The 72,089-nt window shown below is 44.3% G+C and overlaps 1 protein-coding gene across 2 annotated transcripts; it reads right to left on the bottom strand.

Annotated features, from left to right (window-relative positions):
• Positions 1-20,109: 20,109 nt before the first annotated feature.
• LOC122239457 (C2 calcium-dependent domain-containing protein 4A-like) lies at positions 20,110-43,619 on the bottom strand. 2 transcript variants are annotated; one of them, XM_042988725.1, is made up of 6 exons: positions 43,256-43,619; positions 42,202-42,388; positions 37,610-37,754; positions 34,036-34,186; positions 30,189-30,301; positions 20,110-21,294 (listed from the first exon to the last, which is right to left on the bottom strand). In XM_042988725.1, the coding sequence occupies exons 5-6, from the start codon at positions 30,212-30,214 to the stop codon at positions 20,217-20,219; spliced, it is 1,104 nt and encodes a 367-aa protein (XP_042844659.1). In that variant the 5' UTR covers positions 30,215-30,301; positions 34,036-34,186; positions 37,610-37,754; positions 42,202-42,388; positions 43,256-43,619; the 3' UTR covers positions 20,110-20,216. The 2 variants fall into 2 exon arrangements, 1 of the variants encoding a protein (XP_042844659.1); XR_006218590.1 differs by lacking the exon at positions 20,110-21,294 and adding an exon at positions 24,673-26,061 and having other exon boundaries at positions 43,256-43,604.
• Positions 43,620-72,089: the final 28,470 nt, after the last annotated feature.

The raw sequence follows: 72,089 nt of genomic DNA, 5'->3' as shown, positions 1-72,089 counted from the left end.
TATTTATCTGACATGAAAGAGAAAAACAAACAACCTGTGAAATGAATTGAAAACATCAGTGTTTTGCACAGGTCTCCATGCACAACCCTTCAAATCCACATCTTCCCAAAGCTGGGAAAATCAATGATTATAACTATTTTACCATGGTTTCTGCCCTTGAACTTCTTGGGAAATAAATACCTTTAGTTATTTTATTTCATCCCATTTTCACAGCACATTAAGAGAATTGTTATTGTGCGATTTTACAGATAAGTAGACTGAGGCTCAGGAAGAAAAGCGGCTTTCCAGTGAAGAGACCAAGCCCCTGGAACCCTGGCTAGAACTCTTTCCACGATACCCCACTCGGCGTACATAGGTATTATTATGGCAATAATACAGAGGCTACAAACAGTAAGAGAATAAGTGTGGGTGTAAATCTAAATTATTTCTTCAGGTTCTCCACTGGGACTTTCATATTAGCTCTTGCCATCTTCTAAGGGCAGAACTATCTCAAAAGGGAACCATGATCTGGTCAGAGCTTTGGGTTCTCCGTGGACCTTTCGTTTTGGAATCAAGCCTTCCCACCTGAGCAAAGCCATCAATCTATAGTATATGTTTACTGAGCATATGTTTACTTACCAACACCAAGATGAGTGGAGCACTTGATGCAAAGAAGTATACAAATGGTCGCTACCCTCCAGTCTAGCTGGGCTGATAGGACTCAGAGGCAGGTGGCACTCTTCTCAGATTGTACATTGTCAAATTGTTACATTTACAGCAGCACCTGCTGGTACAAACTCCAGGACCCAGCCTGTTTCCTGGCCGAAGCTGCAGGATCCTCACCGGCAATGTCACCCTTGCTTGACCCAATGCAAAAAGATTTAACCAGACCAGCCACATATGCGGAATTTAGCATCAAGCCTTCTTAGCAGCTAGACTAGCCCCGGTTGTGATAACTGGGTCGCTGCCAGTGACAGCCAGCCTCCTTTTGGAACACCCCAATTCTTGCTCAGGTCTCATTTCTTGTATATTTCCTATTCCACTCTGAGGCCTAGCAGTCTCCCCCACCCCCAGCCTCCTCTCCATGCCACCTGCTGGTTCCCCTAAGTATCCTCCTACCCAGATTCCCTACAGCTGGGTAACACAGCCTATGGTGCTCCTGTGGAAAAGCAAGGGCAACAAAATTATAGGATGCAGCAGCCATTGAGACCCAAGGGTCTCATATCACCCATGTGAGCATCATAAACCTGCTTAAGTGACAGCTGTAGCTGCTGCATGTCATTGCCCTCAAAGTCATGATACCCCATTGAAAACAAAGCCTGATACGGGCTCCTGTAACTCAACCGTGGATTTTCACCCAGCCACCTGCTTCTCTAGAAACTGCCAACTCAGACCAAAGTTCAATCCGGTTATAATTCCGACAACCAGCTGCATTTCTGGTAAATAATTAGTTATCAAATTAACGGGGACCTTGGCACCTGCTTGGCAAGCCACTTCACCAGGTTTTTCGAAAGCACATGTTTTCAAATTTTGTTTCGTTACTCATGTTATTTTCAAAATCACATGATTTTAAGCACTTGACTTTAGATATCGGAGAAGCTTTTCGTCCTGCCGGATTCTTGCATAAAGCATGTATACATGTGTGTTAGGTTTAAGGTAATTCCATAATTCCATCTGTGAACATGGTGAATTCAGAGTTGAAACTGAGTTCAAGGTTTTCTACCTTTCTGCACCCCTCAGCCCTCTTTCCAGTGGGGAAGTGTCTGCACCAAGAGCCATTGTCAGGGGTGGCTGGCTCTGCTGAGCAGTGGCTTAGTGGTCCTCACAGTTCCTCACTGTGGATGGTCACACCTCATCGTGACCTCTGGTAACTGGGCCCCCTTACTCTGCTTCCTCCTGACTCTGATGCCAGGCCTTTCTGGGTGGACCATCTGGTTCCCAACCACTGCTAAACTCCTCTTTAGGTGCCAGGGGGATTTCTGTGATGGTTTCTTGTGCCTCCCAGGGCACCTCACACACACTGAGCTTCCCCAAGTTCACAGACTGGCACGCCTTCCTCAGTCACTGATGTCCTTCCATGCAGGCCCCAATATAAGGATTCATCTATTTGCATTTAGTATAATTACCAATGGTGTCAGATCTCAAAAAAAGAAAAACAGAACCAAAAACAGGTATCAATCACATGGGTATTTACTCAAAATTTACTCAAAATAATTAATGGGTATTTACTCAAAAACACGACTTCAAGGGGATACAGGCACCCCTGCGTGTAGTGCAGCATTATTTGCAACAGCCAAATTATGGAAGCAACCTAAGGGCCCATTGATAGATGAATGGGTAAAGATGTGGTATATGTATACAATGGAATATTATTCAGCCATAAAAAATGAAATTTTGCCATTTGCAACAACATAGATACTACAGAGTATTATGTTAAGTGAAATAAGTCAGCCAGAGAAAGACAAATACCATATGATCTCGCTCATATGTGGAATTTAAGAAATAAAACAAATGAGCAAACGAAAAAGAGAGAGAGGCAAACCAAGAAACAGACTCTTAACTGACTGATGGCTGCCAGCTGGGAGGTGGGTGGGTGGTTGGGTGAAACAGGGGAAGGGAATTAAGGAGTCCACTTAGCACGATGGAAAAAAATTTAAAAAGGAGGTACAGGTACATACAGATATAGATACATGTTTGCTTCCTTAACAATTTACTGGGAGTAATCTGACTATACATTTATTCATCGGGAAATATTTTTTGACTGCCTTCTATGCGCCAAGCATAACTGCCCCTGAACAGCATGGGTTTGAACTGTACAGGTCCACTTATACGCAGACTTTTTTTTGGATAAATACGGTACAGTACCATAAACGTGTGTTCTCTTCCTTATGATTTTCTTAATAACATTTTCTTTTCTCTAGAAAATTGTAAGAATACAGTGCCTAATGCATATAACATACAAAATATGTTAATTGACTGTTTATGTCATGGGTAAGGCTTCTGGTCAACTGGCTACTAGTTAAGTTTTTAGACAGCCGAAAACCATATGCAGATTTTCAACCACGCAGAGGTCGATGCATCTAACCCACACATTACTAAGCAGTCGACTGTACTATTCTAGGTACTGGGGGTACGGGAATAAGCAAAACGAGAAATGAATCCTAATCTCATGAACACTGGATTCAAATGTGCGAAGTCAGACAATAAACAGGATCTCGTTTCACAATGAAAACTGAACTTATTTTGATTCTTACATCCAAAAACCCCATGAAATACTAAACTTCCCCCCAAACAGGATGTGCCTGAAAGCTCTGTAAATTCTGAGCGATTCTCATAATGTAAGAGGTACAATTCCCAGTATTGTGCTGTTTACCAGGGTATTAAAAAGTACAGAAATGAGCTCTTTGAAGACAACCCAAATAGTTGTTCATTACTGAATGCTTCTTGTGCACCAGGCACTACGCCAGGGTCTCTGCATGAATCATCGCTAGTTCTCGGCACAGTCCAAAATTAGGTGGATTTGTTGTGTTATTAGTGGCCTCACTTTGTAAGTGAAAAAAACTGAGGCTGATATAAGTTAATTACCTGAGGTCACACAGATACTAAGTGGATAAGCCTTAATGGGACTCAGATGGTCTGACATCACTCTGCCTCTTTATAGATAGTAGGGAAATCCATAGCAAGAAAAGCAAAATTATAAGTAGGAATTCATAGAGTGTTCCCTTAAACAAAAACTTCGTCTTTACATTCAAGGGTGTATACATGTAAGCTGGAGGGATTAAGGAGAAGATTGGCTTGGGGAGGAGAGGCTAAAAGAGAGAAAGCTTGTAAAATTGAAGTTTGTGAAACCACTGACAATTGAGGACCAAACAGAAATGATAAAACATCTCAGGAAGCATAATATAGGAAGGTGTAAAAATAGAATCCATTTTACAAACATTCAGTTCCCATATAAGCTTCTGGGAGCAGATCTTGAGGACGTGGGGAGGAGATAGGGAAGCAGACCCCGTGCAACCATTGCGTGGGCTTAGATCCTACACCAGGACCTTACCCCTGCCCTCCTCCTCATCGTGCTGTCTTCCCTTGTTCCTTACACCTTGAAACTGAACATGTCCTCTCTAGCTGCCGGTAAGCCAGTCTGCCACCAGGATGGCAACCTCTTCCCTTGCATCTTTGGTTTTGGCCCTGGACCCAGCCTCCCAGGCACACACAGATGACCCCACTCCACTCTGTCAGTCCCGGCCTCCCTATTCCCGGAGCAGGCCTAGACCTCTGGTTAACCTCTATGAAAATCAAATTCTCTGCCTGCCTCATTTTCCCTCACAGCACCCTTGAGACATCCAGAAGGAAAGCATCCTTTCAACTGAGTTAAACTCCATTAGGGGAGTCCCGGGTGCTGTGTTCCCACTTGGGGAACCAAGAGACAGAAAACAGATGGTGAGAACAGCTCATCAGCTCTGCCCTTCAGGGGACCCTTGAAAGTCAATTCTAGTCAGCCCTTCATCTTTGCATCTGCCTATCTTGGGTATCTTCTACTTTGTCTTGCCTTATACACACGTCTTCTCTCCCACAAGATGTCAAGTTCCTTGAAGGCACCACAGAGCAAGTGCCCCATAAACCTTCTCTAATGTTCCATAAACATTCTCTCCTCATTAGATGGGGAGGAATCCGGCAGTGACCTGTTATAAAACGAAAATGCAGTCCAGTCCAGGCCCCCCTGTGGTGGAGCTAAGAGCATCAGATAACTTCCGGTCCTCCCTCCCTCCACCCCCTCCTCTTTTTCTCACCTAATCCTTTCCTTTTCTGGATTTCTGTTCATTGGAACAGAAACCACTGTGACCATGACCACATGATGGTGAATGGAAACACAAAGAACAGAACTGATTAAGCTGTTTGGTGTTTCCTGTCACGTGATTTGCCTGGATCCAGAATCACATCAGATGTTCCATTCACAGCTCTTAAAGTGTTTCATCCTTTGCTTCTGCTTGTTGTTTTACCATTTTATCTGTCCCCTTTCAAAGAATGTATGTACTTTTTATTTTTTTAAAGGGCCCTTAAGATACACTCTTCAGGAAAATTTTTGGAAGGTGGACATATAATTTGATTCCTAGTGTAGCTAGGGCACGAATACCTCAGGGTAATCTGAATCAGGAGTTCTCTCGAAGCCTTATTTTGTGCAGGATTTGTGTTTTCAGGCTAGTGCCTCAGGGAAAACAATGTAAGACGGATGGAGTTTACTTTCATATCCTCTCTCCTTTACCATCCCAGGGTCCCTCAACTCCCCAGGCCATCCTCCCCACCTGTGGCCTGCACCCCGGCCCTCACGACTGGAATCTTCTACAGAGAGGACCTAGTGTGAAGAGCTTGACCTCTTGTGCTAGCCTGCCTGGGTTCAGATCTATGGGGGATGAAATATCTTCACACATTTAAAGCGCTTGGGTCAATGCCACGTGCTCACAATGAGTTGATTAATAATTATACTTGTAAAAGCTGCAGCACCCCCGGCCAGATCAAACCTCCAAAAGCAGTACCGATAATTGTCCATCTCAGCGGAGTCCTGAACTTCCTACCGGAATCACATTTCTTCTCCTTCCTCTTCTCATCCTCATTCCAATTACACTGCTGGGCAGTTGCTCGAAGACAGCTGCAGGGTTGACGCAGCCCTGCTCTTTCCACTCCCCTGTCCACTTGCACCACCCGCTGCATTGCCAGTGTCCCTGGCTTGCTCGCTTCATGGCCTTCCTTTGCTCCCAAGCAGCTCTGGCCATGGGCTGCACCTACCAGCTGCACGTTGGCCTCCCCTGCCTGGCTCACCCGGAAGCCCATTTCGAAAGCTACCTGTCACAGACAGCCTTCGCTCTGGGGTTTGGTGGGGGCGGGATTTGACAGGACCTCCATACAGGCTTCCTGCCTGGCAGCGGGGAGTAAGATCGGCTGCAAGCCTGATTCTTTGATGACAAGGTCGGTTCTGCTCAGAGTCTGAGACATACCTTGGCACTGCCCTTCTTCTCCTAGAGGACTTCACTTCCAGAGCCACATAGGACAGAGTCCAAGCCTTCCAAGCTGAGATGACAGGAGAAACTAGCTCGTGCCAGTGCACAAGTTTCCCCATCCTTGATTCTTCTCCCCTTGCGGAGACTTACAGCCCAGCACGCTGCAAACGGGCAGGTGGTCTCTATCTCTAAATCCCACCCCTCCTTCGGTGAAAATCTGCCCCTCTACTGGCTTGGTGGTTTTCTCCAGCAACAGCCTGTCTCCTCCCCGCCTTGCTCCCTAACCCCCCTGCCCAGCGCCTGAGGTACAGATGCAAACAGCCTGGGGCACACACAGAGGTTCTCTCCGCATGTTCTGTTCTCCCCAAAACAGCCACATTCGCTCGTGTGAGTGACACCTGCAGTCCCCGGCACAGGTGATCCCTTCAGGGCTAAGGATGTGACAGGTGTGCAGAATTAGCCCGTGTCTCCGCGGCAGGCCAGGGGCAGGCAGAGAAGACCCAGAGTTACCGAGTTAGGGGGTGGGAGTCAACATCCGGACAGGGTCCCTGCTCCAAAACATGAGTCCACCTCGGACAAAGTCAGCCAGAAGAATTGAGCATCTAGACTTGCAGCAAAAAAATGAGGCCCCACTCTGGTTCTGGGCTCTTTCATTTCAGTCTCGGTGTAATGGGAGCAACTCAACCAGGTGCTTGGTGTCTATAAACGCTCAGAACAGGCTAGCACTTTACACGTTAACCGACTTAATCCTCTTAATCCTGCAAGAGCTCTCCAAAGTAGATGATATTACATCTCTGTTTCAAAAGGAGGAAACCGAGGCACCGAGGAAAAAGTAAATCTCTGAGTCATGGCTCATAAGTGCTAGAAAAGAGACAATCAGATTTCAAAATCCCTGCTTTTGACAACGCCCCCACACAGTCTAGGTTAGAGGCCCATCTCTGCATTTGCCTGGCTGGAAAATGTAGAATCACATTTCTGGACATTAGTTTTCTCTTCATGGTCACCGCACAGGTATAGGAATGTTGTGGGAATGAGGTAAATATATGCATGCAAAGTCCTAGGCGTGGCACCTTAATAGTAAACACACATTACACATTGGTTATCAGCATCACATTCATTTCTATTATTGCTGCCCACAAATCCGTGTCACCAAGCTGGCCTGCCTCTGGCCCTTTCTCTTGCCTGTTTTCCTGCTGTAGGGCAGGTCCCTGACAGCTCCCAGGTACTCCCAGGCTGCCCAGCCTTAGTTCCGAGGCTACAGACAAGCTGTCATCTCCTTTGATCTGTAAAACAATCCCATAATGGGGGCGCCTGGGTGGCTCAGTGGGTTCAGTATCCGACTTCAGCTCAGGTCATGATCTAGCGGTTTGTGAGTGAGCCCCGCGTCGGACTCTGTGCTGACAGCTCAGAGCCTGGAGCCTGCTTCGGATTCTGTGCCTCCTCCCCTCTCTGCCCCTCCCATGCTCATGCTCGGTCTCTCAATAATAAATAAACGTTAAAAAAAAATAAAATGAAATAATCTTGTAGGGAGAGCTGAGGCTTAGCCAGATTAATAAGTACTTTGCCCAAGGAACATTTTTCAGGTTCTGAGACAGAGCTCTATAAAATCAGATGGAGTGTTTTTAGCTCTGTACACTGTGAATTCAACTTTAAAAAAAATATTATAAATAGAGAAAAAAATGACCACAATCCCACCATCCCAACACAGTAGTGACACTCATGTTAGGAATTCCCCACCGGGCTTTGTCCATCTCTGCAGAGACTGAGTTTTCTCCTGATTCACTGCCTCCGTGGAGGAGCAGAGAGTGCTGCTCAGCCCAGTGTTGGGATGGCCTTGAAATAGCCACGGAGGGATTCTGGAATGAGCACCGACTAAACCCAGAATGACTCTAATTGGGCCCCAGGAGAATAAAAATATAATCAAATGAGAATAGATAATGAGTCGAGCAAATGTCCCTTTAGACACAAATCAGAGACTTTTTGAGAGATCCTTTAAAAAGACACCTCACTTCAGTTTTTCCAAGTAAAACTTGCACGTATTTAAGGTGTACAACACGATATTTGGGTGTTTGTATACCATGTTTGTATACCACGTACCCATTGTGAAATGCTTACCAAGCTAATTAACATATATCCATCACCTCGCGTAGTTACTGTGTTTTGTGTATGCGGTGAGAACACTTGAGATCTACGCTCAGCAAATTTCAAGTACATGTTACTATTAAAGACACTATGCTGCACATTGGGTTTCCCGAACTTACTCGTCTTGTAACTGAAAGTTGGTACCTTTTGACCAATATCTCTGAGCCATTAATTTTTTTTTTAATTTTTTTTTAACATTTATTTATTTTTGAGACAGAGAGAGGCAGAGCATGAACGGGGGAGGGTCAGAGAGAGGGAGACACAGAATCTGAAGCAGGCTCCAGGCTCTGAGCTGTCAGCACAGAGCCCGACGCGGGGCTCGAACTCACGGACCGCGAGATCATGACCTGAGCCGAAGTCGGACGCTACAACCGACTGAGCCACCCAGGTGCTCCTGAACCATTAATTTTTTATCTAAACTACACCATATCCAAATTCTCTGTCAACTGTTAAAGTCATGGAGACATATAATCTAGGCATATATTTATTAATTTATTCAGTGAACCAAAACCAAAGTTAAAATATGAGTCTTAATCTTGTTCCTTTCTTTTTCCCTCCTGTATCATTAACTACATCAAGTATGTTTTTTTTTTAAGAGATTTTCAGAAACAAGGACTTCCTGTAATACATATAATTACATAGAGTGGTAGTAATTTATGACTGCCTACTCTCAGGCTAGGAACTGACACCCGGAACGTCCTCTTATGGAACGTGGGTTATGGAAAGTTAGAGGGAATGGGGAAAGGGATGCCAGAGATGATAAAACTCTGATTTGGTTTGAATGTCTTGCCACTTCTCACCAACTACCTGAAGCTACATATGCCCTTTCTCTGTTTTTTTTTCCCCCCCTTCTTATTTGATCATGAAATGCTCAGTGCTGACACATCTCACCTGTATTCCTTGTAGGCTTACCTCCTGCACATGCAGCTTGGTTGGGGGGTATGGACAGGAACATAAAAAGAAGTGTAAAAAATGGACCCTGATTCGGGGAGCTTGCAGTTGAACTGGGACATGGTGCTAATAATCAGAAGACGTGGAATTGATTCCTGGCTCCTTCGCTCACTAACTGGGTTACCATGAAAAATGTATTAAAATGCTTTCTCTATGAAACAGGACAGATAGTAATAATAATAATATTACCTATACGTGACCTAAAGGATTGCTATTAGGATCACAAGGAGGAAATACTGTGAAAACACATTACAAACTAGGAAGTGATGTCCAGGAAAGTGTTATTAATATTTTAAAAGGAGTTTAGGGAATCTGCCTCAGAATGCATGTGATGTCACTGGACACTGACTCTTCTCCATGTTGGCTTTATCCTTGGGTTCCATCTATTGGCATGATGGCTCCCAAGAGCTCCAGGCCTGTGGGATTGTCAGGTTCAAATTCAGCAGAAAATAGTTTGTCTCCTTCTCAATAATTTAAAAGCAACTCTTAGGTCTGAATCTCAGCGGACTAAATTAGATTACATTTATATCCTGAACTAATGACTATGACCAAAGGTATGAAATACTCTTATTGGTCAGGCCTGCATCAGGCCCACCCCTGAAACTTGATATGGATTCAACACTAGCTGAAACATACGGACTGAGTGAATGGGAGGAGTGGTTCCACATAAGAAATCAAGGTATTATTACCACACAGAACAATTACTACCAGGTGATCAAAACCAATAAATATCATTTCTGATTTGGATAAGGATTCAGTTAGAAAGGGAATGGTCAGAAACCAGTTATGTTGCCAGACAAGTTACAAGTACCAGGACTCATACATTTACCACGTTTACTGAACTCAAAAAGAGCCAGGATTTACACAAAATATTCTCCATGAAATCATCTGTTCAGATCTCAAATTCTTTGATTTCTCTAATAAGGACCAAATTACTTTCTTTCAGTTCATAAATAGTCTTATCTTCCTAATAAGATGCTTGGTCCCCTTAACAGCTGAAAATCTAGAATACTGGTCTTCAGAATGTATTACATGCACCCTTGGAATGAGATACCTTGGAATGTGGAAAAAGATATCAATACATTTGTTTATATTTTCATTTTAAATCAAGAAATTAAGTTTTCTCAAATTAATGATAAGCACTGTCATAGTGCCTTTTGTTGGTCCAGATGTCAGAGGTTCTTGGGAAAAAGGGGGGGTCCTCAGCCCTTTGCTTTCAGCACAGTATGTCTATAGCACTTGGTGGTGCTTGGTTTACTGGATTTACCCATACATGATTAAAATTTGACAAAGAAAACCACCCCAAAATGGATAGATGACTTTGAAGTATTTATGCAAAGAAATGTCAGATTGGAAAAATACTGATAGTGTAAACACAACTGAAAATAAAAACGTGGTCAACCTGATATTTTTCATATTCATGGACTGAGTTCTTTGTGCACCACCTTATGGGGTTAAAAGCACCAACAAATTCAATGGACCGACAAGAGGTTGGCCAGTGAGTTCCTATGGAGGAAGAAACTCGTGCTACAGAGAGCATTTTGAAAATAAGTGTTTGGAAATGCTTTTTATTCTTAACCGATTTTTGTTAATGAAAACTATGAAGGTATGTCACACATAAAAACCTCAATAGTTGAACACTTAAACTTAGATATGTAATTTGCTGATTTGTTGAAAAATCGTCCAATAATGGGTTCTTAATAGGCATCTAAGCCCGTTTGTTGAAAATATAAGAATACAAACTCTGCAGGGCACCTGGGTGCCTCAGTTGGTTAAGCATCCAACTTTGGCTCAGGTCATAATCTCACAGCTCATGGGTTCAAGCCATGAACAGACCCACATCAGGCTCTGTGCTGACAGCTCGGAGCCTAGAGCCTTCTTTGGATTCTGTCACAGTCTCTCTCTGCCCCTCCCCCTTCTCTCTCTCTCTTTCTCAAAAATAAATAAATTTTAAAAATTAAAAAAAAGAAAGAATACAAGGTTTGTAAGAAGAACTGATAAATGCCAAGCATGCACAAGATGAAGCAAGGCAAAGACCAAGGCCCGACTATTTCTACCAGTGAGGACACAATGAACCACTTTTAGATTCAGACCATTTATTATCCATAAAAACAGCAAAACAAGTGGTAGCAAAAGCACCACTTTCTGTGGTTCTTGTCCAACATGCTGAAAGAAGACACAAAAACAAGAAGAAGCAGATGACTGGGATATGAATTGTGGGATATCGTTGAGGATCCGATTCTAGACTGCCACTAACAGGTTTTATATTCAGCAGGTCTGTTCTGAGGGGAATGGGACAGAGAGTTCCACACCTCATTGGTACCTGAGAGGCAATGGGAAACTCTTCATGACAGGTTCCCAGAGAAGATAAGCAGGTGAGTAGGAGATGGTCTCATACCAGCGCCTATGGACCTCGTCTCCGCTGGTGTCCCAGGAGGTTCATGAGGTGTTCCACTAGAACTCAGATTAGCTGTCTTTCAAGCTTTTGCCTGCGGTGTCTGTGCACAGTGGCTTGGGCACCAGAGCAGAGCTGCTCCCCTACAATTAGCAATCAGAAAGGATGGAAATTTATTGGTAGAATTTGCAAATTGAGAGATAGGTTTGAAAAATACATGTTGTGATTTTGTGGCTGTAGCCATTTGTCCATGTCTTCATTCAGATCTAAATATCACTGTGAGATAGTTTATTTATGTACAATTACCATTAGAATAAAAAAAACCCCAATAACTTGGAATCAGAATTTTTAAATTGCCGTATCACAAAAGGTTAAATCACATTTTCAAAAACAAGAAAAATTAAATAACATCTATTTCCCTCTTTCCTTCCTTACGTTCCTTCTCTCTTTCTTTCATTAAATTAATTGAACAAGGAGACTATGACTACAATGACTAACGTCATGGTGACCTACATAAGCAACCCCAAATCTAAGCCTGTAAATGCCTCAAGGTTATAAAATTAAAACCTAAGGACAAGTGATGACAAATAGGCAACTAGACTTTACACTATAGCCAATCAAATAATCTTGTTTCTTTGTTTCTGCACCTTCTCTATATAATAATTCATCCCCTTAACTCTTGACCACTTCCAATTTGGTGCTACCTGGTTGGAAATGATTTTTGCTCAAATAAACTCAACATTTTTAACATGCCTCAGCTTATCTTCTAATATTTACTTTCTTCTGTCTGTTCCTGGCCTCTCCTTCCTGGATCCATTCATAGGACGGCAGGAAATAAACACTTAGGGAGCTGCAGGAGAAGAGGAAGATTGTTAAACGGAGTGCTTCCCTCACCACCTGAGGGAACTTGATGTGGACAAATGGGTGACTGGAGGCCCAGAGTAGGATGCTGGGTATCATTGGCATACTTTGCCAAGAACCAAGTGTGCTTTGTAGCCCTTTCAAATGCTCCAGGCATAGCAAAAAGATTGCAGCTCTAGCAAAGGTGTCACAGCTTTACAAACTCCAAGTTTTTCTAGTGTGTTTTCTTTAAGACTAGCTTTTTCCAATCAGGAGAAAACTTCTCATATGATAACCTCTACTCCCCAGCTGTCTGCTCTTGTGTATAAGCTATTTACATCAAATACTTTCCTTATTGATTAATCATTTCTTGGGGCCATTCTACAAGTTCAATGTCTTGTTACTGATATTTTAGACAGTTTCATTTTATGCTCAACGATGAAGAATTCAAACAGTACAAATCTGTTCAGGGTACCATACAGAGACATATTCATGGTACAGCGAGTGGATACTCTCTTTGTGCAGAGAAATACCAGGGAAAGGACATTCTGGGGGTGAGGGCTAGAGGACTTGAGTTTGGGACAAACTACAGTACATCTTATATCTTAATGCAGGGATACCTGGGTGGCTCAGCCGGTGAAGCGTCTGACTTTTGGTTTCAGCTCAGGTCACCATCTCACGGTTCATGGGTTCGAGCTCTGCATTGGGCTCCACATTAACAACACAGGGCAGAGCCTGCTTGGGATTCTCTCCCTCCTCTCTCTCTGCCCCTCTCCCTATGCGTACGTGCTCTTTCTCTCTCTCCCTCTCTCTGAATGTATAAATAAACTTAAAAACAATCTTAAAACACTAAGAATTTTGGGTAAGGTATAGATATGGAAAGATTTTGTATATGGTGAAAGCAGAGTATTAGGAAATTAAATCCAATGATGGTTCAGTTTAAATTCATTTTTTATTTTTTTAAAAGTTTATTTTGAGAGAAACAGAGGCAGTGTGAGTGGAGGTGAAGCAGAGAGAGAGAGGGAGAGAGACAATCCCAAGGAGGCTCCGTGCTGCCAGTGCAGAGCCTGATGTGGGGCCCGAATCCATGAAATCACGAGACCATGACCTTAGCTGAAACCAAGAGTTGGATACTTAACCACCTGAGCCACCCAGGTGCCCCTAAATTCATTTTTTAAAACATAGATGTGCAAATATAGATGTAATAGAGAAAGTGTGTGTATGTATTCTGGAGTTTAGAAGCAATGCCATCCCAGTAGCCACGGGCAAACTTAGCACGCAGATTTTGGTTTCTAAGTACCATCAATCAATATAAGAAATCAAGATGCCTCGAGAAATTGTTGGTTCCAGAACTAGGGTATCAGAAGTACAAGATGAACCTGGAACAAATTTTAGATTCAGAAAATAAGTAAGTGTTCAATGAAGGACATAAGAGCCAGCTTGAAGGGGCTCCCAGAGATCAAACGTGGAACCAAAATAAATAATTGCAATGGGTTATAACCCACTGAATAAAAAAACCCATGGGTCCATACAGATATAAATAAGAAATGAATATGTAAATAAATTAGGGAAAAGGCAAAGTTAAAATGTCAACTAATAAATGTAAAAAAAAAAGATGAAATTCTAAAATTGCCATTTGGCAATCTCTGTAGTAATAAATGTTTCAGGCAAGAATCATCCATGAATGCTAAAATCTATGAAGTACAAGGATGTTGAGAGATAGGATATTTACATAGTCTCAAAGTATCTCTCACAAGAGATTTGTTAAATGCAACGAGGAAAACAATAATCTTTACAGTAAAGAAATCTGGTAAACAGCATCACTCTAACCAAGTAATCAAAGTTAATATCACAAGCAATGAGACAAATTGATATGTGTCTCTAATATGGTACATTGAGAAGATGTATCACTTCTGTTTTATTTCTTCAAGAAATGGATAACCTGAATATAATCACAGGAAAGTTCCAGACAAATAAATTTATGACCTTATAGAAAATGTCAAGATCAGGAAAGCCTGAGATTAAGGAAGATTCAAGAGATACACCGATTGAATGCAAATTGTGATCCAGGATTTTCCCCAAATATTATCAGCCAATTAGAAAAACCTGAATAGGTTCTGCAGCTGACCTGAGAGCACTGAATCAATATCAACTCCTTGATTTTTGTAAGGGAACTGTGGAAGAGAATAACTTTATTTTTAGGAAGTACACAAATATTCAAGAATAAAAGAGCACATGTCTGCAACTTATTCCCAAATATTTCAGGAAAAAGAGATGACAGATAGATAGATAATAGGATAGTAATGAAATAAACATATATGTAGAGAATCTGGTTGAAATATGGGAATTCTTTTTACTGCTTTCGCGACTGTTCTGTAACCCCCACATTATTTAAAAATTAAGAAAAAATGATAGTGGTGAAGAGAGCAGTATAGAGCAGATTGAGTAAAAGTAGGGAGATATGGTGGCTCTGGTCTATGTGACCGGGAGGAGAAAGAGATGAAGATTCGCAGGGCTGCGTGGACAGTTTAGACAAACGAGGCACCATCTCATGGTGACAGAGTCAGGAGACGTCGGTTCTTCTTTAAATCAGGAGCCGTTACCAACCTGGAAAATAAATCCTATTCTTTTTTGCCAAATAAAATAAAATGCAGATTCTCCCCTTTAGGATAAATACAAGTGTCTGGTCATCTAAGAGTATCTGATCAAGGCCTTGCTATTCAAAAAGGATGAAAAACTCCTCATAGTAATGGTGAGATTTTAGCACACATCAGCTGAGCTGTTGTTCTTTTCTCTGGAACATGGCAGATGGAGTCTGAAATATACAACCAGTGGAATGGAAATGTGTAATTCTTTGTGTTTATGTCATTTAGTGCAGTCACCCAGGTATGTTCCCAGTAGACTGCCCTTTGTACGGACTTAAGACTGGAAACACAGATGTGCACCAGCCCATTCAGCAAAATTATACTCATTTACAATGAACAGAAGAAGGGATGTTCAAATTGTATTTAAAAACAAAAGAGTGCAGGGTACCTGGGTGGCTCTGTCAACTGAGCGTCCTACTTCAGCTCGGGTCAGGTTTGTGAGTTCGAGCCCCACATCCGTCTCTGTGCTGACAGCTCAGAGCCTGGAGCCTGCTTCAGATTCTGTGTCTCCCTCTATCTGCCCCTCCCCCTCCCGGCTCTATCTATCGCTCTCTCAAAAATAAACAAACATTTTTTTTTTAATTTTTTTTATTTTTTAATATATGAAATTTACTGTCAAATTGGTTTCCATACAACACCCAGTGCTCATCCCAAAAGGTGCCCTCCTCAATACCCATCACCCACCCTGCCCTCCCTCCCACCCCCCATCAACCCTCAGTTTGTTCTCAGTTTTTAACAGTCTCTAATGCTTTGGCTCTCTCCCACTCTAACCTCTTTTTTTTTTTTTCCTTCCCCTCCCCCATGGGTTTCTGTTATGTTTCTCAGGATCCACATAAGAGTGAAACCATATGGTATCTGTCTTTCTCTGTATGGCTTATTTCACTTAGCATCACACTCTCCAGTTCCATCCATGTTGCTACAAAAGGCCATATTTCATTTTTTCTCATTGCCACGTAGTATTCCATTGTGTATATAAACCACAATTTCTTTATCCATTCATCAGTTGATGGACATTTAGGCTCTTTCCACAATTTGGCTATTTCAAAAATAAACAAACATTAAAAAACATTAAAAAAACAAAATGGTGCTTATCCCTGTTAATATGAATCTTGCTATAACTAAATGCAATTATCTCATTTAACCCTTGCCATCTTCACACCCAGTAGTTTCAAAAGGACAAAACTGAGACATAAAGATGTTAAGCATTTGCCCCAACATCACACAATTACCCAGTAGCAGAGCCTAGATTTGAAGCTAGTTCTTTCCGGCCTCAGACGTTCTGCTCTTTTCTCCCACCACACGCATTTCCCCTTTCTTACTTCCTAACAGGAAGAAGCACCCGCCTCAGCAGACGCTGACCTCACACTCAGCTACAGAGAGAAGCCCTATTTCCCTAAGTCTATCCAGTCTCCCCCTTGCAGGGAGTGGTTCAAAATTGGAATTGCAACCCAATTTGGGCCAATCAAATATAGAGAGAAGTTTTCTGGGGCCTTCTGGCCCCAGTTCTTCCTCAGTCCTACGGGAGTACCTGTAGAAACAATGCCTTTTCTCCAGTCTGGACTCTACTGAGAAATCGTGGGGTAGTCCCTGCTGTTCCTGGCCAACATCCTGAGACTACAAGTGTGACCTGCCTCAGGATGGAATGATGCTGTGGATGGCAGAATAGAGATATGGGACAAGATATGGATCAGGAATGTGAGTTCTCGATCACTGCTTCTACCGACATATGTCCTGGGTCCCCTCTTGCTTTTCTGAAGACTCTGTTCCTAAAGTTCTTCTTGATTTTCTTTCTCATCACTATCAACATCTCTCTCTCTATTTTGGATATCCCAAACATGTGTTGGATTCTTTCACATTAAAACAAAATAAATCTTCAACTCTGTATTCTCTTCCAGTTCTAGCCCTTTTCTCTCTTCCCCCTTTTCTAAAACTTTCTGTGTGTACTTTCTCACCTTCCATTCACATTTTAACCCATTCTAGTCCAGCTCCTGTTTTGTTTGTTTGTTTGTTGTTGTTTTTTGGTGGGAAGGGGAGTGGACAGGCAGCAAGTGTAATAAGCAAAGAACTCACATCCTTACATCTGAGGTTTACCTTGGGTGCCACACGATGAGATCTCCACCCCACCCCCAAATCTTAAGGTTTCTACAGAGGCCTTAATGCGGCTCAGTCACATGCATGGTCCAGATGGTCTCAGCACCATGTCACTCTCTCAGGGCCGTGACCTTGTGGCAGCTTCTGGGAGTGGGGAAGGCAAGCGGGATGCACATTGTAGTCTAGCTCCTGTTATGACTACTGTGATAGAACTGCTCTTGTCAAGTTCACTACTGACCTTCATCTCGCCAATGCCATGGGCATTTCTCAGTTCTCATTTTTCTTACAGGAAAATGTAAGTTCTTACAGGATTTCCTTACAGGTTTTCAGTGGGGTGAACATCTCCTCCTTCTTGGAATGCTTTCTTGGCTTCCATGACTCCACACTTCTCTGGTCTTCCCCTATCTCATTGGCTGCTGCTTCTCTCTCTCCTATACTGATGCTCCTCCTGTACTGAATTTCTCTATTCCATCTCTTTCTATATTTACTCAATCAATATTTATTGAGAGTCCACCATATGCCGGACTCTGCTGCATGCACCGGAAATAAAGCAATGAATAAACACATTTTTTATATGAATAAAGCAATGAATAAACACATTTTTTAAATAAAATCATACTTTCTGGTGGAGGAAAAGTAAACAAACAACAACAAAATAAGGGCATAATAGAATGTCAGGTAGTGATAGGTGCTATGAAGAATAATAAAGCAGTAATTGCAACAGTGATGTTTTTTGAGGATGGCCAGCGAAGGATACTCTAAGGAGGAGATATTTACATCAAGAAAAATGGAATGTGTGAGAGAGAAGTTAAGGATGATTCTAGGTTCTCAGCTTGCATAAAAGAAGTAATAGTGGTACCATTTATTGAAATAAGGAAGACGAGGGGAGGAGGAGATTTGGGAGAAGAAAATCAAGAATTCTGGCTTGGATGTATTAAGGGGTCCTATGGACACATTAAGTGGTTATTCGTATAGATTAGGTTTCTCTTGTGTAGGATTCCTTCCTCGAATCTTCGGGAGAACTTTCCTGACTACTCTATCTCTGAAAGCATCCCATCTGACACTTCTCTCTCGCCCTCCCCTAGTTTACTGTCTTCATGATAGTCACCACAATCTGTAATGACCAAACTTGGCTATTGTTGGCTACCCCCACTAAAACTGTGAGTCCTGGGAGAACAGGAATCTTCTCTGCCTTCTTCATAGCTGCACCCCCTGGGCTTAGTATTGTGTCTGTCACAGAGAAAGGGCTCAACTTATCGTTGCTGAATGAGAGGGCAAAGGGTACACCATCCTCTGGAGAAGTCAGGACACCTTGGTTCTCATCTGAGCTGAGCCAGTCACGAGCTATTTGACTTCAGGCAAGTCGACTTTGTGGTATTTTCTCAATTTCAGAAGTTATTTGATCAGATGATTTCGTAGGGCTAATCTGTCCACTTTGAAATTGTGTTCAAAATCCAGGATTTGGAGGGCACATGGGTGGCTCAGTAGGTTGTGTCCCACTCTTGATTTTGGCTCAGGCCATTGTCCCAGGGTCAAGGGATGGAGCCCCGTATAGGCATCCCCACTGACCGTGGAGCCTACTTAAGACCCTCTCTCTCTCTGTCTCTCTCTCTCTCTCTCTCTCTCTGTCTCTGTCTCTCTCTCAATCATTCTCTCCCTCTGCCCCTCTCCCCTACTTGTGCTCTTTCTCTGAAATAGAAAAAAAAAGTAAAAAAAAATAATATAAAATCCAGGATTTTATGTATATTATGATTTGTACCCAGAACCTCATTGCAATAACAGTGCTGAAGGGTTTTTTGATGCAGAATGAGTCCAAACTATTGCTTATTACCAGAGGAATCCTGAAGGGTTGTATATTCCCACTCCTGGCTCCCCTAAATCCTCAGTCTCAGGCAGCCAGCCAGCCATTCTGCTAGGCTCCACTCCACGACCGGGGAGGAACAATTGGAAAGAAAGCAGCAGAAGTGAAAGAGTCCATTTCCTGGAATGTTATTGGGCACCTGTTCACCAGTACAGTTCCAGCCTTTTTAGGTATGCTGCCACATTTCACGTGTATTTAAGGATTATTTCGATATTAAAGCATATTTTTACAAAACCCTGTCAAGCAGGTGTTAGTATCCCCATTTCACTGATGTAGGAAATGAGGTCCAGGAACATGAACTGATCTGCCCTAGTTCAGGCTAGTGGCAGAAAAAAGACTGGAATCTGTATCCCCCACCCCCATCCCCTCATTGTGCTTTCTATCACACCATAGATGCCTATAGTCAAGGGCAAATCCTCCTGATAGAAATCAGTTTCCAGTGGACTCAGGTCTATTTGTTGAAAAAAAAAAAAAAAAAAGAAAAGAAAAGAAATTTAAAAACCTCTTAAAATCCAGTGTTCAAAAAGTTGACAGTTTGTTCCAATTCATCTAGGAAATCCTATTGTAGATGCATTAATTACTATCACTTACATGCAGAGCTAGGTGGAAACAATACCACACATATATCAATACGTTTACAGAGGCAGAAAAGATTTTTCTGAACCGGCAAGATTTCCCAGGGCTCCTACTGGAGAAGGAAGAGGGGGATGCCAGGAATACCTTCCTTTGAAAGACCTTCACTTCCTCTGCTTTTCGGTTCCTTAGCATTTTTTTAAAGACTTCACTTTCAAAAGAAACCTGTTTTCCTAATAAGAAAGAAATTCTTTACCCACCAAGATATCCTTACTACAGAATGTCTGACTCTGATGTGTGTGTGCACGAATAGAACCTATGCCACATCAGATATGTCAAACTCTATGTGAATCTTAGCACTGGGCATGATTCTGAAGGAATAACTGAAAAAGCAGTAAAAGACCCTTAGTATTGACATAAAAAACAAGGAGGATAATCGAGGCAGATTGGGTATAGTTCCTTTTTCTCCCTTCCAGCCACAAGCTCACCTTTTTGCCTTTGAATGCAAAAATGGTCTAGGAAAAAAGGACGGTAAGCTATGAATAGAGAAAAGCATCCTTAATTTTTCCTTCACTACCAATAAACAGTGACAAAAACAGATACCTAGGAACTAAAATGTCAATAAAGCAAGAACATAAATTGAAAAATGAATAAATAACATTTATTTTGTCCGAAGCGGCTTTCGGTGTCCGAGTTGCCAGCGGTCCGAGGGCGCCCCGAGGTGGCGGTCTGAGCCCCGGGCGCCCTCAGGGCAGCAGCAGGGAGCCCAGCAGCAGCTCGCCCTGGCCCAGCGGGCGGCCCCGCTCCAGGCCGCGACCCCGCTGCTCGGCCTTGACGCGCACGGCCAGGCGGCGCACCTGCTCCTCCGAGAGCCCGTCCAAGCACACGTCCTGGTGGAAGGCGGCCTTGCGGCTCCGCCGGACCACGGCGCTGCGCTGCGAGCGCGGCTGGCCCGGCGGCCGCAGGACGAAGCTGACGCGGCAGCCGACGGCGGGGGGCTCGGCGGCTCCCGCGGCCAGGCCCTCGGTGCCCAGCAGCCGGACGCGGAGCCGCCCGCTGGCCCGACTGTACTCGGCGGCCAGGCGCAGGGCGCCCCCGGCGCGGCCCAGGGCCACGGTGCCCTCGGCTTCCAGGCGCTCGGGACGCGGGCCGGGGCAGGGCGGCGGCGGCGGGGACGCGGAGGGGGCCTGGGAAGGGGGGCCCGAGACGGCGCCGCGCTCCTCGTCCTCGTCGCCGTCCCCGCTGGACACGGAGGGGGCGCGGACCAGGCCTCGGCTCGTCCGGGCCCGCAGCGCGCGGCTCAGCAGCCGTTCGGGGGCGCGCAGGAGGCGGCGGGCGCGGGCCGGCGGGGCGGGCGCGTCCCGGGTGGGGCCAGGGCCCGCGGGGAGCGCGGGGGCGGAGGCAGGAGCCGAGTCCTGGGGCACGAGCGGGGCGGCTGCAGGGCCCCCGAAGAAGAGCGACTCCTTGCGGCGGGTGTGCGGGCTCTCGAGCAGCGCGCAGAAGCCGTAGGCGGTGAGCGCGCGGGGCAGGTGCGGCAGCGATAGGGCTGCCTGCGAGCGCGGGTCCCAGTCCGTGTGCCCCGCGCTGTCGTCGGCTCCTCTGGGCCACAGGTCCGGCTCGGCTGCGCAGCGCCGGGGCAGAGCGGCGGCCGGAGGCGGAGACTCGGGCGCGTAGGACGCGGGCAGCCGCGGCGGGATGCAGAACTTGGGGATGCGGTCCGGAGTGAGCACGTTGGAGAAAGCGGGCTCCGGAGTGGAGGCGCGGAGTCTCCCGAGGAGCCGCATCCTCCGAGGTTGAGGCTGAGAGTGGTGGCAGGAGGCCCTCCTGCGCGAGAGAGAAGCTGCTGAGTGTAGACCGCTACCGGGGGCCCCCCGAGGGGTACCAGCGGGCCTGCGATTGGCCCCTGGCCAATCCAAGCCGAGCTCTCCTCCACCCACAAACCTGCCCGCCTTCCATTCATTGGTACTAAATAAACGAAGTAATCGAAATCAGACCTTTCCTTCTTCTTCAGTCACTGTGGGTCGAGAGTTGCAAGTTCAGGGCCGGCTGCCTCGCGGTCCTGGCTGGGGCGCCAGCTTCAGCACTCTGGCCAGGACAGTGGCGCTCCTGTCTTATACTGGCAGCCCGAGTCCCGCCCAGCCGGCCTAGAGCCCAACCCCTGGAGCCAGGGGACAGCCCGCCTTCCAAGTCACCCCTGCCCGCCGCCGCTGGGGCCCCTGCAGTGGGTGCTTGGGTGTGACCCTCCGGTCAGTCTTGGGACCTGCATCCACTCTGCGTGCCTGGAGCCCCTTACACAGGCCTGGAAAAGGTTGCAGGTGAAGAGAGGACGCCTGGTCGCCCTGCCCAGGGAGAATTTGTGGTGGTGGAAAATGCTAGCGGCCTGTTGGAGAAGGTGAAACAGGATGAGGAAGCAGGAAGTTCCTTTTTGGTAGGAGCTAAATCCTGTCACCCTGCACAGGGACATGCCCTAGGTTCTTCTATTTTACTGCTTCCACGCACCCGCCATGAGCCGACCAATATGGTTTCCATGGTATTCGTGTACTTATTACACGTCTCCCTCTGCTGGATGGTGGCCTCCGTACTAGCATACAGCCTGGCTCAATCAATGCCATAAATACTGGTGAAGTGGGTGAATTACGCAAAACTTTCTGGACGACTGCAGACGATCATCTTTTGTCACAAAAGATGGGGCCTCTAGCTCATACCCTAAAAATATCACGTGATGTTTCCAACGCTACCCTTGTCTCTCTGCTTCAGTGGGGAGGTACCGGTTAGAAAGCCCCTTACAGAAAATCTATGTTGCCTCTTCCCCCCCTCCCCCAAACTTCATTTTCTAATATGAGAAAACTGGAAGCTGGAGGGACTTGGGGAAATTCCATAAAGGTAAATAAAGTCAGTTAATGGCAGAACCTGGAACTAGCAACTTCCTATTTATTTGGCTTTGCATGTAATGCTTCCTGTTATCTAAAATGTCCTTTCTTTTTCTCTCTGTAGGAACTCCTGTTTGTTTTCCATAATTCAGCGAGACAGCATCCGCTTCAGGACCCTTTACCGGACTCCCCCTCTACAGTTCCTCAGCCGTTCCTTATTCCCTCCGTACATATTTTATATACCACCATTGCTGTGTTTAGCATGCTGCTGTGGAATTTTTGGTTTGCAGGTTTGTGTCCCTTAAGAGACTATGAGTTTCTTGAGGGCAAAGACTGGCATGACTCAGGGACTTTGGGGGGACCTCTTTTGAATGTAGGTAAAATAAAAGTGCTCTGATTCAGAATCTGGGTCTGCTTCCATCCCAGTTGCCCTATACAAGGGACAAACCTAGCTGTCTTATTAATTTTTATCCAATTCCAGCACCTGGAATACAATGCCAGGCAAATAATAAGTGCTCAGTAAATATTTGAGTGAATTATATTGTGTGGAATTGAACCTGAGCTACAATCCAGGTCTTATGACTGTCAGGTGCTTTTAACCACATCTCTCTCTAACTGCATTATTCGGTTTCTCACAACAAACCAGTGAGGTGGACATTGCTTCTTTTTACCAGATGAGAAACTGAGGCTCAGGTTAAGATACTTGCCTAGGGTCATTGAAACGATGAATCGTACCTTGTTTCCTAAGGCCCAGCTCTTGGCTAATTTCTTCCTTCCTTCTCTCTTTCCTTTCTTCATCTCCATTCGCTCAGTTCATTATAATTCACCAAGTCTGTTGTGTGTCAGTCATTGTGTGCATGTGTGGATTGCATTGCACTTTACACGCAGAATGTTAATTCTTAAAGCAAGTCAGTCTACTATTAAGTATTTTCCATTATCCTTGCTTTTCAATAATAAGTACCATTATTTCCAAATCCTTAGAGATAAGACGAGTGAATGTTTCCTTTTGTTAGTAATTAATATTTTCTTTCCCTTTTTGTTTTGTTTTTGTTTTTAATGTTTATTTTTGAGAGAGAGAGAGAGTGTGTGAGCAGGCAAGGGGCAGGGAGAGAGGGAGACGCAGAATCTGAAGCAGGCTCCAGGCCCCCAGCTGTCAGCACAGAGCCCCACGTGGGGCTCAAACTCATGAACTGCGAGATCGTGACCCGAGCTGAAGTTGGACGCTTAACTGACTGAGCCACCCAGGTGCCCCCCCCCCCGTTTTTTAAGTTCATTTATTTTGACAGAGAGAGAGAGAGGGAGGGAGAGAGATCATGAACACTAGTTGGGGAGGGGCAGAGAGAAAGAGAGAATCCCAAGCAGGTTATGCAATGTCATTGCAGATCCCCACACGAGACTCGAACTTATGAACCATGAGATCATGACCTCTGTAAAAATCAAGAGTGGGATGGGGCGCCTGAGTGGTTCAGTTGGTTGAGCGTTCGACTTCGGCTCAGGCCATGATCTCATGGTTCATGGGTTTGAGTCCCACGTCGGGCTCTGTGCTGACAGCTCAGAGCCTGGAGTCTGCTTCGGATTCTGTGTCTCCCTCTCTCTCTGCCCCTCCCGTGCCTGTTCTTTCTCTCTCTCTCAAATAAATAAATAAATGTTAAAAAAAAAAGTCAGACACTTAACTGAGCCATTCAGGTGCCCCATAATATTTTCTTTCTTAATTGATCACTGTTCTCCTTTAGAATGTCCTTTTTTGATGGGACAAGCATGAATCATGCAACCAGGAAGTAGAAACCATTCCTGCCAAAGCCCAACTTGCAAGCAGAGAGGTGTCTGGAATCTCTGCCTGGATCATTCCCTCTGATTCTTCAGGCCAATCTGCAAATTAGTGGGCATGTGGTCTTCTCTAAAGCGAAGCACACCTGCATTATGTCCTGCCAATGTGCCAGCTCACTGCAAGTTAGATCCCAATGAAAATGGCTCTTCCAAGGGCTTTTGTGACACGAACACACAAATATTCCATCGGTGGGTAAATGCCACCAAACAGGACGTGGGATTTGAGGAATTATGCTGCTAGCACTTTCATGTTCATAGGGCAACATAAGCACGGCTGCAAACCCAGCCTCTATCTAGAGGATTTTCCAAAACCATTAGTTTTCCATGAATCAGTATTCTACAGAAGAGGAAGTGAGATACAGGGAAATTAAATTATTTACCCAAGACTACACTCCAGTCATTCATTCATTCATTTAAGCCCATAGCTGCAGGCTGTATCCACAGTTAGAGGCCTGATATTCTTCCTGATTCTGAAAATCACACTGGGAAAAAGTGAAAAACAACCCTTCAGTGGAAACTCTGATCACTCCAGTTGTGTCGTTATTTTGTGTGTGTTATTATCTTGTATTAAAAGTTTTGAAATTGTAATTCCAGAGAAACCATCCCAAGGATAATATTAATGTTTACTCCACCTTCACTATATACTGGGTCTTATTTAATCCCTAAACAATCCTCTAAGGAAGTTAAGGATGTAGAAACTATGGTTCATAGAGAATAAACAACTTGCCCAGGGGCTCACAGCCATTAAAAGCAGGGTTGGGAGAAGAATCCAGATCCAACTGGCTCATTATCCTGTGTGCTTAAAACCGCTTCCCTACAGTGCCTCCCTCAAAGCTATTTCTTCTGAATCCATCACCTTTTCTAAAGTAAAAGAGAAAGAGACCTTTGTTCCCAGGCCTTGGGTTAAACTATACACCTTACTGTTTATACCAGCACCTAACAGATTAACACATGCAATTGTTATAAGCAGGAAATCACTCGTTTTGCACAGTAGTGTTGGATCATTTGGAAGCAGAATCCTTATCCTCCCAGGAAGTCTATTCACTCTCTTTATTTATACCATACTTTGTTCCAAAATGGGTTTTGAGGTGATTTACGTAACAAAGACCTAGGGAATTTAGGGACTAGAGCCTGACTTGGTAAAAGTGGAAAAGGCATGCAATTATCTGAGTAAGGAACCCTGAATGAGGTCCCAGTTGACACATATCCAATACCCATCCCCCTAGAATGGGATGGACGAGATGTGAAGGCAGTGAAAGAAAGCTCTAGTGGGAAGGCTTGGGGTAGTGAGAAATCCTACAGGACCCTCATGGTCCACTAGCCTTGGAAAACCAGTGAAGAACCAGTCTGAATGTCCAATGGTGTGGGAACGGCCTTGTCTCCTTTACAGAAAAAAATACAGTCATGGAAAACCATCATCAAAAAGACTGGAGCAACACAAAAGCATGTTCCTGTTGGAGCATTCAAAGAAATTAACAGTATGCAAAATTGTATATCCCTTAACATCACAGTTGGATAAAGATGCGGTTTCAAAGCCCAGAACTGGATGGGAATATAAAACATCAACACAATTTCTTTTTTTGTGGGTATTGAAGTTTTTTTTCAGTTTATGCCCTGGTTCATTGAAAGTTAGTTTGAGCAAGCCTACATGATCAGATAAAATGAAAGAAGTAAGCGGAGTACTGACAAAATCTGGTAACATTTCAGATAAAATCAGAAATGAAGTTATAATGGAAAATACGTAGTGAAGGTTTTTTCTTTATATCTGTGACAGCACTAGAGCAGAAGTCCAGGATCTGGCATCACAAGAGCTGACTTTGACCTCTAGTCCTGCAATTTACTTTTTCTGGGTCCTTGAGCAAGTCACTGCACCTCCGATATGACTTGTTTTTATCTATTAAGTGGGAAAAATGAACATTCTTTCCTGAAGATAGAATGGGAACTTGCATGTGAAAATACTTTGTAAATCATAAAGCTATTCTCTGCAAGCTTCCTGTTTCCCGTTCCTTTCATATTCTGCACCCTGCCCCCACCTGCTTTCAAGATTCCTGGGACTCTGTTCAAACATCACATCCTCGCAAAAGCCCTCTATGACTGCCCAGGTTTGGTCAAAGGCCCCTTTTCTGTGATCTTCCTTCACAGAGTGAAGGGAAGGCATGGCAGCGAATTTTTGGAGTCTCTCAAACTTGGGTTCACAATCCTTACTCTGCCACTTTCTACTGGCGTGACCTTGGCCACGTGAGTAAAATCCTCTGAGCCCACTCTAATCTATTAATCTTATCTTACCTCTATTTTGTGAGGATTAGGGAGAGAACATAGAAAGCACAAAGGACATAATACGGCTCAGTAAATTTTGGTTATTATTACTGAAATAATTTCCTTGGATTAAGTTTCCCATGTTAAATGCTGAAAATTGCTGAGTTTGCTAAAACTTATTAAGTCTATATTTACATTTGAAACCTTTGGAAGATGGCTAATGAAAAACACATGGAACAACTTAAAAATGAATTCCTTATCCACATTGAGATAATTGCAGAATATTAATATTATCACAGTTAAATGTTTATCAAGCTAACAAATGAAAATCAAGGTTAGTTTTATCAATTTCCTTATCAGTTTCCTTTTTTTTTTTCCTGAAGAGGAGTGCCTAGATTCTTCCTATTATTTGCTTCTCCCTCCAGATAACTGTCTAATCTGTGGTTACCTTTAAAAAAAATTTTTTTTAAATTTATTATTTTTGAGAGAGAGAGAGAGAGAGAGAGAGAGAAAGCGTGTAAGTAGGGAAGGGGCAGAGGGAGAGAAGGGGATAGAGGACCTGAAGCGGGGTCTGTGCTGACAGCAGAGAGCCTGGTGCGAGGCTTGAATCTCACGGACCGTGAGATCATGACCTGGGCTGAAGCCGGACTCTTAACCGACTGAGCCATCCAGGTGCCCCTGTGGTTACCTTTTAAGAGTCTTCAGCTTATTGGGCTTTCTCCTCTCATGTCAGAGATGCATCCCGTTTATGTACACGTTATGTATTCCATGTGCGGAGTACTTCTAGTCATATTTACAAATAGCATACTTATTTAATCCTAAAAATCACATCAATCGAATGCTCATTTTACAGCTAATGACATTGAGACTCAGCGCTTTGAGATGCTAGCACTTGGCTGAGTGATTACTCAAACCCTGTTCTTGACCCCATAGCTTATGATCTTTTCCCAAAACAATGTTTTCAGTTGCCTGTGGCCCAAGGTGTTTATAAAATATACTGGAAAGCTTGTTTCTTAGCTGAAGCAGCTTGGACGTGAATTATCATGAGGAAGTAAGTTACTCAAGAGATTTAAGCAAATTTGTGTGTATCTCCTTCTGGCTACTCTCTTCTGCTTTTGCCCACCTTTGAAAGGCTGCTGTTCCCAGAGTTTTTCTGAAGTTCCCCTTCTGACTCACCTCCAGGGATTCAATTTGATCTCTTTGTGCCTGCTTCTCGGGGCTGCCCTGGTCAGTGCCCCACACCTCCAGTCAGCCTGCCCTACCCACTTCTCCCAGGAGCTAAGAAACACACCTGATCACATCACTCCCCGACTTAAAGCCTAATGTGGTGCCTCATTGCCTTTAGATGAAGCCCAACTCCTTTGCCTGGAGTACAAGAGTCCTCACGGTCTGGCCTCTCCCTACCTCTATCTTCAGCCTTATTTCCAGCTATTACCCCCATGCCTGTGACTTCAGTCCCTGTACTCTCTGCTCCCTGAAAGCACATATTCACTCACCTCATGTCTTTGTTGATGCTGTTCTCTCTACCCGATGAGCCCAGCTGCCATCTGCCTTCATAAGTTCTCTTCATTATTTAAGACTCAGTTCAGGGGCACCTGGGTGGCTCAGTCAGCTGAACATCTGACTCTTGATTTTGACTCTGGTCATGATCACTCTCACAGTTCATGAGATGGAGCCCTGCATCAGGCTCTGCACTGACAGCGTGGAGCCTGCTTGGGATTCTCTCTCTCCCTCTCTCCCTGCCCCTCCCCAACTTGTGCTTGTACGCACTCTCTCTCTCTTCCTTAAAATAAATGAATAAACACTTTAAAAAAAGAAGACGACGACTCAGTTCAAGCAGATGCTCCACCTGAAAGCCTTCCCTGACCTCTCCAGGTTGGGCCGTGCCCTCTGCTATGATAGTGCTTCTCATATGGTATTCAAAACGTTTGCTTGCCTGTCTGCCTCTCCCACAGATCTGTTTGAAGGAGACTCTGCGTCTCACCTCCATACCCCAGAAACCATGCATAGGACTGGCACATTGGTAGTCGAATGTTTGCTGAAATTAGTCACAGTCGAACTGCTATTTAACTGGGTGTTTTTTCTATGTGCTCACGTATCTTGTCTTTTTTAACAGATTTTTAAGTTCATTTGAGGTTAAGAATAATGTTTTTAGATCTATCCCTTTTCTCCTTTTGAGAATTTACCTTAATTGTTCCTATTTTTGCCTAAAAAGGAACCAGGTGAGAAGCTAGTATTAACTTTTTAATTCCACTCTAAGGGAGTTATTGTATTCTTTCCTTTGGTGCTTGTCTTAATACAACTGTTATTGCTTAATTCGAGTTATGTTCATTGTCATTAACGTCATTTCAATTTCCTTAGATCAAATAGTCTTTCAAACTTTCAGCCATGTAGGTGCATTTACATTATGATACCAATTTATTATGGTAACTCAAATCAAGTAGTTGAGATGACTTATTAACTTGATGAACACAGCAGTTAACATGGAGCAGCTTGTACCTTTCTCACAGGCTAAGAAACAAACTGTTCCAGTCTTTTTTAGACTTTTTAAAAAAGTATTCTCCCCATGGGGCGCCTGTGTGGCTTAGTCGGTTAAGTGTCTGACTTCAGCTCAGGTCATGATCTCGCGGTCCGTGAGTTCGAGCCCCACGTCGGGCTCTGTGCTGACGGCTCAGAGCCTGGAGCCTGTTTCAGATTCTGTGTCTCCCTCTCTCTCTGACTGTCCCCTGTTCATGCTCTGTCTCTCCCTGTCTCAAAAATAAATGTTAAAAAAAATTTTAAAGTATTCTCCCCATCATACAACCCCAAGATCAAGAGTGGCATGGTCCACCAACTGACCAGCCAGGTGCCCCCAAACTGTTCTGGCCTTTTTTTTTTTTTAAATGTTTATTTTTGAGAGAGAGAGAGACAGACAGAGAGACAGAGTGTGAGCGGGGGAGGGGCAGAGAGAGAATGAGACACAGAATCCGAAGCAGGCTCCAGGCTCTGAGCTGTCAGCACAGAGCCCGACATGGGGCTCGAACTCACAGATCATGAGATCATGACCTGAGCCAAAGTCAGATGCTCAACCGACTGAGCCACCCAAGCACCCCTCTGGTCTTGATCCCCAACCAACTGCTTCATTCTAGTTGGTCACTGACTTACTTGCCTTTTCTCTATGAGCAGTAAGCAAAGTTTCAAGTATTCCATTCTCCTTTCCATCACTAACTACTAGAACGTTGACCAAAAACAAAGTTCCCGTTAAAGACTTATTTTTGTTTCACTGTCCACAGTATCTAGACCCCATTCACATTTGCTTCAATTTTTGTAGGTTTTCTAGGTTTTTTTTTAAATTGTGTGACATTTACTTCATGTAAAAAAAAAAAAAAACCCAACCATAATATAGTGAACACTTGTTTATCCACCAGCGAGCTTAATAAATAAGTTATTTTCAAAATAGTTGAAGCCCCCTATAATCCTTCTCGACCACCTTCTTGTCTCTTTCCTGCCTCAGAGCTAAGTATTATCCCGAATTTGGGGCTCATTGTTCTCTCTTTCTAAATATTAGTTTTATGCCATATGTATATATCCCTAAAAATCATTCTGTTTATTTTCTGTTTTTGAACTTTATAAAAATGAGAAGACTAGAAATATTCTTCTGCAGTTTGCCTATCTTTATTCTACATTGTCTATCGTCTTCTGTTTGCAAGACTCATTTACATATACATGTATAGCTCTCGCTCATTCATTTCACCACCCAGAGAGAATCCCATTGTGTAAACATACTTTATTCTCTGGCCGATGATGAACATTTGGATTATTTCCAGGGTTTCTTGTGCTGGTATAATTGTATGCGTGTCTTCTCAGTCACCCAGGTCCAGGTTTTTGAGAGTACATCTCTAGGAATAGAATAGCTGGTAAGAGGGTATTTGCATCTTCGGTTTTAATGCAAAATCTCATTTCTCTTCAGCAGTAGACAATATTTTCTGTTGTTCCACATCCTTCACTACCTTTGTATTATCAGCTTTTAAAATATTGCTAATATGATGAGTGTTGTGGGCTAAGCTGTGTCTCCCCAAAATTCATATGTGAAGTCCAAAATCTCAGTGCCTCAGAATGTGACTGATCTGGAGGTAGGGTCTTTAAAGAGGTATTTGTGGTTGGGGTGCCTGGGTGGCTCAGTCGGTTGAGCGTCCGACTTCGGCTCAGGTCGTGATCTCACAGTTCGTGAGTTCGAGCCCCATGTCAAGCTCTGTCTTGACAGCTCGGAGCCTGGAGCCTGCTTCGGATTCTGTGTCTCCCTCTCTCTCTGCCCCTCCCCCACTAGCATTCTGTCTCTGTCTCTCTCAAAAATAAATAAACATTAAAAAAAATAAAAAGAAAAAGAGGTATTTGTGGTTAAATTAGGTCATTAAGATGGGCCCTAATCCGATAGGACTGGTGTCTTTCTAAGTAGAGATTAGGACACAAGCATGCACAGAGGAGGACCATGTGAAGACACAGGGAGAAGACGGCCATCTGCGAGCCGAGGAGAAAGACCCTCGGAAAAAATCGATGCTGCCACCACCTGGGGTTGGATTTCTAGCCTCCAGAACTGTGCAGAGATAAAGCTCTGTCATCATATTGTACACATGAAACTAATATTACACTGTATGTTAACTAACCGGAATTCAGTAGTTTAAAAAAAGAGAGAAAAGGGCACCTGGGTGGCTCAGTTGGTTAAGTATCTGACTTCGGCTCAGATCACGATCTCTGGGTTTGTGGGTTCAAGCCCTGCCCCCCTCCCCCATCAGGCTCTGTGCTGACAGCTCAGAGCCTGGAGCTGCTTCAGATTCCGTGTTTCCCTCTCTCTCCCACTCCCTTGCTCATACTCTGTATCTCTCTCTCTCTCAAAAATGAATAAACATTTTTAAAAAAAGAGAGAAATAAATCTCTGTTGTTTAAGCCACCTAGCCTATGGTACTTCGTTATGGCAACCCTAACAAACTAATACAAGTTAAAAATCAAAGTTTTAATTTGTATTTCTCTTGTTTACAATTGAGATTGAGCAAATTTCCATATGTTAATTAGCCATTCAGCTTTCTTCCCTAAACTTCTTTTAAAAGTCTTTCATTTTTTATATTTTTATTTTGTTGTTTCCTTCTTTTATACATATATATACATGTTGGACACTTTTATGATCTCTTTGGGAAATAGTAGTTTTAAAATTTTAATCGTTATTTATTTATTTTTTGAGAGAGAGAGAGAGAACAGGTAGGGACAGAGAGAGGGAGAAAGAAACCCCAAGCAAGCTCCACGCTGTCAGTGCAGAGCTGGACACGGGCTCGAACTTGTGAACTGTGAGACCATGACCTGAGCCAAAATTAGGAGTCAGAGGCTTAACGAACTGAGCCACCCAGGTGCCCCGGGAGTTTTAAAAATTGAATGTAATTGGATATATCAACTTTTTCCTTTGTGATTTTGCTCAAGAAATAATTCCCTGCCCCTAGGTCATAAAGATATTTTTCTTAATTTTCTTCTGATGTTTTAAAAGTTTTGCTTATTCATATTTAGGCTTTTAATCCACCAATGGGCAGAATCTTTAGTTAGCATTCCCTAAAGGTAAGGAGGGCTTCCTTAAGGGCTCCTTATCGTTGACTGTGTTCAAATAGCCGGGACAATCCTGAGGTAGAGATCTTACAAGTTGGATTCCACCATCATGTAGATGTATAAACCATATTGTCTGTCTGGTCATGGATCTGAGTACAACAGCCACTACTCCTTGAAAACATTAACATTTTACATATTATCTCAAATTACTGGGTTATCTTATCTGGGCTACACTTCACCTACTGGCTCTCATTTGAAAGCCACAAGTCGTTTAAAGCTGCCGAGGACTCAGCAAATGCAATAAATGGACAGACTTTGGTAACTGTAAAGAATCAGATGTAAACAGCCTCTGGTCCTCCTGCCTTGCAACATGACTCTCCTCTAGTTTCCTGATGGATACAGGAGACTAAATGATGCTCATTTTGATTTTTCCTATTAGCCACGCCTGTCTGGGCCCACCTCCATCACTATCTGGCTCTGTGAGCCTGGGAAGGTTTCTTAATTTATGTAAGCCTCAGTTTTGTCATCTATAGAGTGGGGTTAACAATTGTAACTATATCCTGGGGTTATGCTGATTAATAATCCATGTAAAACAATTATGAGACATTGTCTGGCATCTACTCAGTAACTCTTATCTATTTTATGGTAGTAGTCGTAGCAGTAAAGGTAGCAACTGTATTTTGTTGCTATACTCATTTTTATTATATCAGGTTAAAATTTTCAGACCCAGACGAGAACTTGAAAGGAACAAAATGAGGAAGAAAGACATCTCCTTTTGGTGGGCACCTATTCTGGCCCACGCCCTTGCAAAAAGTCCCTTATCTGACCCTTCGTCAATCCTGCAGGCTTACAATTACCTAGCTTTTAGAGGTAAATTCTGGCTGAGAGAGTTTCAGTAATGCCTCCTAACATTACTTGGTCTGTAACCACAGAGGTAGGATCTAAACGCTATCATCTGATACATGAGCCTCAAGTCTGTGATGTTACCATTGCCTTCAGAAGTTACTTGAGGCTCCAACAAATTGGTGGACCTGTCCCCAAAGCCCAGTCTGCGGCCCTTACTAGTTCTGAGAGGTCAGTGTGGAGCTTTCTCAGAGTTTCTTTATGACTTTGCACCATGTTTTGACAGGCATACAAAGGAGTCCAGAGCTGGGGCACGAACACCGACCCGCATCTGAGGATGCTTAGGACTCCAGGCCTGTCTCTACTATTTACCAGCCGGCCCTTGGGTAAAGAGCTTAAGGCAGATTTTGTTTTCTCCACATGACACAGGACAGTCAATGATACCAGGTAACCTTCAAATTCCTTTCTTGGGCTTCCTTCTCAGAATCCATGAACTCTACAGAGCAGCCACATAGGGTCCCACAAGGAAGCCCCTCCTGGCCCCCAGCCAAATCCAGACAGTGACTTCCCAGGTCCCCGGCTACTCTGTTAGCTTTCCTTCAGCCTCACTAAACTCGAAATGGACCTCTCAGCTCCTAAATCATGTCCATACGTTGACTATTTACTAGAGCTACAGTAATACTTTTCACCAGAAGATCTGAATAGATGATCTCTCTAAGCAGTTACAGGGCAGATTATGACTGCAAGACCGAATACCAGAGCAATCTAGTTAAAGGTTTTGTGACAATAGCTACATTTGCTTCCTAGGGCTGTTTCCTACTATTGACTACTGTAGTTTCCTAGGGTAGCAAAGTACCACAAGTCAGGGGGCTTACAACAGAACTTTATAGTCTTATGACCTTGAAGGCTAGAAGTCTAACATGAAGGTGTCAGCAGAGCCATGCTCCCTCTGAAACCTGCAACGGAGACTCCTTCCTTGCCAGTTCCTAACTTCTGGTCCTTGGAGGTCCTTGTCCTGCAGCTACAGAGTACCAATGTCTGCCTCGTCATCACATGGCGTTCTCTCCTGTGTCTGCGTCTCTGTGTCTCTCCTCCTCTTATAAGGACACCAATTCTATTGGATAAAGGGCCCACCCTATTCTGGTGTGACCCCATCTTAACTCCTTACATCTACAAAGATCTTATTTCCAAATATACTCACATTCTGAGATACCCGAGGTTAGATCTTCAACATATCATCTGAACCCGTAACAGTGGCTAAATTGTACTTTGTCCGATCCATGTGTCAGCAATGGCTTCCCAACCCAATGGAATAGAGGGAAGGGGGTGGGGGGGGGGGGCAATTTCAGAACCTAAAAAAGGAAAAAAAGTAAAAACCCTCATAAGAATTGAGCCACCTATCCCCAGCACAGCATGCAGAGATCACTTCTACACTTCTGGTCCTTGAATAGAGAAACGTATAATTATTTCCTCTCCTGGGAAATATGAAAGTGAGCCAGCTCAAATAGGGCTCAGTCACTTTCCTGAGGCTGCTCCAGACTGGCCGACAGCCATCAAGTCGCTCCTTAAGGATTGAAATCCCCTTGTCGTGAACAAGGAAACTTCTGAAAAACACCTTGAATTTCCAGAGAGGAAATAGGTTGTAAAAGTATTTTTTCCTCCTTCATAATGACAAGGGCACACAGGGGGCCACCCAGGGGGCTGGGGACCCATGTCTATACTGAGAGGGGCACCAAGGGTCTGTGGCCAGCACGAGGTGAGGGGTGCCAGGGGAAGAAAGGCCTGCCTGGGAGAAGCCTGAGCCAGCAGGGACCCACCCACCTCCCCACCAACCGGTCTCCCCGTCAGGCCTGGGACACCCACATGGTGGGGAAACAGTCATGGGAAATGACAAACACAGAACACTTCTTGTTGACTTCCTCAAGTGAGAACTCCAACCCAGACTGGATTTAAATGGGAAAGGAAATGTTAACTATCTAGTCACATAATTATCGTGGAGACATCTGTAACTATTACAATTAGAACTCATATTATTGAACTTGTGTTGTCCCTGTAAGATATACTATACACGTAAACTCTTTGTCAGGCCAAAAATGTACATTTTATTTTAGTGCCTGCCACACACAGATTGGGGGTGCCTGAGTGGCTCAATCGGTTAAGTTTCTGACTTCGGCTCAGGTCATGATCTCACGGTTAGTGAGTTCGAGCCCTGTGTTGGGCTCTGTGCTGACAGCTCAGAGCCTGGAACCTGCTTCAGATTCTGTGTGTCATTCTCTCTCTGCCCCTCCCCAACTTGTGCTCTGTCTCTCTCTGTCTCTCAAAAATAAATAAATGTAAAAAAAAAAAAAAAGGATTATACATACACTTGCAAAGCATGTACTGGAGGTTCTAACTAGTCAAATAAGGCAGGAAAAAGAAAAGCATCCATATTGGAAAAGGAATAAAACTGTCCATTCACAGAGGATAAGGTTGCCTCTATAGAAAATCTGATGCCATCTTCAAAAAACTATTAGAATAAGTGAGTTTAGCAAATTTGCAAAATACAAGATCAATATGCAAAGCTCAGTTGTATTTGTAAATATGAGCAACAAACAATTAGAAATTGAAATTTTAAAAAGTACTATTAGTACCAACACTAAAAAATATGAACTACTTAGGATAAATCTGACAAATGATGTGTAAAACCTGTAACTGAAACCACACAATGTTGCTGAAAGAAATTAAAGAAAATCTAAATAGAGAGCTATTCCATGTTTTATAATTCAGAAGACTCAGTAGTAAAATGGCGATTCTCCTAAAGTTAAGGTATAGATTCAACATAATCCTAATAAAAATCCCAGCAAGCATTTTTGACAAGTATATTCTAAAATTCACGTGGAAAAGCAAAGGACCTAGAATAATAGCCAAAACAACTTTAAAAAAGAAATCAGAAAACTAATAAATACTATGTGATTTCAAGACTTACTATAAAGCTACAGTAATCAAAATAGTGTGACATTGACATAAAAGGCAACAATTAGAGGCGCCTGGATGGCTCAGTTGGTTAAGCGTCCAACTTTGGCTCAGGTCATGATCTCAGGGTTTGTGGATTCGAGCCCCGCGTGGGGCTCTGTGCTGACAGCTCAGAGCCTGGAGCCTGCTTCGGATTCTATGTCTCCCTCTCTTTCTGCCCCTCCCTCACTCATGCTGTCTCTCAAAAATAAATAAGCATTATTTTTTTTTAATCAACAATTAATCAGTGGAAGACAATAGAAAGTTCAGAAATAAACTACACATATGTGGGAAAATGATCTTTGACAAAGTTGAAAAGCAGTGTAGAAACAATAGTCTTCTCAATAAATGGTGTTGGAACAATTGGATATAATATGCAAAACAAACAAAATCTTTGAGCCATACTTTGAAGTACCATAAATTATAACCTAACTCAAAGTGGATCATAGGACTGTATATAAAATCTAAAACTATAAAACTTCTAGATGAAAACAGAAGAAAGCCTCTGCGACCCTGAGTTAGACAACAATTTTTTGGACACTACACCAAAACACAATCCATAAAAGAACAAACTGATAGACTGTACTTTATCAAAATTATAAATTTTGCCAATTTTTAAAGTTTATTTTTAAGAGAGAGAGAGAAAAAGGGGGAAGAGGGGTAGAGAGAGAAGGAAAGAGAAAGAAATCTGCACTGTTAGCTCAGAGCTGGATGTGAGGCTTGAACTCATGAACCATGAGATCGTGACCTGAGCTGAAATCAAGAATCAGATGCTTAACGGACTGAGCCACCCAGGCTCCCCCATTTTTATTAAAGTTTATTTATTTTCAAGAAAGAAAGTAAATTTTGCTCTTTTAAGAGACACTATTAAATGAAAGGACAAGTCACATACTGGGAGAACATATTTGCATATGATGTATTTAATAAAGGACTTATATCTAACATACAAAAAGAACTTTTAAAAATAATAGAAGATGGAGGTGCCTGGGTGGCCCAGTAGATTAAGCACCCAACTCAATTTCAGCCCAGGTCATGATCTCACAGTTCATAAGACTGAGCCCCACGCAGTCAGTGGGGAGCCTGCTTGGGATTCTCTCTCTCCCTCTCTTTCTGCCCCTCCCCCATTTTCATGAGAGTATGAGAATACTGTCTCAAAGTAAATAAATAAACCTTAAACTAAATAAATAAACTTAAAAAAATAACAAAAATAAAAGATGGAGAGGAGAACAGACTTGTAGACACTTCACCAAAGAAAATATGTGAATGGTAAATAAACACAAGAAAAGATGCTCAACATCACTAGTCATTAGGGAATTGCAAATTTAATGCACAATGAGATATCTCTAAACCTAGGATAGATAAAATTTAAAAGACTATCTCAAGTGTAGGTGAGGATAACGCTCATACACTGGTAGTAGCAATGTAAAATGGTACCACCACTTTGGAGAACAATCTGGTAGTTTCTCTGGCACTTCAGTATAAACCTACCACATGATGAGCTAGTCAATCTACACACAAGATAGCCTCAACCTACTTTTTAAAACATGCCAACATGCTACACACACACACACACACACACACACACACACACACACCACCCACAAATTGTGAACCTAATATAAGGTATGGACTCGCTTATAGTTAACAATAATGTATCATAGTGATTTAGAAAAATAAAGATCTTTCCCCTAAAATTCCTCTTGTGGGGGTGAGGATTCCAGTACACCCTACAGTACAGATACGCGGTTCTCTTAATCCTCCAACAGCCTTTCTACCCCTAGGACTTGTGTCTTGAGGCATTTGGAGGGCAGCATTTTCCTGAAGCAGCCAAACCACCTGATGTGGGAAGAGGGAAGACTCCAGGCATTTGCTCCTGAGAGAACTGCAAGTTCTGTGAGTGCAGAGGATTTGCTGAGGATCACCTGTGTTCTGGCAAGTCAGACCCAGGGTGAAATGTGGAGGTTGAGTCTCTGGTCCACCAGAGTCTTGGATCTTCAGGAGTAGCCCACCAGCTCTCTTTCTGCCCCCCTTACTCTGGCTCTTCCCTTCAGCAGGCTTGCTTCCCAGCTTTATCAAGAATGGGGCTCCTTGCATGCTCTGCCCCTCCTCATCTCCCTGACACTCCTCCTTTCTCCTCTTACACGAAGCCCCATTCATTTCTGCCGCAAAGGGCTCCATCCAAGCCCAGCTTTGATCTCACTTCCCTAGAGAATTCAGACTAGGAACTTTGGAAATCTTTAAGTCAAATCCTTCACTTTACAAATGAGGTAACAGACTCCACGAGGTAAGGTGACTTTCTCAGGGCCACATAGCTAATAGTTCGTTTTACCTCCACCTTCACACGGCAGGCAATTGGATAACCTAATGGCTACCATGACCATATGGCCAAGATTTTCTGTCCCAATTTCAAATGTTCTGTACTAGGCCACATTAGCAATTTCGCTCTCCAAAAAGCATTGCAACTTCTATTGCAGATGTGTTAACTGGGGGGGGGGGGGGGGGGGTTATGGAGGCAATACATTTATTTCCATTACTGAATCTCACTTTTTCAATTCTAAAGCACTTTTACCTTTTTGGGATAATGGACCCCCTTTAGAAAACCAGTGAAAACTATGGGCCCTCTCCACACAAAAACATTTATACAGAAACATAAAATTTTGTTCCAGCAATTTAAATATGCAGTATATGACCATGAAAACCCTTGATCAGATAGCACAAATATTAGCATGTCTGCTATGTGGTCATGGAATACGTTCAAATGGCTCTTAAATCATAACAAAAATTCGCAAATATTTGTATAGCACAACAGCTTACAGAGCACATTTAATCCTCATAACAACCCTGTAAGGTAGGTATTAATATCCCAATTTTACCTATGAGGAAACCGCAACCCAAAGAAATCTGGAGATTTGCCAGAGTTCACATGGATAATAATGGCAGTGCCAGCACTAGAATACAGGCTTTTTCTTCCTTGTTCAAAACATCTTCACATCTAATATTTTCAGTTTTGAAATTGGGGTCCTTCCTGGCTACCCAAGGGGAATTCAATGGCAAGCCCTTTCAACAAGGTTTTTATTTTTTAATTTTTGTAAATGTTTTATTTATTTTTGAGAGAGAGAGAGTGTGTGTGAGCAGGGGAGGGGCAGAGAGAGAGGGAGACACAGAATCCGAAGCAGGCTCCAGGCTCCAAGCTGTCGGCACAGAGCCCGATGTGGGGCTTGAATCCATGAACAGTGAGATCATGACCTGAAGTCGGATGCTTAACCCACTCAGCCACCCAGGCGCCCCTCAACAAGGGTTTTTAAAAAGTAAACAAGCATGAGGGGACCATGAGAGACTACAGATTGTAGCCCATCACACATTATTCCCAGGCAAGGATACCATAAAGTATGCCGTTAGAAGTACAGGCCTTTGGGTACAGAAACTAACCACCATTTAAAGGAAAACAAAACAAACCCAGATGCCAGAAGTGGTAAAACACACAGGTTTTGGGGGTTTTGTTTAGTTTTGTTTGTTTTTTCAATGTAGTCAATTGTCTGGCCTTTTTCGCAAAGAACAGCTGAAAGTCAGTTGGAAGAAGAGCCAAAATCATCTGAGAAAACGCAATACACATACCAAAAGGGAAATATGAGAGCCAGAAAACAAACTTCCAAACTTTATAAAAGATTAAGACGCTGGGAAATTTGCTCAATAGCCATAGAGAAATACCTCCTATGGGGGAAGCAGGGTGAGAACCCCTAAGCAATCCATAAGCTAGAAATTTCAGAACCTCCGCAAAGTTTCAGGCCATATTCCTGATGATGCAGAACTCCTTTCTTGGCCATCTGCTCAAAGCAAAGATGGGGAAGCTATTGACTTGCCCTTGTTGCTAAGGCTGTAGAGCTGAGCTAGATCAGTGGCAATCAAATGCTGTCCAAGGACTGTGGCAATCTTGTGAAAGCTTTCAATGGCCCATGTCAAACTGAGAAAAATATGGCACTGTGGTTTAGTAAAGATATCTACCCAACTTAAAGCACTGGCCGTCATTACGGGACCTTAGTACCCCACTCTTCAAAACATCTGGCCAAATGACAGCACTAAGAGTCAATGCCCTTCACCTGGCTTTGTGTCTATGGGTTGGAGTATCTATCCAGATGCTGCCTTAATTCCAGGTTCTTTCAGGCTGTGGCCAGGCAACCTTAAGTCCCTCCTCCAATTAGCTTTAACAGCAGTGAATACTTTCAAAATAAACCATGTAGGAAAGGTCTCCCAGGTCCAGGTAGGACCTACCAATCTGGTGACATCCCCAAACTCTGGAAACTCACAGCTACTCTTCAATGCCTGATTTGCAAAGCAAACCTAGATTTACAACAAACACGACTCCTTCAGGAGACCTACATTCTGGGAACTCTCTGTACCTTGCACCTGTTAAGAATATGGAAGTTTTTAAATCCCTGCACAAAAGCACTTCCCCCCACAGAGGTTCTCTCATCAAAGGGTGAAAACCTAGGAGCTTTTGTTCTGTTTCTCCCCCAGCCTCAGCAGAGGCCCTTAACCTGCCCTTAAACGTCAAAGATTCTCCAATCAGAGCATTATTTGCTCTCTGGTCCTTGGGCTTCCTGGACATCCGGGACCTAAAAACAGGACACCAAAATGTTTTCCTTCAGTTTTGCCACTGTTATTTTGGGATAAGGGTGTTTCTTCTTTCTTCCTCGTTTTGTATTTTTCAGATCTCTCAACTTCCTTGCTCTCCCTTGTGCACATAGCGTGGTGACCAAGGAAGGACTCAAGGTGAATTGCAGCCGGACAACTCACAGCAGCACACAGGTACTTCAGCGAGGGGAGAGCTGATAACATTACCCCTGCCACTGTGCCTCTGAGTGTGGCACGGGGGACACAGGAAGCATGGTATCCCTGATTCACTTCAGACTCCCATTCGGCCCCTCTTACCACCACCCCAGCTACCATCCAAAGAGAAGCCACAAGGACAGTATGAATCCTCTGTATATGTGTGTCGCCTGGTCCTCCACCCTCAGCCCTGTAGCAATTACAAAGGTAACTTCAGAACCCACTCTAGGGGTCTCTTGTTTTCTTAGCCCCCTCCTTACATACACAGAAAAGGCAGTCCTCAGAAGGCCACTTCTCACCCCCACGCCCTACAGTCAGCCATGACATTATCTCCCCACTACGTATGAGCTCTTCTGGAGCCAGGAATGAGTCTTTCTCATCTTCTATCCTCAGTACCTAGCTAGAACTTGGCATGCAGTAGCCACTCCGTGTTTTTAGGAAGGAAAGGAGGGAAGAAAGAAGGAAACACACAGAGGGAAGGAGGTTTTGCTTCTGGTTTTCTTGCTTCTGCCACAGCCTTCTCTTTCTTCTAAGTTTGTGCCCTTTCCTCAATGTTAACTTATCTTTCACAGAGTTTCTGCCTAAGTAGAAAGCTAAGAAGAAGAGGATCCTGTGCCTATCCAAAAAGGCAAGGCCCACAGGTCCAGTAAATAGAAGTAATTAATTCCCTTTCCCTCTTGCCTTATCCCGAGGGACGAGAAATTTCTCTTCGTGTGTTTTCTAACCTATTCTCTGGCTCCTTCAAAGTCACCCCAAAAGTTCTTCCAGTTACCATCAACAGAGGAACTGACACTTTCAACAGTGTGCATCCTCGTGCGACATGGGAACAACCAGCCTTTTGTCTTTCAGCACTCTGCTCCAAAGAGGCAGCACCGGGTCCTCTTTTCAAGAGAGAGCAAAGGCCCCAACCAGCACCCAGAAGCTGGGGAAGAAAGCTTGCTCCACCCCACCACCAGTTCTTCAAGTCCCTGCCCCATTTTCCCGTCTCCGGCAGGGCTGATACCTCAGCAAGCTCCCTCTTGCCAGCTCTAATTTGGGTTTCAGAGGCTTTTGGCCTCATCAGATGATCTCACAGTTGGAGGAAGGGACAGAACTTAGGATACTTAGGAATTCAACTGCAGGTTCCCACCAGAATCCAGCACTCTTTACCACCCAGCCCAGCACCACAGAAGGCAGGTTTTCAGTGTGGAACGAACAGCTCATGCTAACTTTAGGCACTTCAGTGATGATAACACGGAGGGAAGAGCTAAGAGATGAAAGATGCAAATCACCAAACAAGACTTTTCCATTTTAGAACATGGACGTACAACTGATCATACATCCAGTATCCTTCCGATTAGGAAGAACATCTAAGCAGACCATGGAGATACCATTTACAGTGACTACCTGCTTAACAATGAATATCACATAACACCCTCCACCCAGGACTCCAGCAACTCTGATACCCCTCTCCAGCCAGACCTTGCATACCGAAGGGTATTCAGTCTCAAGATTGGATCCCAAATTCTTAACAGCCCTTAAAATTACATCTGGACTGCTTTTTAGTTACCTTCAATATCATCTCTATTTTCCAGGCCCCTTACAGAGACAGGGTGCTAATTGAGGAGAAAGGAAGAAGTGATTTTCTTCTGAGTCCACATGTGTCCCTGAGATCAGAAGTAACTATCCAATGATGTCACGCCCTCTTTTCCTCTGGGTCGCTGAGGACTGCAGTAAGTCTTCTCTAGTTACCACTACTATGAATGTGAACATTCACATATAGGTTTAGCCTATTTTAAAGTAGGGTTTAAGAGTTCCCCCACCTTTCTTACCACCCCAGTTGGTATCTAATTCATTGCAGAGGTTTTGGCTTCAAGAAACAACCCCCCCCCCAATCCCACAATGCCCAGCAACTCTGGGGAGCCCACATCTAGATTCAACCTAATATCTCAGGGTTCCAGATCAGGACCACCAAAAATATTTGCCGCATTAACAGACAAATATTGGAGCCTTATGCAGCTCACACACCCTACTTAACCTTACCAGTCAGAATGTCTGCATTAGGGAGGGAACTCACTTAGGGCAATAATCCTTTGTTTAATCCCTTGAACCTAACAGCACACCTAACTATTAAGTGACTTCTCCAATGACATCAAAATGATTTAAAAGTAATTTTGTTAATTAGTTTTCCCCCTATCTAGTGAGAAGCGGTGGGCAGTGAGGGGTACGTGGTTTTACCATAAGAGATGAATGAGAGGGTTTTGATAGGGAAAAGAAAGGAACAGAAGGAAAACAGGTTATGTCCTGGATGGTAGTAACCCCTAGGCTTCTCTGGTGGTGACAGGAATCTGTGAGCTGGGTGGAGAGGCTGAGTCAGTGACTTGGCTGCAGGCTTTACTAAAACGACTACTAGGGTCTCACAGATACCACTCACAAGAGCAGGAAACATGTCTGCTTCCCTCTTGCAGAGAAGCTGGCTAAAAATCCTCAGCCTGACCTAAAGAGAAGTTATCTGCCTAGTTGGCAGCTCGAACTCAGTATTTATGGGTGTAACTACAAATGTCACCCAATTTAACATCCATTCTGTAATCCACCCCCTTCCCATGACAGGGTTTGAAAGTTACCCGTGGTCCCTCCAAAGGCCACCACATAGGTCAGTTGCATTATTTAAGAAGGCTTGCGCCGCTCTGACCTAGTCACCCCGGAGAGAGAATTTTTTCCCCTAAGGCCACTGTCACCACAAGAATATATGGTTCAAGGTCTTGGCAACAGTTCAGGTTTGGGGCTCTGCAACTCTGCTGAGCCTCCCCATGGGCCTGCAGGAGCAACACGTGATCCTCAAGCAGCGAACCCAACTCAACGGCAGGAAGCGAGGAGGAGAGTGGCCAACGCCTTCCAACGGCAGCCAGGGGGCCTCAGGGCGCTGGGGTCTCCAGGGTGACTGGGGTAGGGACTAGCCAGTGAGGACAGGGTTTCTGGGGCTTCCTCGCAGGAGCCTGGCCAATGGCAGAGCTGGTGTGCCGCTGGCGCGAGCGGCCACGCCCCTCGGCAGCCCCGCCCCCGTGCGCTAGTGTGTCCAGCCTTCAGCGCACAGACCTCACCTCCCTGCACGTTGGCTGGGCTGCAGACGTTGGGGATGCACCGTGGAAGCTCGCTGGTGCCAGTCCTGCGCTCTGTCCCACCTGCCGTGTCGGTCAGCGGCGGCTTCCTCCCCGTTTTCCCCGAGGCTACACGGTCCGGCCCCACGTGGGCCCGCTGGATGCTCGGAGGTTCGCTCCGAACTGGACCCAGGGACGCGCTGCCTGCTATGGCCCTCTCCCCCCTCTCTGGTCCTTCTAGCCCCGTTTCCTTCGTCCGAATTGGTTGGACACTCAAATACTTTTCTGGATCATGAGGACGGAGCAGGCACCCGTTTCCCACCTCTCATTACACCCTGGAAATGGAGTGATCCTGCCCTTTGCCTCTCCTTTAGGCTCAGAGGCTCTCCTACCATGCCTCCGGTTTCCAGCCACACCTCTGACCTCCCCTGAGGATAAAGAGGCCATCCTCCCAGCAACCTTGCTGTGTCCTTCTTGTCTAGAAGCATTGGAGGCATCTGATCTCTCACTCCCGTATTTCTGGCCCCTCGGGTCTTTCTGGCACTTTCTATGCTGTCCTTTTATCGCCTTCTCCCAGGTCTCACCGTATATCTGTTGCCTCATTCTTCCTTAAGGTTCAAAGGGCTTGTGCTCACGGATGGCAATACTCACCGCTTATATTGTTGTTTTCTGATTTATTAAACTCATGTGTTTCATACATACCATTTTTTAAAAGTGCTATTTCTTGAGCGTTTACTCATTGATGACAGCTTTAATTGTATTTGAAATACAGTAACAAAGGATAGTTGAGACTTTTGAGCAATTCAATGGACTTTTGAGCAATTCAAACTGTAATAACTTTTTTTTAAGTTTTATTTATTTTTGACAGAGAATACAAGCAATGGAGGGGCAGAGAGAGAAAGAGAGAGGGAGGGAGGGAGGGAGACACAGAATCTGAAACAGGCTCCAGGCTCTATGCTGTCAGCACACAGCCTGATGTAGGGCTCTCCAACTCAAACTGTGAGATCATGACCTGAGCCAAAGTCAGATGCTTAACCGACTGAGCCATCTAAGTGCCCGAAAACTGTAATAACTTCATAACCACCCCTGCTCCCTGAACAATTAAGCTGTTTCTTACACTTATTTTTTCCTGGGGTAAAGAGAGAGAGATGTCAAAGTGGAGCCAGTGGTTATTTGTGAGCAATGAGATGTTTTCCATTGTCCTTTTTATTAACTGTATTTTCTACCATGCATATATATTTTAAAAGATCTTTTCAGTTTAAAGAGGATCAGAGACATGAAGAGACTGTGGGATCCAGGAACAACAAACTAAGCCCTTTGACAATCTGATCAAAGGACTGTCTACTATCTGGGGGAACCTTTCCTAATACTTGAAGGCCTTTCCCACTGTGGGGTTCTAACAGAAAGAAGAGGCTTAGGGCAGGATGCAGGAAGCTGGTATATCAAAGGTTAGTGGGCATTCTGACCATGGGTTTTTTTTTGTTTTTGTTTTTGTTTTTTTTAATTTTTGTTTCTTTTTGAGAGAGAGAGAGACAGAGCTCGAGCAGGGGAGGAGCAGAGAGAGAGGGAGACACAGAATCCGAAACAGGCTCCGATCTGTCAGCACAGAGCCTGACGCGGGGCTCGAATTCACAAACTGTGAGGTCATGACCTGGGCCAAAGTCAGACACTTAATCGACTGAGCCACCCAGGTGCCCCAATTCTAACCATGTTTGGAGGGCCGAGGAACCTGGATGATTCATTGTAACTTCCCAAGGGAGGAACCAGCCAACCCACCTAACACACGTGTGTGTGTGTGTGTTTGTGTGTGTGTGTGTGTGTGTGTGTGTGCACGCGCGCGCGCACGCGCAAGAAAAGCAAGTATAGAAGTGAACTGGGCACAGATTGCCCTGTCATATTTTATTTGTTCAATCTTTGGTTTGCTTCCCCATTCATTGGTGAGTGTAAGGCCAGATTCCAAATGAAGGCTACCAAAGTATTCAGAACAACTTGGGAGAGTCTAAGAGGTTGTTAAGACTTGAGCTTTGATATCAGACGAGATGAGTTTTCATCTAAGCTCACCCACTTGCTAGGTATGAAACCTTGGGCAAGCTATCGAAACACAGAGGTCCTCTGATTTTTCACCTCTAAATGAGTGATGACGATACTTGTAAGGATTTTACTATATATCATGGTGCCTGTCAAGCAGTCAGTGCTCTGCAAATAACAGTTGGTAGCCCTCTTTCTGCTTTCCCATCATTATCTAACCCAGGAGCCCAAGGCCTTTAGCATGTGCCTTATTGTCATCTGTATTCCCATCTCTTTGCAGGCACTCTGTATGAGAGAGTGGAGTTAAGATGTTTTCCTGTTCAAAGCTGTCTTTGCAGACCCCGAGAAAGGGTACCTCCTGACCCTCACAGTCCCTTCAGGTGTGCCAGAGTCCAGGGCCCTGGGTTTCTGGAGGAATCTGACCACAGTTGGGGGGGGTCCACCTTCCCCCAGGGCATTCAGGCTCTGACCCAACCTCCCAATGCAGCTGAGGGCCAAGGGTGAAAGGACCCGCCTTATTCCAACCTAAGGCTGACCTGACTGTCCTGAGCCCCTTCTGCGTTCCAAGAGGAGACACTTCAGTTGCTGGACCTGGGATACTGTCCTCTCCTGCCCATTCAAAACTGTACCTCCTCCGTAGCAGGAAGGCCCCTGCTGTGGGCCCCATCTGTCCTGGACATCTGCCTAAAGTCCTGTCTCTGCAGCAGGGCCCCTCCATCCACCCTCCCAGACCACTCCATCCTCCACTATCTCCCCTTTCCCAAGGGGTGACCCAAGGGGTGCTCTTCCCCCTCCTGCTTTCACCCTTCTCCCTGTAAGTGCCTGGGACCAGAGTGCTCCTCCTTCCCAATGCCCCTAACCAGCTTTCGTGTTGGGGAACTTCTGTATCTGCAGAGAGAGAATGGCCAGGCAGAATGGCCTCATGGTGCAGTGACACCCCCTGAACTTCCCTTCAGCACACTTCCCTCTTCCTTCATCCTCCTCCCCAGTGGCCCTGGCAGCCTTCATCTCCTCATTCCCAAATCAGTCCCATCTGGCCTTATTTATTCTAAAGGACTCGTGCCTTAAGGCTGAAAGAGGCACCTTCAGCTTTAAAAGTAGGGTTTTGGGGGGAGTCTGGGTGGCTCAGTAGGTTGAGCGTCCCAACTTCGGCTCAGGTCATGACCTCGCTGTTCGTGAATTTGAGCCCCGCATCCGGCTCTGTGCTGACAACTCAGGGCCCGGAGTCTGCTTAGGATTCTATGTCTCCCTCTCTCTGCCCCCTCCCCCACTCACACTCTGTCTCTCTCAAAAATAAATAAAACATTAAAAATAATAAAAAACAATTAAAAGTAGGGTTTGGGGTATCAGTCACTGGGAACAGTCAGATCTAGTCTGTCTGTGGAGACAGGGACTTGATGGGGCCCCTAGAGTCCCACTCTGCTTGCTGGCCCCCCAGCCAGGTGTGCCTGAATAGCTGGGCCTGGTGATCTCTTCATGACAACATGTGTGGAATATGAGGGGCGACTGGAAGAAAATTTACATTTTGTTGTTGTTGTTCACCAGTAAAGAAACATACATTTGATCATGAGTGTTGGGTAACTGGCAGGTAATGACAGCAGAACGGAAAAACACAGAATTTCTAAATTAATAAGGGGAAAAGGAAGAATACATGGAAAAGAAGGAAACACACACACACAAAAATATACAATTAAATAAATGGTAAACATACAGTAGTATGAAAGGAATAAAAGGAAGTATAATAGTATAATTATCAGAAGATGTTAATGGGCTGAATTTTCCTGTATTAAAAGACACTATGTGATGGGGTTTAAAAGAAAAACCTGTTATATGCTGTTAAATGAGAAACATACTTGAGGGGCACCTGGGCGGCTCAGTCGGGATTAAGTATCTGACTTTAGCTCAGGTCATGATCTCACGGTTTGTGAGTTTGAGCCCCGAGTCGGGCTCTATGCTGACAGCTCAGAGCCTGGAACCTGCTTCAGATTCTGTGTCTCCCTCTTTCTCTGCCCCTCCGCCGCCTCAAAAATAAATAAACGTTAAGAAAAAAGTAAAAAAAAAAAAAAAAAAAAAAAAAAAGAAACATACTTGAAACAAAAATGCTTCAAAAACCTAGAAAATAAAGAAACAGACAAATGCAAATATATATACAAGAGAGCAGAAATAACAATATCACGATGCGCTAGGTTGAGTTAATTGTCAAAAATATGTTTACACCTAACAATCCAGCAGCTAAGTGTATCAAGCAAAAACTATTAGACATACAGGGAGAACTTGATTTTTAAAACAAAATTATGGTGGGGGAGGTAAAAATACCTCCTCATGGAGTATTATGTTAAGTGAAATAAGTTAGAGAAAGACAGATACCATATGTTTTCACTAATATGTGGATCTTGAGTAACTTAACAGAAGACCATGGGGGAAGGGAAGGGGAAAAAAATAGTTACAGAGAGGGAGGGAGGCAAACCATAAGAGACTCTTAAATACGGAGAACAAACTGGGGGGTGGGGGAGAGGGGAAAGTGGGTGATGGGCATTGAGGAGAGCACCTGTTGGAATGAACACTGGGTGTTTGACAATTTGACAATAAATTATGATAAATAAATAAGTAAATAAATAAATAAAAACCTCCTCATGAATCCTTTTTTTTCTTGCTCCAAAATTGGATATGATGATCCTGGAATTCAGGGGATAGAGTAAATGTCTAAAATAGCTCAGAAAAGTGCTCATTCCCGCAGCAGATGTAGTAAAATCGGGATGACACCTGGGCGTTAGAGATTGGCATGGCCCCTGGGTGTGGGTGGCATGCAAATTCATGAAGCATTCCATATTTTAAAAAAAGAAGAAAGAAAACTAAATAAAATAAAATAGCTAAGACAAATCAGGTACAGGAAGACTATTGAGGGACTGACGTCATGCGACGTGGCCTAAGTTCCTCAAGAAAGCTGAGAGCAAAGTCTTGGAGCACAGAAGTGTCCACGGGCACCTCAGCCGGGTGCTGCCATGCCGGAGCAGAGGGGGCACTTGCGAGCCCTCAGCTGCTGGAGCAGGGTCTGGGGTCGGCGGCAGGAGGCTGCCTCTGCTGAGAGGCGTCCAGAGCAGAATGGGTCCAGCCAGAGGCACTGGTTGGTCGGGAAGCCAGCATTAGAAACTTTGGTATACCACGGCTCACATCCCCTCTCTAGGGACAGGGAGCATCTGGAGATGAAAAGAAGTGAATTGACTGGACAATGTTCAAATACTCACCTCATAAACAGACTACAGGCAGGGTACTGGGATGTCACTTCTGCCAGGCAGTGAGGTAGTTTTTCTTCAGCAACAGCGGCTAGGGAAGATATTTTCCTTTAGGAGACTATACAAGCATTCATGGTTTAGATTTAAAGGTGTTTGAAACTGATTGGGCCCTCCCTGAACCCAACTCATGGCCCAAACACAATTTCTCAGATGCATCCAGAAAAAAGAGTGGTGTCTGTCATCTAGGACCCATATCCCATCCCTAACCTGTACTCCTATTAAATTGTGTGTGTGTGTGTGTGTATGTGTGTGTGTGCGCGCGCGCGTGTATAGATATATACGAATGAAACCTGTCTATGTAAAAGAACTATCTATACATGCATGTAGATAGTGTGTATGTATGTACACACATCCATATACACACACAACACGTACACATACACATATGAACGAAGTGTTTCAACAAATGTTTCTCAGGGCACTGGGCAAGGGATGAAAAGAATGCAACGTGGTGCTTGCCTTGGAGGAAGGCACACTGTCGTTAGGGACAGTGGACGCGGTCACTCATCTGTGATTGGTTTCATCCAGGTTTCCTTCCTATGTGTTGGAGCCACTAACACAGTTATTGGAAGGACTCCATAAGGGGCACCTGGGTGGTTCAGTCAGTTAAGCGTCCGACTTTGACTCAGGTCATGATCTCACAGTTTAGGCGTTAAAGCCCCATGTCCAGCTCTGTGCTGACAGCTCGGAGCCTGGAGCCTGCTTCAGATTCTGTGTCTCCTTCTCCCTCTGCCCCTCCCCTGCTCATGCTCTGTCTCTCTGTCTCTCTGTCTCTGTCTCTCTCAGAAATAAATAAATGTGAAAAAAATTTTAATTAAAAAAATTTTTTAAAAAAGGATGGACTCCACAAAATCTCTACCTAACGTCACTTTCTTTCATGATTAATTATAAAAATAAAGGTTGACATGAGAAGCCCCAGAAGAACCCCCCACCTCCCCCCTGCCCAGGGGATCAAAGTCTCCTGAGCCTGTGTGGAGGAAACAGATAGTACTTGGACTTGTAGAATCCCCAAATTAGGCAAAAATGAGCCAGCGTCTCAGACGATGGTATGGGGAGAGAATAGCTGGGAAGGAACGATACCAGAAGCCGTTTGCTGTAATGTGTTGAAAGGAAGTAAGTCTGGGAGTAAATCTTTGCTTTCCAAGATCTAAGTCTATGGGGAAAGGTAAAAGCAAACAGGCAAAATGAAGTCGATGTGATTATTGCTCCAGCTGTAGAAATACAGGATGGAAACAGTCATTAAGAGAGATGCCTCAGCCAGGAAGGCATTCTGGAGGAAGCAGTGTCTGAGGCCTAAAGGAATGGGAGTTGGGGGAGTACTGGGTTCGGGGTGATAAAGTCTCCAGCAGCAGGAATGACCTGCAGAGGGCAGAGCATATTCAGGGAAACAATTAAGTTCCTTATGGCTGCAGCACCATGTTGGAGGGCACAAGTGGCCAGAGTTGGCACTGGAGACAGACGCAAAGGCCTTGAAACCATGTTAAAAGACGACAGATTTTATCCTGGGGTAGGGAGCCTCTGCTCCCCTCTTGTGGCCAGCCTGAAAGAAAAAAACAAAAGGCAATAAAGAGACACAGATAGGGACACCTGGGGGGCTCAGTCAGTTGAGCGTCCTACTTCCGCTCAGGTCATGATCTCGCAGTTTGTGAGCTCGAGCCCCGTGTCGGGCTCGCTGCTGTCAGTCTGTCAGCCCAGAGTCTGCTTCAGATCCTTTGTCCCCTTCTGTCTCTGCCCCTTCTCATTCACACAGACACACACACACACACACACACACACACACACACACACACAAACACACTGCTCTCTCTCTCTAAAGATAAATAAAACATTAAAAAAAAAAAAACAACAGACACAGATACACCTTCAGCTAGATACAGAAAGAGTAAACTGAGAACAAAATATTCCAGAGACAGATCTGTAGCAGAAGGCAAACAAGGCAGAGAGAAACAAATAGATACAGCAGTAAAAAGGTGCAAAGGACGATGGATGGCGTGGGAGGACCAACAGGCCAGGAGCTTGGTAGCAGAGAAGGAGCAATGAAAAAGCAAGGCGAACAAGGTCAGGGACAGTGGAGAGGCCGAAGAAGCCAGAGACAGGGGCACACTCAGGCCCTGCTGGCCACACAGGGGCTCTGACCTGGGCTGCTGGCTCTCTTGCCACAGCAGACTCTGCTTCAGTTCCCAGCTCCAGACAAGGGGAGAAAGATATCTGTGTGCAAGGCTTCAAGTTTCAGGAGGGAGTAGCAGAACAAAGGCCAAGTCAGAAGGGATTGACGAACCTGGGCCAGGGATGGAAAAGTGAAAGAAACTTTTGTTCCAGGATGATGAGGGGACCCAGAGCGGTCTCCAGCAGCTAAACTCCTACAGTGTGCGAAAAACTGAAAGGAAGATAAAGTGATGGGAAGTAAGTCTCGTGAGAGAAATTCCCAGTCACCAGGGAGAGGGCCAGGGGTTAGAGCAGTCAGAAGGGGGACTTGCAGCAATCAAGTCTTGCTATTATACCAGCGGTATGACATTGGGATGAGCTACTTAAAATCCGTTTCTCAGTTTCCTTAACTGTAAAATGGGAATGAAATCATAAATAGTACTGACCTCATGGGGATCCTGGGTAGGTGAAGTGAGTTCAAAATACATAGAATGCTTCATCACGTTAGGGGTTATACTGCTGTGGCTGTTAGCTGTTATTATTCCTCTACTGGAGCCTCATCTCTCCCTCTCATAGTGCCAGAACCCTTATGTGACACTTTCAAAGACACCATCAGGGCTTTTCTGGTCTATTGGATGGAAGAGGTGTGGAAATACGCAGAGAGGGGTGTCAGTCTGGGTTTAGGGGGTACTAGTACTGGGCATTTAGAAGACAGAGATGACCTACTCCCTGTTTGGAAGCCCACCGTGCTCATTGGACCCTGGCTTTGCTTCTCTTAGACAGGGTGTCCCCTGCTTAAAGGGATCACTTCTAGCACTCACTTGGATCTTGTTCTCAGGGTTGACCCAATGGCCAGCTATTCAATAGAGAAATCCATTTGGGGTCCTTACCCCTTGAAGCTGCCTCTCCCTCTCAGGTGCCCAGTGCATCTTGTTTTTTTCTCTTCCTTTCAAATGGCAGCACCCTCCCTCACTTATCTTTTCTGAAAGGATCTGCTCACTCGCAGTAGGAGTATGAAATAGTCTAACGAAGCTGGACATCTTCTGGGGATTTTCATTGTAGTAGGACTCAGTCCCTTGAATAGAGTCGTAAAGCTGGCTGAAATCTTGGCTGTATGGAAGAAGGTTCTGGCAGAGCAAAACTCTTGAAGGTGAGAAGGCCTTAACACTACTCCACGTGTGTCGCCTTAAAGAACATATTCCTCTTTTGGTGTGGCTTGTGAAAATATTCCAGGAATAAATTTGAAAATGCGTGAAAAGTATTGCCAGCAGGCCAACAAAGTGTGGCTGGTAGGGCTAGTGCTTGGCTAAATGGCCTTTTCAGATTCTTGCTCTTTGAAGAGGCCTACCATTGCCTCAGAGTGTACCCAAGAAGTCACAGAGGGCCTAAGAATTATAGTTGGTGGGCTGATGTAGATTCGCTCTCCAACTGCCACTCCATGTAGGAGGTGTTAGGAAACTTTTTGAAGGAGTTTGGAATGAAACTACTGCTGGAGACTCTCATCATGAGTAGCTCCTCTCCAACCATAGAACTGAAAGATTAACCCTGAGCTGTTCAGCTTGGAAGGGAACTGCAGCTATGTATAAACTAGGGGGCTCGTGGGAGCTGAAGGCAGGAAGGGATGGTGGCAGCCTCCACCCGCAGGAGAGCCTTAGGAGCAGCTCTGTCTGTGAGCTCCTTGGCATTGATGCTATGTGTCATAAGTTTGACCCAGTTCAGTGCTAGGATGTGGTAGATACTCTCTAAATGTTTGCTGAATGAATGAATGAAAGGAGGTGGCTGAGGAAAGCATATGCTGATAGGACCCTCTAGAAGCTTCCCTGACTATAAAAATAATCAGCTTCTCCCTGAATCCTTAGCACTGAAGACAATGCTATGAGCTGCTGTCTGCAACTTCTGAATAGCTCATAGAAGAAGTCTATGGCCCTTTCCAGGGAGCCCTGTAACCTCTGTGCAGAAGCTTTGGAAACTTGGACACGTCTGATAGTTCCTACAAAGAATTCCTTGAAATCTTAATATAAAATCCCAAAACTTCTAAAAGGAAGTCTGGAAGCCCCCATCTGAAATTTTTGGAAACCCTACCAGAAAGCTTTGGACCCCTGTCTGGAAGCTGAGGAAAGACCGCCAGGAGTTGACAGCCTTCTGGGGTTGAGACCCCAGCATGTGTGTTATCATATTGTCTCTGCCTTTGCAACAATGATTCCTATTGGAGTAGGGGATGGGAAGGAAGGTTATTATTGTTTAGTTTTAAAACAAAACAGTAGCTGTGTCTCAGTCACCTGGACCCAGAGGAGCCAGCCAAAAAAGGAAAGGGTGTGGTGTTTCCAAATCTTTGGTCAAGATGGTGGAGACTTTGGGAAGGTTGGCCCTTGTCGCTGGTCAAGTCCTGGGACTTGAAACCAATTCTTCTTCTTGAATGGATAGATCGACCCTGTAATTATTATATAATGCCCTTCTTATCTCGTTACAGCCTTTAATTTAAAGTCTAGTTTGTCTGATATTAGTATGGCTACTCCAGCTTTCTTTTGACTTCCAGTAGCATGATAAATAGTTCTCCATCCCCTCATTTTCAATCTGAAAGTGTCCTCAGGTCTAAAATGAGTCTCTTGTAGACAGCAAATAGATGGGTCTTGTTTTTTTTTTTTTTTTTAAATTTTTTTTTTCAACGTTTTTTTATTTATTTTTGGGACAGAGAGAGACAGAGCATGAACGGGGGAGGGGCAGAGAGAGAGGGAGACACAGAATCGGAAACAGGCTCCAGGCTCCGAGCCATCAGCCCAGAGCCTGACGCGGGGCTCGAACTCACGGACCGCGAGATCGTGACCTGGCTGAAGTCGGACGCTTAACCGACTGCGCCACCCAGGCGCCCCTACAGGGTCTTGTTTTTTTATCCATTCTGATACCCTATGTCTTTTGGTTGGTGCATTTAGTCCATTTACATTCAGTGTTATTATAGAAAGATATGGGTTCAGAGTCATTGTGATGTCTGTAGGTTTCATGCATGTAGCGATGTCTCTGGTACTTTGTCTCACAGCATCCCCCTTAGGATCTCTTGTAGGGCTGGTTTAGTGGTGATGAATTCCTTCAGTTTTTGTTTGTTTGGGAAGACCTTTATCTCTCCTTCTATTCTAAATGACAGATTTGCTGGATAGAGGATTCTCGGCTGCATATTTTTTCTGTTCATCACATTGAAGATTTCCTGCCATTCTTTTCTGGCCTGCCAAGTTTCAGTAGAGAGATCCGTCACTAGTCTTATCGGTCTCCCTTTATATGTTAGAGCATGTTTATCCTTAGCTGCTTTCAGAATTTTCTCTTTATCCTTGTATTTTGCCAGTTTCATTATGATATGTCATGCAGAAGATCGATTCAAGTTACGTCTGAAGGGAGTTCTCTGTGCCTCTTGGATTTCAATGCCTTCTTCCTTCCCCAGATCAGGGAAGTTCTCAGCTATTATTTCTTCAAGTACACCTTCAGCACCTTTCCCTCTCTCTTCCTCCTCTGGAATACCAATTATGTGTAGATTATTTCTCTTTAGTGTATCACTTAGTTCTCTAATTTTCCACTCATACTCTTGGATTTTTTTTATCTTTTTCTCAGCTTCTTCTTTTTCCATAATTTTATCTTCTAGTTCACCTATTCTCTCCTCTGCCTCTTCAATCAGAGCTGTGGTCATTTCCATTTTATTTTTCAGCTCATTGATAGCATTTTTCAGCTCCTCCTGGCTGTTCCTTAGTCCCTTGATCTCTGTAGCAATAGATTCTCTGCTGTCCTTTATACTGTTTTCAAGCCCAGTGATTAATTTCATGACTATTATTCTAAATTCACTTTCTGTTCTATTGTTTAAATCCTTTTTGATCAGTTCGTTAGCTGTCGATATTTCCTGGAGGGTTTTTTGAGGGGAATTCTTCCATTTTGTCATTTTGGATAGTCCCTGGAGTGGTGCGGACCTGCAGGGCACTTCCCCTGTGCTGTGGTGTATAACTGGAGTTGGTGGGCAGAGCCGCAATCAGACCTGATGTCTGCCCCCAGCCCACTACTGGGGCCACAGTCAGACTGGTGTGTGCCTTCTCTTCCCCTCTCCTAGGGGCGGGATTCACTGTGGGGTGGCGTGGCCATCTGGGCTACTTGCACACTGCCAGGTTTGTGGTGTTGGGGATCTGGCGTATTAGCTGGGGTGGATCGGCAAGGTGCACAGGGGCGGGAGGGGTAGGCTCAGCTCGCTTATCCTTCTGTGATCTGCTTCAGGAGGGGCCCTCCGGCACTGGGAGGGAGTCAGACCCACCGCCGGATGGATGGATCTGCAGAAGCACAACGTTGGGTGTTTGTGAGGTGCAAGCAAGTTCCCTGGCAGGAACCGGTTCCCTTTGGGATTTTGGCTGGGGGATGGGCAAGGGAGATGGCGCTGGCGAGCGCCTTTGTTCCCTGCCAAGCTGTGCTCTGTTGTTGGGGGCTCAACAACTCTCCCTCCTGTTGTCCTCCAGCCCTCCCACTCTCCGAGCGGATGTGAAGTCCCGCTTGCTGTCCGAACACACTCCGCCCGGCCCCTCTGCTTTTGCAAGCCAGACTCGGGCCTCTGCTTGGCTGGAGGGCTGCCCCTCCACCGCGGCTCCCTCCCACCAGTCCGTGTAGCGTGCACCGCCTCTCCGCCCTTCTACCCTCTTCCGTGGGCCTCTCGTCTGCGCTTGGCTCCAGAGAATCCGTTCTGCTAGTCTTCTGGCGATTTTCTGGGTTATTTAGGCAAGTGTGGGTGGAATCTAAGTGATCCACAGGACGCAGTGAGCCCAGCGTCGTCCTACACCGCCATCTTCCCAGAAGCCCCTCTTGAAACCAATTCTTGAGGTTTTAGGTTGAAGGATGGAGATCTTGGCCTGTGGGTACTCCTGTACTGGGTCAAGATACAGTTCCCCTATGAATATTCACTTTACTGCTGAGAGTGGGTGGGCTTGCAGGCAACCAGTTTGAAGCACAGATTTTAACAGGAGCAGGTAGTATCTACATAATTATTTCTCACACAGTGGGGCCCAGTAGAGAAAAATATTCTTTATTCACAGAGAGATGATTTAAGTAGCTCTACTCATGTACTCAGATGGTTTCTTTCTCTAGGCTTCCCTGGAAAAGAATTCTTTGAAATGTATTCAGCTGTGAGAGAGGAAGACATACAAACATTGAAGTTTTGAGACTGTGTCAGAGACATATTTCGGGATAGCTCTAGAACAAACAAAAAAAAATGTAGAGGGATATTATTGCAGAGGGAAGGGGAAAAACAAGTTTAAAAGGGGAAGATTAAAGTAAAAGGAAGCAGTAAAGACTGAGAAATGAAGGCTCACGGTATCAGGAACCAACATACAGGAAGTATGCTGCTATCAATTGGAAGATAGTCCCTAGGAACGAACAATACCTCAGGCATCTCTGTCATGGTTGGCAAGCTTCTTTCAAAGAATTTCTTTCTGTAAGTCTGAGGGAAAGAGATGAGGCAAGATAAGTGGTTTAAGGGGTGTGTCTGAATGGAGCAGAAATGGAAAGGGACAAGGAGGAATATATTGGGATTGAAGGACAGAAATGTTCCTTACCCCTTCCTCTCCCATCTTACCCCCCCTCAAAGTGTTTCTTAGGTATAAGAACTAAGAGGATAAAGGAAAAAAAGAACTGGGTGGTGTATTAAAGGTCCCCAACATCAACTCCGGGTTTGATGAATCTCTAGGACTTCCAGGACTCAGCATATAGTTGTACTCATGGGTATGATTTATTATGGTGAAAGGATACAAAGCAAACTCAGCAAAAGGAGAAGGTGTGTGGAGCACAAAGTCTGGAGTTTTCCCCCAGTGAAATCACACAGAACATGCCTAATTCCGCCAGCAATGAGTTATGACAACACATGTGAAATATTGTGTGCCAGAGAAGCTCATTAGAGACTCAGTGTCCAGCGTTTTTATTGAGAGCTAGACAGACACCCTCTGCCTACCGTGTATCAAAATCTCAGACTCAACAGAAGGAATGCAGGTGTTCAGCACAAATTGCATTGTTTGTACAAACAGTTTAGGCAGAGTGGGTCACTCTTACCAGTTAGGGTGGTGAGAACCCTAAATCCTAGTTCCCAAAAACCCACATTCTTAGATGCCTGCCAAGGGACAACCTTGCACACAGGCCTTTCAAGGAGAGCAGTCTCAGGCCTGCTATGTTAACTCTTTTTGTACAAGTTGCTTTGAGTAAGTGCTCCCCACATGCCTCTTCTCTACTCAAGCTAAAAAGTTGAAATCTAGCCCTCACTTCGGGCACCATTTGAATGACCTGAAACAATGCGTGTACTGCTAAGTGGCTCTGATGTGGAGAAAATGAGGCTTAGTGATTGTCAAGAATGTTCCCAATTAGGCTTAAAATGAGAAAAGTCCTGGTGTCACTTCTGAACGCTGACATCCTTCCCTACCTTATCTCAAACATGATCTGTTTGAAACAAGCCTTAGACTTGGCTGCCTTAGGGGTGCTTCCTTTGGTTGTTAGGAGTACCTGCTCCGCATGACAGGAGGCCTCCTCTTGGTGTCATCAGCAGATGGGTTGGAGAAATGAGGGACTTATTCTGTCAGGGCCCTCCTGCTGGTTTCTTCAGCGCCCTCTCCCCATTTCTTAGGTACCTATGGCCATCCCTTTCCTCTAGATCACCACTCACAATCATCTGAAGGGATCTAAACATCACACGGAGGTAGACAAGCTTGAAGCCTACGTGAATAGTTTTTTTAAACACTGAATTAAATTCATACATAAAAGCTACTTTAGGAGAGATTCTCAAATAATGAGACCTTGAGATGATTCATATTCTAAACACTGGGGTTCAGCCACTCCAGTTTCCTAGATCAAACACGGACATGAGATTATTTTGGTTTCTCCATCTTTCCCTGTGGAAATGAACGTCCATTCCCCTGGTTGACAGGGGCTTGGCAAAGATGGTGACATCATGACATTTACCACGGAAGTCATCCTTGGGACCAGATCCAATCGTCAGCAGAAAAATGGCTTAGTAACCTAAAATCAGGGAAGAAATGACTGCAAATTAGAAGCTAAAGGCAATTTCAAACAGGAAAACTTGACTGGAATATGATCTTTCTGATATTTTTTACAGCTGATATATTTGGTTTAGGGGTTAGTATTTCCCTAGACATGACAATTTTATAAGAATCTGAGAATTTTGGATGAGACCAAGATCAAGTTTTAGGAAAAAAAATATGTGACAGGAATTTCCTATAGTAGTCAAATCTGTGGGGGGTGTAAAGTGGGACCTAGGATTGGAGCCAGAAACTGACTCCTTGATGGGTTTATGTTGAAAGGTTGAGAGCTGGTAACACTATTACCACTATGGTAGGTGAGAATTTAGACTCTAAAATACTTTATGCTGCTCCCTCCCTTGTTAATGGAAACTGGCAAAGCTTTAGTGTAACTTAGTTGGAAACTGGTAACTGAATTGTTACTCATTCAGAAGAGATGTTTTCACAGCATCCACTCTCAAACCTGTGTCTCATGACTTGTCCTGGGCAAATCTGGGCACTTGCCTTCTTTATGGAGAACTCACATTCTGATTATAGAAGGTAACTTCTTCTTTTTTTTTTTTTTCAATATATGAAGTTTATTGTCAAATTGGTTTCCATACAACACCCAGTGCTCATCCCAAAAGGTGCCCTCCTCAATACCCATCACCCACCCTCCCCTCCCTCCCACCCCCCATCAACCCTCAGTTTGTTCTCAGTTTTTAAGGGTCTCTTATGCTTTGGCTCTCTCCCACTCTAACCTCCTTTTTTTTCCCCTTCCCTTCCCCCATGGGTTTCTGTTAAGTTTCTCAGGATCCACATAAGAGTGAATACATATGGTATCTGTCTTTCTCTGTATGGCTTATCTCACTTACCATAACACTCTCCAGTTCCATCCATGTTGCTACAAAGGGCCATATTTCATTCTTTCTCATTGCCACGTAGTACTCCATTGTGTATATAAACCACAATTTCTTTATCCATTCATCAGTTGATGGACATTTTGGCTCTTTCCATAATTTGGCTATTGTTGAGAGTGCTGCTATAAACATTGGGGTACAAGTGCCCCTATGCATCAGTACTCCTGTATCCCTTGGGTAAATTCCTAGCAGTGCTATTGCTGGGTCATAGGGTAGGTCTATTTTTACTTTTTTGAGGAACCTCCACACTGTTTTCCAGAGTGGCTGCACCAATTTGCATTCCCAACAACAGTGCAAGAGGGTTCCCGTTTCTCCACATCCTCTCCAGCATATAGAAGGTAACTTCTGTCTTTTGGATCCTTTTCTCAGAATTCACCCTGGGCCCATTTTTACAATGGGGAAGTATGTTTACATATTTCCCAACCTGCTCTTTTGTGCACTCTCTTCCCTTTTCCTAAAACCTCTTCTCACGTACACCTGACCTTCTTGCTCTCTTCCTTTCTTTGGACTTGTTCATGTGTATTTATAAAATATCTGATTTACCAGATATCTGATATCTGATCTACCAGAGTGTTAAATTTCTAAGAGAGGTCAGTCTCTTCACCTAAGAAAATGAAACTCTAATGGTATACTTGAATGCATTATTAGCAGGTATCAGTCTGGTTCTTTCAGAGAGTGGGGCTTTCCTGATGCTTCTAAACTTCCCCAAATGCTGTTATGTACACATGTTCTCATCGGTTAGGGAGACTATCAGTAGTCCATGACAATACCCTAAAGATAGTAGCCCTTCTCCCCATTCTTTTAGGGCAAAATCTTAAAAGATTCCAGTTGGATCAACATTCTTGACCCATAAGGATTGGGGATGGGGGAAAGATGGACATTGTGACCTCATCTTGTCTTAGATGAGTGGGCTCTGCCCCGTAATTGGTCAACCAGTGTCCTCTTCCTTGAGTCCTTCTGCCCTCCATCGTTAATTTGGTTCTTATCTGTCTGTGACAGTAGGACGAATAGAAAGCAATTATTTGAGATAACGATCGCAAGACACACAAGTAATAAAAGAGAAACAGAATAATGACTGAGTGACAAATGTTAAGAAAGATGAACCAGAAATAATATACATACAGCCAGAAATAAGTAAAATAGGAGAACTAGAAAAGGGAGATAAACAGCTTAGAGTGTTAAAAACCCATAGAGACTTATCCCAGTAATGTGGACATTTGTCCACACAACTCAGTCAGTGTAATACACCACATTAATAGAATAAAGAAGGAAAACACATAAGCATTGCAATTAATGCAGAAAAAGCATTTAACAAAATCCCACACGCTTCAGTGATTAAAGAAAAATTCAGAAAACTAGGAATGATAGTAGGAAATTTCCTCAACATAATAAAAGACATTTATGGAAAAATGCATAGTTAATGTCATATTCAATGATAAAAGACTGAAATCTTTTCCATAAAGATCAGGAATAAGACAAGGATGCTCATTTTTACTACTGCTGGTCAACATGTACTGGAAGTTCTAGCCAGAGCAATTATTCAAGGAAAAAATAGTAAAATGTATCCAAACTGAAAAAGAACGAAAAGTCTGTTCACAGGTTACATGATCCTATATACAGAAGATCCTAAAGAGTTTACCAAACTCCCCTCTTCCCCTCCTCCCAAAAAGCCATCATTAGAAGAGCTCATAAATGAATTCAGCAACGTTTCAGGGTACAAACCAAAAATCAGTTCTATTTCTATATGCTAGAAATGAATAATCCAAACAGGAATTAAGACCACAATTCCATTTACATAATACCAAGAAGAATTAAATACTTGGGAATAAATTTAACCAAGGTAGTACAATATTTGTGCCCAGAAAATTACAAAACATTGCTAATAGAAGTTAAAGAAGACATCAATAAATGGAAAGACATCTCATGTTCATGGATTAGAAGACTTAGTATTGTTAAAAAATGGCAATAATACCCAAAGTAATTCACAGATTGAATATAATTTTTATATAAAAAATATTTTTTTGCAAAAATGGAAAAATTCATTCCAAAATTCATATGGAATTTCAAGGGACTGTAAATAGCCCAAAAATCTGGAACTGGAAGAACAAATTTGGATGACTAACACTTACTTCCTGATTTCAAAACGATGAAGCTTACCTCAAAACAAGGCAGTACTGAAATAAGATTGATATATAGATCAATAAACTAGAATTGAGATTCCAGAAATATAGCCATAAATCTAAGGTCAATTGATTTTGACAAGTATGCCAAGGTCATTCAATGGGGAAGCTGGGACTGCTGGATAACCACATGCAAAAGAATGATGTTGGACCTTTACCTCACACTATATACAGAAATTAACTCAAAATGGATAAATGCTCTAAATATGAGCTAAAACCATAAGTCTGTTAGAAGAAAAATAGGGGTAAATCTTTTTTTTTAATGTTTATTTTTGAAAGAGACAGAGCACGAGTGGGGGAAGGGCAGAAAGAGAGGGAGACACAGAATCTAAAGCAAGCTACAGGCTCTGAGCTCTCAGCACAGAGCCCCATGAGGGCCCGAACTCATGAGCCCATGAGATCATGACCTGAGCTGAAGTCAGAAACTTAACCAACTGAGCCACCCGGACGCTGCAGGGGTAAATCTTAATGACCTTAGATTTGAAAATAGTTTCACAGATATGACACCAAAAGCATAAGCAACAAAAGAAAAAAATGGATAAACTGGATTTCATTAAAAAAATCAAAAGCTTTGTGCATCAAAGGACACTATCAAGAAAATGAAAAGACAAACGTACAAAATAAGAGAAAATATTTTAAAGTTATGTACCTGACAAGAATCTATTATCCAAAGTATATAAAAGTCTTATAACTCAACAACAAAAAGACAAAAAGCAAAACAATTAAAAAATGGGCAAAAACTTAGCAGGATATTTCTCCAAAGGATATATACAAATGGCCAGAAAGCACATGCAACAATGCTCAAGATCATCCGGCATTAGGGAAATGCAAGTGAAAACCACAGTGGGGTACAACTTCACACCCATTAGGAGGGCTATAATGTAAAAATGGACAAGGACAAGTGCTGGTGAAGATGTGGAGAAATTTGAACGCTCTTATATTGCTGGTTGGATTACAAAATGATACAGCTTGTGTGAAAAAGTCTGGAAATCTCTCAATAAGTTAGAATTACCATATAACTTAGCAATCCCACTCCTAGACTTTTACCTGGAAGAAATGAAAACAGATGTTCAAACAAAAACTTGTAAACTCATAGCAGCATTATTCATAACAGTCAAAAGTCAGAAACAACCCTAAGGTCCATCAGTTGATGAACGGATAAACAAATGTGATATATCCATACAATAGAATGCTATTCAGCCATGAAAAGGAAGGAAATGCTGACAAATGTTGTAACATGGATGAACCTTGAAAACATTATGCTAAGTGAAAGAAGTCAGATTCAAAAAGTCGTGTTGCATAATTCAATTTTTAAGAAATATCTAGAACAAGCGAATTCAAAGAGACAGAAAGTGGATCAGTGGCTGCTTGGGGCGGTGTGGAGGGGATGGTGAGGAGGGGAGGGAGGCTAAAGGGACGGGGTGGGGGGAGGAAGAGGGAGAAGTAGGGGAGGATGGGGAGAGACTGTTTAAGGAGTACGGAGGTTCCTTTTGGGGTGGTGAAAATGGTCTGGAACTAAATGGTAGTGACAGTTGCCCACCATTGGGAATGGGCTATATGTCACTGATGGTAACTTTTATATTATGTGTATTTTACCATAATTAAAAAAAAAAGATCTAGGAAAACAGGGCAGGAAGAAGTGAGGCAAGATAGGAAATTGGAGTTGTTTGAAGAGACAATAAACACTGTAGACATTGTGAACTGAAGAAGGAACAGCTTCTGGAAACCACCTCAGGCAGGAGGAAGCCCTGGGTGCTATTGCTAGGGATGACCCTCAGCTCCTCCTTTTTGTCCTCTTGTATACCCACTGCCAAGCTCACTGAGAGGCATGCTGTAGATATCCATCCACAACAAGCTTTATGAATGAAAGAGTGAACTGTTAGAGGGGATGGGCCTGTACTTTCTGAATGAACCACCATGCCCAGAACTCCAGTCAAGAAGCCCTGTTTTCCTAACAGGAAAACTTGGCAGTGTCGCCAGGATACACGATGGCCCCTGCCAGGAGACCTGTTGAGAGATAATGTAAGCTCTGAACTCTGACCTTATCACACCTTAGAGAGTGGGGTCCTCTAGAAATGTGTCTGTTACTTTAGTTACTCTTGGGTCAAAGGGCCTGGTAAAGATAACTGACTTTTTTAAGGGACCCCTACCATAAACAGGATCCCCCTGGAAATTTCAAGGTGGAAACCAAAAGCTTTGGTAGCTGAGAGCTTGAAATGTAACTGAGCCCACACTTTGCTGTGTAGGAAGTGGTCTTCAGGAGATCCTGACCTTGGGATGAGAGTAGGTATAAACTGCTCAACTCTGTGAAGCCTCTTAGTAGGGTTAGTGTGTAGTGGCCTCAAATTTAACCTCCAAACTCAAACTTTATTATAGAAAAAATGTATGATAGAATGTAATAGATTTATCATATTATTATATTATTTTATATTCTATGATAGAATTGAATGAATATAGACCAAAGGAAGGGCAGAGAATTTGTTTAGCTACATACAGAGGTAATTGTCTCCTCCAATATAAGGGGAGCTGTCTCTTGTCTCTTCAGTAGCTGTCTTGAATACAAGAGAGTAATGGGAAGAAAACCTACTTTTTGTGTTTTAGGGATCTCCAGGTCACCGATTTCTTTATTCCCAGATGCAGTTGGGGTCACCAAAAATGAACATCCGTGCCCCATGCATATTCTGCTGCAACCATGAGTATCTTCTGTCTGGGATTCACCTGTTGCCCTTCTCCCCTCACTAATGAAATCCCACTCATTCCATGCCTTGGATCATGTAGCAGAAGCATATGCTTTCCCTCTTATATCTTATCAAACCTAGATAAAACACTATAGAAAATAAATTTTGATTGTTTTTCTTATGTATTTGGAGAAATTATTTCAATCAATTAGAGAGTTTTCTGGCCTCATTGCAAGGCATGAGGAATGAAACCATGGTTTTTGGCCTCAAAGAATTCCCTGTCCAGTGGAACAACTAATGTGACTTTCTAATAGGGTAAGGGATTTGGCATTAAAGTTCACCTGGTATGAGAATGGCATAAAACTCTGAGGATTGTCTACTTTTACGGCCAACATCTGACATGGCCTTCAGGTTGATCCTTGAAATATTTCATACCATGTAATCCTTTTGCTTCAGGGCAGGGTGTGAGAATCAGCAGAGATGCTAGTCTGCTGAACTGGTGTTTGGGGTTGGGTAGGAGCAAGAATTGGGAGACATGACACCTGATCTAAGAAAAAGGACAAAAGTATGTGCGAAGAAACCAGACTTTAAGTAGCTAGATCTTATGTTAGCCTCTGGAATGGAATTGAACATTCTTTTTGAAGGTTAAAGATTGACTGAGGTCACCGTTTCCAAAGTGGTGGACGTTCCATGATGATGGAATTTGGAAGGGCCATAAAACAACCTGGTGTAAGACCAAAGGAAACAAGGATGGAGCATGGGCTACAGAATCAACCTGGCTCCATGAGGCAGTTCATAAATTAGAAATCATTTCCTTCCTTTTGCTGTCTTTTGTTCTTGTCTAGGTGCAGGTCATGGCACAATTTGAGAGACCATGAGAAAGCCTGAGAATGAAAGAGGGAAAAAGAGAAGGAGGGAGTGTCAATAACAAAGAGAGGCATCTGAGAGGACAGGGAAAGGGATGACACCAGAGAAGATGGCCAGAGAGATAGATAAGGTGTGAGGTATGATGAGAATAAAGACAGAGGGACTGGAATAAGTCTGGAAGTAGCTGACTAGGCTCTCTGGCCTTATGGGGCTGTTCCCAGGAGACACCTCTGCCTGCATTGTGATGGCTTTCACAGGCAAGGGGAGCAAGGGGAGCAAGCAAGCAAGGGGAGCATGGAGTGTCAAGTATGCTCTCATCCTCTGGGCACCCCTCCTTTGTGTACCTACTGTTCTTCACTCCTTTCTTTCCCTCTTAGCCTCAAAACATGCTCTTAACTACCATTTTGCACTTTTGTTCACTTTGATCCAAAGGGCAATAGCTTGATTTTGGGAAATTAGGATAATAATGAAATTTCAGTTAGTCACAGGCCATTGCATTTGGGAACCTTACTTTGGGAAGGATGGAAACTTTGTCCTTCTAAGAGCTGATCACCAAAGCACATTCACACCCTGTCCAGTGCCCAAACTGAACCGACCCTGAAGGATCTAAGGCAAGGTCGGGAACAGTTTTAGACTCAGCCAACTAGGAAGGAGCTACTTACTTATTAGAAAACACCTCCCATGTGGACAGACATGGTGTCTCTGCATGTTGGGGTTCAAGACCAGAGAGCAAAATGACTGAATACTGTAGGAGTCTCTTAAAAATGGAAGCAAACATGAGGAGGATGGAAATGCAGATACACCAGGAACTTCAATAACAAATAACAAGAGCTAAATCACCAGGATCTGAGAATCAAAACCTATAAGATAGTTATACAATTCCTCCCTACTTAAATTTAAGAGGTACTGTGGAACACACTTGCAAATCAGTAGAGTCCATGTGTGATAATCTAAACAACAATGCAAGAATTAAACCCACACACATTATTTCAAGAAATTCCAGAAGCAAAGCTATTCAGAGATCTTAAGAGCTGGGAGAATGTCAGACTGTTAATTCTTTTCAAGGGGTTGGTGTCTGAGCAGCAGGGGTCATCGGCTGAGGGTCATAATATCAGACAGGTGGTGACTCTGTCAGGTTTCGCACCTGCTAAGATCCTTTTGCCAGCTGCAGACCCAAAGTTCTGAAAGGAGGAAGACCCTTTTGTGCACCTTCATGTCGTTGGATCCCAGACGCAGGAGTTTGATGGACGGTCACTGACTGCAGTCTGAAAACCTGCCGTCTGAGCCTCCAGATAAAGCCATGCCTTTACCACCACCAGGGTCTAGTAGCCACAGTCTCTGCCTTCTCTTCACCCCATTTTGTATTATAATGCTCTAGAAAATGAACTTGTATACAAGTTAATGCCTTTAGGGAAATCATATTATTCTTCAGCGAGAACTTAGTGTGGCGAGGTACTCCCCAATGAGTCTGGGATTCAATGATGAACAAGACATAGCACTGCCCTGTCAGGGCTCTTCGGGGTCAGTGGAGCTACCTCAGGGTGAAGCTGCACTTGGAAGCTGGAACTAGGGAGTCGCCCCTTTGTGAGAGGTAGCCTCTGCGCGTGTCTGACAAAGTCGCCTAGAAGCTTCTGAACCAAGACCAGATGTGAGCGTGTGAAGTTCTCAGAGGTCAGCTTATGGGGAAGCAAATCAGAAAAAAAACCAGGGAGCTCTCTTGACTTTTGTGGAATATGGGTCTTTGTGCTGCTTAGGACATGGGGCAGCCTCTTTGAGGTGGTAGAGTACAGGACAGACAGAGGGCCAGGTTGTGCCTGGAAGGGTTAGCTCCCCTGTTGATGGTAACTGGTAGATCCGAAGGGCAGCCGGAGCCCAGAGGGAGATGAGGGTAGGACAAGCCTTGAAGGGTCCTTCCTTTTTCAATGGACGATGCAAGGGGAGAAGGATGAATGGGTCCTGTGCCCTTGGGAAACTATTAGGTGGTGCCCTTTCACGCTTAGCCACTCTTTGAAACTTTCACTCTCCTGGGGCCCTGTCATTGCTGTTTAAAAAGAGTTATCGGATGATAGAACAAGAGCTCAAGGAGGAAAAAAGTCAGAGAAACAGACGAGATATGCAGAGAATGAAAAAGAGAATAGTAGAAATATCTAGAAAACAAATAAGGGTAGAAATAAAGCAAAAACAGGAAGAGATCAAGTGACATTAAAAGCTAAAAGAGAATTTGTCACTGGAAGAAGAAGTGCAAGAAAGAAAGAAAAAGAAGGCACAGGGTCAAAAAGAGTCCTTTAAGAGGGAAAGAGTGTGCTTTAGCAGAATCCTTCCTCCCCTATGTTATTTAGATATAAGCATATTGTCTCTGTCTGCTCTCCAACCCTTCTTCTCTTCCTTTCTCCCATTATTCCTTAATAAATAAATATTGAGAGCTGGACTTTGCCATGCTCTAGGCTAGAAAGGAGGGGGGAAAGATAAATGAAACCATCTACTTACTCTTAAACTCCCTGCTAGTGAATTGCACAGTACCCTGCAAAAGACAGGAGTAATGCAGAAGAACTTGGGGTTGGGCTGTGGTTGGAGGCAAGGTTTGGTGGGGGCAGGGCACTCTGTGCATACACTGGGGAGAGATGGATTTTTATCACCCTAAATTTGGGTCCACAGCTGCCTTGTTGGTTGAGACTATGCCGGGGACTGGGAACCCAATGATGTGGGTAGTAGCTAAAGATTCGGAGATTTGTTAAAGTTTCTGGCCTCCCCGAAAATGTTGTGTTAATGGGGTATTCTATGAGCGCTGGGCAGGGACTGCTTCATCCTCCCACACATACGTTGTGGGAGAAATTCGGTCATTTCTTCCTCTTTTCCTAGATCAGTATCTATTAAAGGGGATTAAACAACACACACGCACACTCACATGCACACACACACCTGTGGTGTACTGTCATTGTCATTTGATAAAAGATAAGATATTTCAACACCAAACTATGGTCTGCCTCCCATGTTCTTTGGAGCTTGCCCACTCTGCTCTGGATGACATCACTAGGTCTGTATATGAAGCTTTTCCCGAGATGGGCTTTGGAGTCTATGAGGTTTGGGTGTTGCAATCCAGATCCCGCTCTGCCTGTGTTATACAGTCAGCATTCTACATGGCAGGCTCCTCTGTGGAGCCCAATTCCTTGATCTTCACATAATCCCTCCTGCCTGCTAAGCTCTCAGCTGTCCTTGGCAAGAGCCCACATAAGTCACAGTCAGTGAGATGAAAACCCTTCGCCTTTACTGTCTTTCCAAACTGCTGCCCAAGGAGGACATGGGGACAAAGACGGAGGTCTAGGTCTCACAAGGACATGGCTTTCCCTTCTCAGCAGAGGGGTAGCTGATGTCACTTTGGGCCACAGGCTCATGAAGCGCTCTCGTTCTGCCTGTGTTTGGACATGCCTCCTGCTGCGGCATCTTTGGGCCATATCTACAGGGGGGTCTTTTTGTTTTGAGCTTCTGCAAAGTGTGGCTGTTATTTCTTAGTTCTTCCAGGTCCCTTTTCAATGCTGGAGCATTCTTCAAGTCTTCCTTTTGGTCAACAAGTGCCTTCAAATTCTGTCTCCTCCCTTATCAAAACCAAAAACCAGGTATGCTTTGCAAGGGCTCAGGTACATCATCAAACCAAGGTGAAGAAGATCCACCGTCCCTCCTTTGACATTCATCTTAGTGCCCAAGAGAGGCTGCAGTGGCAAACAGGAAGGTTGCCTGGGTTTACCAGGATCTACACGTTTTCCCTTTCCAGGGAGACAGGGGACAGATGCATTTCTGAAATCTCCGAAACACAGATGGACTGTTCTTGTCATGCCTGCTTTGCGGTAGGCCTCACTGTATCCATAGAGTATGGTTAGATCTTTCCTCAGTGCTTTCCCTAAATTCCTTTCAGAAATGTGCAAGGCTGTTTTCTTGCTCTCGTTCTCCTTCCCCTCTGACCTCTCTCTTCCATTTTCTTAGCAGCCTCCTACCTCATGCCCAGTGTCTTGGTGTCCTCAGCAACAACCTGTCAAAATCTACTTTAAGCTGTTTTCATCAAGAGGTCAGATAATTAGCACTATGGTCAGACAGACCCCCAGGCTTCCATTTTTGCTCACAACCTGTTGCTAGGGAAGGAGTTCTCTGGGGATTAGGAATGTCATCAGAGGTTTATGGGGATCTACCGACACATTTCCCCCTTTCTTAGAGAGGAGTAACTGGTGTCACTTCTGAAACCATTGACTCATGGGTGGATTATGGGATCTCATCCTTTCCACTTTGGCCCCCGTCTTCTGTGGCAGGTGGCACCCTTACCAGCTGTATCTGGAGCACTTCCCAGGGCCTGCTGTAGACTGCCATGAAGTTTAGGTGTTTGTCTTCTGGCTTCCCCACCCCTCAACCCCTCAACTGATCTCACTGAACTCTCCTGTCAGGTGTCCAGAGCCTTCGTGCTCTCACTCTCCCCTTATTCAAACAAGCCCTTGGTTGTCCTCTGGGATGCAGCCATATAACTCTTACAAAAGTAAAAAATACAACTTCTTCTTGTGTTATTTTTTTGTTTGTTTTCTGACCAATATTGTGGCTGGATTCCCCCCCACACCCCACCCCCAATCTCAGGAGAGGGGTCATGTATTATTTCTGAAATCTTTGGCTTCAGGCTAAATTGAGGATAAAACTATGGCAGAGGGAGGGGCCTTTTCCAAGTTGGCCTTTTTTGTATGGGTGTGTGAGAGGTGGGAGAAGGACCGACTACTGGTTACTAAGCCCTAGAATGAGGCCTGTGTTTATCTTCTCGGGTGATAAAAGTATCTGGGCAGGATGTCAAGTGATATAGGTGTTAGCTGCAAGGTCAGCCCTCTGAAGGTGTTCATGTTCCCCGGGGGGGTAATTGGGGGTAACTTTTAGGGCTCTTGTGTAGGGGCCTGTGTGGGGGACAGGGTGATGGATGTTTCCTGCTCTCACTTCCGTATCCCGAGACAGAGAGGGAGCAGGGGGAGGGGAACTATGTTTTCTCCTTTTCTGATTCTGTCCCCCTCTGCTGGGGGTTGGGGGGGGGTGTCACAAAGTTCTACCTCTCCTCTGGGCCCTTCTCTTTTGGCCATTCCACTGTCTGGTCTTTCCTGAATGAAGGAGAACAGGGTAGGGAAATTGTGGGAAACCCGGTGAACACAAAAGAAGAAGAGAATAAAGATCGGTTTAACCTAAAGTAATAGAAAGTACTCTATAAGGAGAAAAAGAAGAAAGTATTATGTATACTTGGAGCCCCATTTCTAGGCCCCTAACCTAGTAGATGGACCCTTGGTCGAGAATCTTTGCTCTCAAGGGGTCTCGCATAGGGTTGTGGGGTGAGATGCGTGGTGGGTCGGCTGTTATCCTTGATTTTGCCCCTCAGGAGAAGGGTCTTGGGGGGATGGGGACACTATTGTGAGTCTCCCTCGTAGACCATCCATGCAACTTCATGGATGGGTTGGGACTCTGTGAAGAGGGTGTTTAGACAAGTCAGTCTTCTGAGAGATTCAAATTTTGTGTTATATTTCGGTTGGAAGCATAGACACAGGCCATGGTCAGGGACTGAAGGGTGCCTCAGAAGGCACTTTTGAGAACCAAAGTTGTAAAGTCAGATGGTCAGAGCAGTAACTCCTTCCTTAGCAATCTCTTGACGTTGGCTGCTCCCGCTGACAGTATTTGAAGGCGCCTTAATGCCCTGAGCCTGGCCTGCACCCGAACACAGCTGGAAGCAGATGGCTTCCTGGAGCGGCCCTTCAAACCCTGGGAGCAAGTCCGGGGAGGAGCAGAGTGGGCTCCATTATGTACCAGGGAACGCTTCTTGCTGGTAGTCAGTGCTTCTCCTTCCTTTGGTTCCTGTTTCTTTTTGTCTCCATCTCCAAATTATCCCACTGTCCCTGTGAAAAGAGAAGAAAATGTCACGCAGCATCTTTCTACATATTAACTGTAGAGAGAGCAGTGATGTCATTTGGAAATGAGGTAGAGTTTGTTGTGGTGACGGAGGGGAACAAGCCCTACCTGGGTAGCACCTTAGAGATCTGAAGGACCTGCAGATGCTGCCAAACCAATCCTGGGTCCAGAAACCCATTTGCTCCCGGAAGAGAAAAACAAGGGGAAGGGCAGATGCATGTTGATATGGGAGAAGTTGTCAAATGTTCCCTGCTCCCGACAACCCTTTTCCTGAGGCGATGTTAAAAGTCAGCTGAGGATACCGTGGACTAACTCAGCTGGTCTCAGAGTTCATGGACAAATGAAATGTAAACAAACCAAGAAAAGAACTATTGTGGGCTCGACAACTTTTACCTAGCCCGGCGAGAACATGGTGACAAAAATTCAGAAAGCAAAGCAGCTTTGTGTTATCGGGTCATTTTATAAAAAAAAACATTTGACACCCCAAAATAGGAAGGACTGTCAGAATACAGGAAACGCCTTCTTTCCTCCTTTTGCTGGCACCAACTGAACACCTTGCCCTGGATCCTCTTTGCTCTTTGGGCTGGGATTGACATCCACTCCACCAATCCAGCTCTGGCTCCTTGGAAGCCACCTCAGTGTCGCACACCTCTGTGTGCCTCTCGCTGAGCAAATCCGTAAGAAACAGAGGTTGAAATTCATGAATGGCTTACACAGATCTACTCTTTCTCCTTTCTGGGAGCAAGATAGGTGACGCCCCTTCAAAACCCTCTGACTGACAGATGTTCTGCGTCCTCCTCATGCCCTGCCTTGGAACATACCACCCTCTCCTGTGGAAGGTATTTCTGGGGCATTGGAATCTTTCCGTCCCATGACTTGCTCTAGACTTTGTTAGGAAATATAGGAACTTCGCCGTTTGCTCTCCCAGCTACTGCATGTACACTACTTTCTTACCAGTCACCTCCTAGTTATGTTCATCCACTCCCTTGATATTCTCTTCCACCTGTGCAAAATCAACTCCCAAGTTGTCATTTTTCTAAGAGGCCAGAGAATTCACTAAGGTGAACACCAGAGCTCTTTCCCTGACGGCTTGTGATTGGTTGAGCTGGTTCCCAAGGGAGAGGTGGATGGACCGACAAGAATGTAGCCTGAAGCTCTTGGGGGTCTGCACTTTTCTCCCACTCCTGGGGGAGGTTCCTGGGGTCATTTTTGAAATAATCTGACTTACAAATGGATTGTAGAACCCTGTCCTGCAAGCTTAATGCTATACCATGTTCTCTGTAGAGGTGTTTCTAGAATCTGTATGGAGCCTTCCTGCAG

The sequence above is a fragment of the Panthera tigris genome, chromosome B3, assembly GCF_018350195.1.
Source record: "Panthera tigris isolate Pti1 chromosome B3, P.tigris_Pti1_mat1.1, whole genome shotgun sequence".
Taxonomy (NCBI): Eukaryota; Metazoa; Chordata; class Mammalia; order Carnivora; family Felidae; genus Panthera; species Panthera tigris.
The sequence above is the reverse complement of the archived record's forward strand: the minus strand, read 5'-3'. Positions and strand labels throughout refer to the sequence as shown.

Excerpts from the sequence above, each read along its gene's own strand:
- LOC122239457 (XM_042988725.1), bottom strand. The coding sequence starts at position 30,214 with ATGTTCATCATCGGCCAGAGAATAAA. Across the intron at positions 21,295-30,188 it reads ATCATCGGCCAGAGAATAAA|GAGGGCCTCCTGCCACCACT; the intron begins GTATGTTTACAC and ends TCTCTCGCGCAG.